The 71,456-nt window shown below is 48.3% G+C and overlaps 1 protein-coding gene across 1 annotated transcript; it reads right to left on the reverse strand.

Annotated features, from left to right (window-relative positions):
- Nucleotides 1-29,837: 29,837 nt before the first annotated feature.
- Nucleotides 29,838-54,700, reverse strand: Tfap2b (transcription factor AP-2 beta). Its single transcript, XM_090355502.1, has 8 exons — nucleotides 54,545-54,700; nucleotides 52,196-52,222; nucleotides 50,629-51,087; nucleotides 46,101-46,161; nucleotides 39,069-39,288; nucleotides 37,857-37,975; nucleotides 35,459-35,600; nucleotides 29,838-32,384 (listed from the first exon to the last, which is right to left on the reverse strand). Exons 1-8 carry the CDS (start codon nucleotides 54,623-54,625, stop codon nucleotides 32,084-32,086), a joined length of 1,410 nt encoding a protein of 469 aa, XP_090211628.1. The 5' UTR covers nucleotides 54,626-54,700; the 3' UTR covers nucleotides 29,838-32,083.
- Between the last annotated feature and the right edge of the window lie 16,756 nt (nucleotides 54,701-71,456).

Here is a 71,456-nt window from a genome sequence, read left to right on the forward strand (position 1 = left end):
CTGGCAAACTTGCAGGCTATATTGCGACGTGATACGCAGGGTCAGTGAGATGTTGAGTATTGCCTGTGTGATGCAGGTAACAATCAACCTGATACAGACTCTTCTGCTGCCCTCTTCATGTTTCATTCCTCTACGAAGACACTGCCGTGTTTCACAATGGAAGCCACCTCCAACGTGGAGACCTTAGTTTCTTGGCCTCCACCGCTGGGTGTCATGGTGGCGGGACGGCCTAGCTCTGGAGACGTGTAAGGACTCCGCTGTGGGATGGTTGTGTACAAAGAAGGCTGAGCACTCTGCTGGAAAGGGACTCTTGGGTGTCTATTTTTATTTCCTTTGGATTACCTCCTGAGTTACATATATCAAACACATGCAATTTACCCTCGCCTTCCATGCCTGACTTGAGACCCGCAATAATTCATTCTGCAAGCAGGGCAGTCTTTATTTGCATGAGTTCACCCTCCATTGTCATCACGCCGTGGTCCTTCTGTGGGCACAGGCGTCAGAATCACCAGATCAACCAAACTTTCCTTGGGGGAAACGAAATTGCATCTGGGGACCTGACTCATGCCTGAGATTTAGGGAACACTAATTTCCCATGAAAATTGTAGAGCAGCTTCTATCTTGCAGGAATATTAGAAATAGCTATAAATATTGCAGAAGGGAATGCAGGAGAAGACTCAAAAACACGCTACCCCCCAAAAAAGAAAACACAAGAAAGTACTTGATACAAACCTGTATGAGGCTGAAAAATACACGTGCATTCATTAATGCAGCAGATAGCAGTTCATTTTGAATGTTATCGAGTCAGTATTTTCTGTTCACTTCTCTTGGTGCCATTATTAAAATAGTGCCTGGGGACTGGAGTAGAGGAAGGTATTCACTATTTTAACAAACATCTCTCCGAATCCTGCCATGTGAGAGCACCAGATGAAATTAGAGCCTGAACTTCAAGTGCTCCTGCAGACAAGGAAGCAATGCACACATGTGGTGATTATATTATGATAAACTAAGTAGTGTAGGGTTTATAGGAATAAAACTAAGAGAGCATAAAAACATGTGTGTGTATATATATGCATTTATACATGCATACATGCACGCATACGTACATACATACACGCATACACACATACACCCATACCTACAGCCAGTAGTGAGGCTTGAATTCAAGGCCTGGGCACTGTCCTTTACTGTTTTTTTTCTCAAAACTGGTGCTCTACCACCTGAGCCACCGATCCACTTTGGCTTTGGGTGGTTAAATAGAAATAAGAGTCCGTGAGGACTTAACTGCTCAGGTAGGCTTTGACCCACGATCCTCAGCTCTCAGGCTCCTGCGTAACTAGGACAGGCTTGAACCACTGACGCCTGTCGGCAGTAAAGCAATAATATTATATGACTATCCTTCTTGGCCTCTCAGGGTTAATATTGCAAATAAACTGGGAGCTATGAAAATCAGGAGCCTCTACTGGAAGGAAAGAGTCTGCCTCATTTCAGGGGTGTTCGGTCATCTCCCATTTTGCCGCCAGGGCAAAGAGAAGTTTGTGATGGATTCCTTGTGTCGTCACGTGTCCCCGAGCTCCACGCCCACCTCGTGCTGCTATGTAGTGGCGGGAGGACGGAGGCCTATGAATCTTGCTGTCTTCTAATAGCCCTCTTCTCTCACATGACGACCTGTATAGAAATAGCGCTCATAATTCAAGGCACAAAGGATAAAAATCATAAAGCACGGCACTTACTTCCAGAGTTTGCCATGACATTTTTAAAGCTCAAATCAAATATTTTAAGCAATGCCCTTTGTGAGGCAGAATGAAGGCTGTTCACGGCCAGGTCCCAATCCCAACTGGGTTCTAGCTTTGCTTTTGCTGCCTAGACCCCAGGCAAGCAATGAGTCCTTTCCAAGGCACATTTTTCCTATCCTGAAATGGAAGAAGGGAAGATCACAGGATCCTCAGCATGAATAAGTTTTAAAATGAACTCAGTCAAAAAATTGAATCACTCCAAAACTAATCTCCAAAGTAACAACCATCCTATTAAAAGATGGGCCAAAGACTTAAAGAGAGTCTTCTCTGAAGAAGAAACAAAAATGGCCTATAGACACATGAAGAAATGCTTGACATCTCTGGTCATAAAAGAAATGCAAATCAAAACAACTCTAAGATTCCACCTCACTCCAGTTAGAATGGCCAGGATCAGGAAAACGAATAATAACAGATGCTGGAGGGGATGTGGCCAGGAGGGATCACTACTACACTGTTGGTGGGAGTGCAAACTCGTTCAACCACTATGGAAAGCAGTATGACAGTTCCTCAAAAGTCTAAACATAGAGCTCCTCTATGACCCAGCAATTCTGCTACTTGGCATTTACCCAATCATCCAGAAACAAGGGCATACTAAATCCACTAGCACAACAATGTTCACTGCAGCACTATTTACCATAGCAAAGATATGGAACCAACCCAGATGTCCCTCAGTTGATGGGTGGATCAACAAGATGTGGTATTTGTACACAATGGAATTCTATGCTGCTGTCAGAAAGAATGACATTGCCCCATTTGTAAGGAAATGGAAAGACTTAGAAAAAAATCATATTAAGTGAAGTAAGCCAGACTCAAAGGAACGTAGGCTCAATGGTTTCCCTCATTTGTCATAATCAGTAGAAACCTTGGGCTCTCCTAGCAGAGATTTACAAAATAGAGCAAAACCTAGATACATAAGGCCATATAGGATGACTCTAAATGAAAGGACCTCCAGGATATAGAAACAAAACCCATATAATGAGTGATTGTTGTCCTTAATGTACTATGTTATCTCTCATCTCTTTTGCTGTCCCTTGGTTATCTTATATTGTTACACTATCTCATTTTGTTATCTGATATACTGGATATATTTGTATTTGGTTATTTGAAATTAGATAGGGAAGGGGGGAAAACAAGATGATGGGTGGGCATGGGGGGGAGGGAAATGGGGACCAAGACATGAGAAAGGGTATCAATGTGTGTGAAGTAATGCACCTTCTATCTGGTGAATATCATGTAACCCTTCTATTAATTACAATAAAAATATATGAAAAAAATTCTAAATAAAAACTTCCCACATCATTGTGAACTATGCAAATAGCCAACATGGAAACTCCCACGCTTCAGAAACAGAACTGCTAAGAACTGGAAAGCTGGGGTTCCTGCCCTCTATCCTGACTACTCACGAGGCTGAGGACTGAGGATGGAGGCTGAGGGTCTTGCTAAATCACTGCCTCCTACTCTATACTCAGTAACAGTTAAACTCATTCTGTGCATGGTTGTTGTTGTTGGTGGTGGTGGTGGTGTGTGTGTGCATGTGTGTGTGTTTGCCAGTCCCAAGGCTTGAACTCAGGACCTGGGCACTGTCCCTAAGATTTTGTGTTTGGGCTAGTGCTGTGCCATTTGAGTCACAATTTCACATTAGGGTTTGGGGCGGTTAATCGGAGGTATTTATTTTCTGTTATCTTAATTCCCTTAGTAAGCGAGGGGGGGCACTCATGAGTTGAGCTGGGTGTGGTAGCAATTCTAGCTACTTAGGAGCCTGAGATCTGAAGATCCATGTTCAAAGTCAGCTTGGACACTAATGTCTGTGAGACTCTTATTAGCCACCAGAAACCCAGAAGTGGGGCTGTGGTTCAAGGGCTAGGGCGGTAGCCTTGAGCTGAAGAGCTGAGAGACAACTCCCAGGCCCAGAGTTCAAGTCCTACAACCAACAACAAAAAAAAAAGTGAGTTGAAATATATCTCTATCTTGTACCAACCGAAACATGATTGTATCATCATTAGATGCCGATTAATCACACTGAGCTTTTAATATTTTTCTATTGCTTTGCAAAATATACTTCAAATAATAATATATAAAATGTATATCTTTGACTATCGTAATAAAATGATTAACACATTTCCTGACACAAATAAGCTTCATCAATGCTTCAGCACTTGCCTCTCACTGTAGAAATAAGGAAACTTCCAGTTGTAAAGATAGGGAGAAGATTAAGCTTACCAAATTCTGAAAGGGGTGAAACTAGGTACTCTGTCATTGGAAAAGTGGTTACAAACTAGTCATGGTGACTCATGCCCTTAATCCCTACCACCTGGGAGGTGGGGAGGGGAACCCTGTGTCGGGAAGACAGCCAACCTTCCCCTGGTTAATCACAGGCCAGTCACCATGGCACCCCACAAAACAGCTACTGTAGGAGCTCAACGCTGAGAAACAACAGCAAGCGACACTGAAGTGTGTGGATGGGGGACGTGGCTCATGTAAGCATCCACTAGTGATGCATGTACTGACACAGACAGGAGCCTTGGCACACCTGAGCTTCGTGGTATTTGCTTCTCCGCCGGCCTCCTCACAGGCCTCTGCGGACACACCCAGAAGTGCTCACTGCAGAGTCCTTCTTTCTCTAGCTGTGGTAGCAAGCCCTCTGCCCAGAGAGCCTGCCAATGCTGCTTTGAAATAGTTTATATGCTATCCAAATTCCTTTAATAATATAATCTCTCTCAGAATTGCCCTGGGGTTTCCAATGTCTTCATCTGAACTCCAAGATGAACCCCTAAAATTTATTCCTGCTGCTAAAGCTGTCAGTATTTCCAGAGATTTCTTGCAGGGTCATATACTTGGTCTGCACTGACTCATTTTCGGATAAGAAGATCTTCACAGGAATTCCATGCGTGCTAATTTTTTAAGGGCTTCGTCATGCACATCCAGAGCTCTCATTGGATTGACCTCTTTTATTCTTACTATGATTTTTAATTTGTAGAATGAATATCTTTCTAAAGAAATTAGTCATTTTGAGTGAAAGGTGCCGTCAGACTCGCAGACTTGGTGTGGTCTGGGATGTAAATAAGTAAATGCACTCAGTGAAATGGGCCCTGGCGGCTCACAAATGTAATCTCAGCTGCTCAGGAGACAGAGGTCAGAGGACTGTGGTTCAAAGTCAGTCCAGGCACGAAAGTCCTTGAGAGACTCTTAGCTCCAATTAACTACCAAAAAGCCACAAGCAGAACTGCAGTTCAAATGGTAGAAGTTTAGCTCAGGGACAGCACACAGGCCATGAGTTCAAACCCCAGGACCTTCCCCCCCACTTACCACACACACACACACACACACACACACACACACACACACACACACACATATCACTGAATGGACATGTATAATACTCTGAAGGGTTTTTCACTACTTATACTTCATATAAACCTGAAGGGGTTCAAGAACCATCTTTGCCAGCCTACCTTCTCTTTGACAGTTCATAATTACTTAGCTGCTGTTTATTTGTTAATGGAGACACTGGTTCCTTATATGACTCCAATGAAGTCAATGTAGCTAAATGTTTAATGCATATGTATGCTACATCCTAACAGCGATCCTTTTACACATCTTCAATCCACAGAGCTAAAAGTCTGAAAGATCCTGGCAAGAAGAGCAGAATCGCTTCTCGGGGGAGTGCAATGAAGTATCCACTGGTGGTCACAGTAAGTGAAGACTTTACCTTCCAGCTGAATGCTCCTTTTCTGGCCTAGAAGCCTATCGTGATGAATGGGTTAAGAATGGCGTCCAAGAAAACAGTATGAAGGTTCTCAAAAACTTAAAGGCAAAGATACCTTAGGCTCTAGCAAGCCCACTTCTGAGCCTACATCTAAAGAAAATAAAAATCAGTATTTTATTGATTTTATATCATGCCTGTACTCCTATGCTCTATGCAGTGTCATTCATACAATGTGTTCATGATTATGGATGGAAAAATTCCAATGACATTTTAAAATTATGATCATCCAAATATATTAATTAAAAGTCTCTTCCCCTAGGCTGGGAGTTTGGCCTAGTGGTAGAGTGCTTGCCTAGCATGCACGAAGACCCGGGTTCAATTCCTTGGTACCACATACATAGAAAAAAGCTGGAAGTGGTGCTGTGGCTCAAGTGGTAGAGCTCTAGCCTTGAGAAAGTCCAAGGACAGTGCTCAGACCCTGAGCTCAAGCCCAGGACTGGCAAAAAAATAAATAAGTCTCTTCCCCCAATCATGTCCATGATTTTGCCAATATTGCCATCAAACTTTCCCCGTAAGTAAAATAGACCATAGGATCTTGAAGGATGGAGGATTTTCAGCAAATGCAGCTGACAAAATTCCCCCTGGAAAAACAGTGTACCACTCTACACTAACAAACACATCCTCAATATTGCAAGGAACTGGTTTCCTCTGTGGGCTGAAGACAATTTTAAGATTCAGGTTCTTGGACAGTTCTTTTGTTCCCTCGGTGCACAGAAGCAGCTTAAACATATAAATTTGGAGCGTGTCATTATGAAATTATTAAAGCCTTTTGCTTGTTTGTGGTACTGGGATTAAATTGGAGTAGTTTATGTGCTTGTGTGGTGCTCTACCACCTGACTTGAGATCTATGTCTCCAGCCCATTATTTTGTTGTTTTTTTGTTTTCTTTTCTTTTCTTTTTTAGAGGGAGATGAAGTTCCAATGGATTTTTCTGCCTGGGCTGGCTTTGAATTCAACCTCCTCAGTAAGTAGAAGAGAGGGGGGGGGGGGAGAGAGAAAGAGAGAGAGAGGAGGGAGGGAGGGAGGAGAGAAAGGAAGATAGACACACACAGAGAGAAGTATATGTAGGGTCTTTACAGACAACAATATTTGAATGTTGTTTGCTCTTCAGAGGACTGAACTCAGGCTATCTCACTACAAGCACTCTCCCACTTGAGCTGTGCCCTTAGTCCCTTTGACTTTGGTTGATTTATCAGATAGAATTTCGTGGTAACATTCACATAGCATTTCCTACCCAGGCTGGCTTCAAACCCTAATTCTCCTACCTCCACCTTCTGAATATCTGTAATTCCAGGGGTGCACTGCCACACTCAGCCAAGAATGAGCCTCTGAACCAGCCAGAGGGAAGACACCGAGCCCAACAAAAATGCAGCAAGACGGCCACCCACCACACACCAAGGCACAGTCTAGAACAGTTCCTGTGCACAGGGACCGCCAGCCTCCCTCCCTCGTCTATACCAGGCTCCCTAAGCAGGTGGATGTACAAGGAAAGGCTCAACACGACGTCGTGATCCAAAAATATGTACTAGGATAAAAGACACAGAAGACAACGAATACGCATTATTTTAACACAGTCCATGAATTTCCCTCCACAGACTGGGCTCAGGGGCACAAAGCCTATTGTCTCAGCTACTTGCAAGGTAGAAATCAGGAGGATGACAGTTGATCAATCTGGGCAAAAACATCAGTGCAGTCCCTCATCTCAGCATCACCACGCCTGCTTGAGTGCTAGAACTTGGTAAGTTCAAGGCCTGCATGACTTCTTCAGATCAAGTGGTTCCCATCTCAGAGATGCGCACCAGTGGCTCACGCTGGTAATCCTAGTTATTAAGGAGGGGAGATCTGGGGATCAATGTGCAAAGTCAGCTTGGATACTAAAGTCTGTGAGACTCTTATCTCCACTTAACCACCCCAAAACCAGAAGTGGTGCTGTGGCTCGAAGTGGTTAAGCACTAAATCTGTGTGAAAGAGCTCAAAGGCAGCACCCAGACCCTGAGTTCAAACCCTATGATCAAGAAAAAAGGAAAGAAAGGAAAGCAGGAAGAAAGGGAGGGAGGGAGGGAGGGAGGGAAGGAGGGAGGGAGGGAGGGGCTGATAGAAAAAAGAAACTTATTAGAGTAAGCTATGAGAGATCACAGTAGTCCTCCCAAAAGAACAATTTCAAAGTGAAATCACTGAGTAAGTTTTGAATGTATACTAATAGAGAAATTATCAAAGAAATGGGAGAAATGTAGTCTAAGACCTAGCAGCTTGAGAAATCAGCAAAAAAAAATCTATCTCTAACTGCTTATTGGTTGGAATCCCTTTTGTCGACATATAGACTTCCATATAATTATAATGCCACAAAACATGTATTTTTAACTGTTCAGGTTCCCAATTGTTTAGTTCTTTCAAGCTGTCAGTAGGCTAGCGGTAATTGATGTTTACCATTTTAATATGAAAGTTTTCTCACTAATGGCATTAGATAGAAATGACTTTGATTTGTGATTTTCCCCCAACACTGCGCTTGGAATGCATGACATGATTATGTATGAAATGGGAATTCCAAATCCCCCTAATATCCATAAGCATGTATTTATGCAGTCTTTAAAATTTAGAATTATGTAGGTTGCCTAAGCACTGGATTCAAACATTCAAATATAAATGATTACATATATATGGAAATCATTCATAGATTAATGGTTTTGAAAGAGCAGGAAGAGGAGCAGTGAGGACAGACATTCAAGGTTATGAATTTCTGGACATCTCATGATTCATACAGAATGCGTATTTTAGAAATATTCTGAAGCTTCTATTTAGCTATGCTACGACTCAGAGTTGGCAGAGAATGTCACTAAAACCAAAAGACATGCTCTGGATTTGAAAATTGGTTTCTTGTGTCAATTAAAATTCAGAAACACATTTTCTACTCCATGCCAACCTCATTCTTCTCTCCCTCAAAATACGTAAAATTATTTTAACCAAATGGAACTCTGTGCAATTTAGCTTCACGTTTTACCAACTTATAAACCTTGAGTGCAATGGAAATATTGATATTCCACCAGGGCAAGAAGAAGAGGAAGAAGCCTTATTATATTATATCATATTGTATTAGCGGCTATAGCAAGAAACATTTCTTTCAAGAAAAAAACTACATTTGGTTCAAATTCAATTTATCAGACATCTATGAAATGCCTGTTAGTTACTAGATGCAGAGGTGACTCGTCTGAAGAAAACACAGTTTTCCTCCAGGTGACTGCTGTACAAAGGAAATCGCAGCCATGAGACAACATGGTACATTCAATAACAGAGAGCATTACAGATTCAGGAAACAGGGGCTGCTGTGCTCTAGAAAAGAGAGGGGATTTCCTGAAGTGCTTCTCCCTGAGCTGAGTCACAGAAGATGAGGAGGGGATACCCCTGGGTACCCCAGACGAGTGAAGGGTGGAACCATGCTGGGGGTAGGTTACTGGGGCTGAGTGGGGACAGGGGAAGCATTGGAGAGTGCCAGAGAGAGGAAGAGAATTCAACACCAGATCACTTACCTCAGTCCTCCCCTCTCCCCAAAAGGAATCATGAGTTGAGATGAAGCCTTTCTGGGTAGACGCTATGGACTGGGAATCTGTGAGTGTGGGAAGTAGAGCTCAAGACCCCAAGGAAGCTGCAGATACTCAGGCAGAACATTGCTCCTTTGTCATTTTGGTTAGGCAAAGCCCTGCGCAGCTGTAGAGACAGACAATCAGCCTTTCCCACTTCATCTATGGAAGAAGAAGACTGCCTGTGACCTCAACAATGAAACCACAAATGGGCTCCTAGATGATTTCCAAAATTAACTCCCAACATTAGGACTACTCAAAATATCAGCTTGATGCCTGTAATCTTTTCTATCTACGCAAAACTATTCACGGTCTGCATCTTGTCCACTTGCATGTGTTCATGAGTAAGTTAAAATCCACATTAGATTCCCCGTTTTCCACATAGATAAGCAGAAACAATAACAGAGCACATAGCAAATTCAAGAGCTATGGCCTGGCCTGTGTAGTATCTACTCCTTGGAAAATAGCCAGTGGTGGATAAATTTGTTCATTATTATCTAACTTTCTTGTAGTTATCTAATGATGGGCGTAGAATTAATGATATGGTGATAATGATAACCTTTTTAAGAGTCCATCGAAGACCAAGCTATGTCTGACGAGGGCGTGTGGTCATAGGAGTCCTGCGGGCCTCTCTCTTCCACTGGTGGGTCTAATAGGAATGAGATTGCTGTGAGGAAAAGGTATAACATAGGCGACAGTGATGGCCCTGTGATTAGACAGAGGGCCTGAGGAATTACACGGATCAGGATTAAACGTGCTCTGGAGTTAGACTTGGTGGCTAATACCTGTAATCACAGCAGCCCAGGTGTAGTCGGAAAGCAAGGTTTTATCTCGGAATAACCAGAATGAATGGAACTTGAGCTATAGCTCAGAAGCAGAGAGAGCAATGCCCAGCAAGTGCCTGGCCTCGAATTCACACCCTCCTACAGTCGTGTGTGTGTGTGCACGCGTGTGTGTGTGTGCAGTTACTCTAGGGCTGCACTCTAAGGGAGGTGGGAGGAGCCTTGGTGTGCACCGGGGAAGCATCCTGGGGCCAGGCTATCCCCGAGAACATGCTCCTCTGCTGTCTGAACTGGCCATGTTGCCAAGTCACCCAGGACGGAGCCAGCAGCCACACCTAGCCCAGGTAGTGTCACCATCTCTCCAGAGGGCACCTCAAAGTCCACTGCAATGGCAACAAACTCAGACTGCTCAGCTCAGCATCCCTGAGCCCATCCACCAGATTTATGTCAAACTTCCATCAACATTTGAGGACAATCTGTTGAACCAATTTTTTTTTAATGTTTAAAAGTCTCATCGTAAATGGCATTAGCTTAAAACACCCAGGCTGTGCAAGATTGTGCCTTTCCACTGCCCGCCCCCCCTCAGTGGCCCTGCTTTACACAGAAAAAGTGCTTTCCATGACTCTGAAAATAATAGCACCAGTACAACGGGAGGGATGTTAGGTTAGCTGCTTATACGTAGGTTTATGCTTTTATAATTACTATTCCCTAAAGTGTATGAAAGAATAATAGACTTTTATTTGAGGGACCTAGACAGTAGAGAATGAGAGAATAAGTTGTAACTGCAAAAAGAAAAAGGGGGGAAAAGATGAAACAGAAAGAGGATGTGTTAGCCTGGATTCCCACTGACCCCTCAGCATCCCTGACAGAAAGCTTCCTGGAGAGAACAGCTTGCGGTTATTTGTGAGTCACCAGCAAATGCAATGAGATTCCTTCATGGCTACTCAGGAAAACATCTGAGGTCCTAAGGCAAGGGACCAGAGAAGTCGGGTGCTGATAAGAAACTAAAAGGACGGGGAGGTTAGGAACCTCCGTCTCCACATCTCCTACCTCTAGGCGAGCACCTCAGGCCATTTGCAACACTACTCCAATTTGACTCAACAATGGCTCGGGGACATAACTTCTAGGGAACTTTTAATTGCGAGGTGGGATTTGCAGAGACAACACCGATTGACTTTTGCATTTGGTTGGCCTTGGTGCTCTGAGATTTATACGACCCAAGCCCAGAGTTTTGAACAATTCTACAAGCTGAACCCTAGAAACCCATTTCTCACCTGAGAAAACTGGAACTTAGATTTTTATCCACTTTCTCAAGACTAGCAAGTCAGTACTAAAGTCAGACTAGCCAGTTGAATTTCAGGCCTGATAATCACTTTTTTCTATAATAAGCTGCTCTCCTTCCTTTTTTTGCTTTGAATCAGAGAAAAATATCACCAGTGAACTATTTCAGAGAATACGGCAGCTAAAGTACACTGTTTTCTCCACATAAAAGCCAGAATTGTTATCAGCACCAAGTTGCTTCATAATCCAATGAACGAATCTTACATGTTCCGAGATGGACATCTGTATTTAGAAATAAAGACTCTGTATCCAAATATATCCAAATATAATAGATCACATAAAACTTACCTGAAATGGTCTTGACTTAATTACTGAGGCAAAGAATTTTGGGAGACATTACAAATTAAAGAAACTGAAAAGGAGTGAGTGGCCAGGGCTAACAGCTTTCCTTTAAAATGGAAGGAAGGAAGGAAGGAAGGAAGGAAGGAAGGAAGGAAGGAAGGAAGGAAGGAAAGGAGGGAGGGAGGGGGGGAGGAAGGGAGGGAGGGAGGGAGGGAGAGAAGAAGGAAAATGCAGAAAAGAGAAGCAGCATTTGCACACAAGACTGACCAGAGAATGGAATTGAAGATCAGGTTTTGAATGATTCGTTCTCACTTTTAAGGGCATTCTCTAGAGATTTGCCTTTTTAGAGATGGCCCCCCATCTTCCTTCCTGCTTCGCTCCTTCCCATTCTAAAAATGTCTCAGCTTGTCTTTGAAATATTTGTGACATTAAAATGCAATTCGCTCTTTCCTCTTCCCTTTCCTCCAAACCACAGCCATAATTACTCCCTCAACCACTACCCATAAACCCCTAAAATGTCTGCATGGGTAATGTATGGTGGCTGGGCTCAGCAGACCGCTTTTTCAGAACAGAGGAAGATGTGGAAATCGGATAGGCTTCGGGTTGCTGCAACAGAATGTTAAGTGCAGTATCTTCTTTTTCTTGCCTCTACTATCGACCTCAGGCATTTGCTGTGGCTTTTAAGTCCACAGACTTGTGCTACAGTTTACATTCTTGGGGTTAGATGAATGTCAGCGTGTCCGAGGCCTGTGATTCGTTTGTCCTTGCATCCTTAAGGGTTTTTATTTTTTAATTCCCATTTCTGTTGCACTCTTATTCAAGACTTAAAAAGTCCGTGATTTCTGTAAGTCATTTAGATATCCTTCCTTATGGAGGCTTCGGTCAGGGCCAGGAGTTTTGAAGGCTGTGCCTGGCAGCCGTCTCATTCCTGACAGCAGCTTTGCTTAAGAAGGGGTGGGGGGCGGGGGGAGTCCTGGGCCCACTTGGGGAAACTCCAGAGAAAGAATTTATCACACTGATCATAAAGTACAAAGTTATTTGCAAAGAAATATATTACCAGATAACTAGCCAGCACGGATATCAGGCTGGATGAGCCCTGCTTGTCATTTAAAGAAAGGAAACTACTTTGTAATGGAAAATTATATTTTTTTCTATCTCTGGTCTCACCTGCTGCTTGTCCCTCCCGCTCTGCTGATAATTTCATAGGATTTTATGAAGAGCAATTCCAGACCCCATTATTGTTCCAAGCTCTGACATTCTCATAGAAAATGAAAAGCTGCCATAACCTTCTCTCCTGCTCAGAAAGCCCCAGAAGAGGTGAATCAGGCCAGAAAATCTTCTGACTTAGGAGACACTTTTTAAAAATTCTTTTACATAAATCCCTCAGGCAGAAATAAGAAAGTAGTATTTCAAACCCAATACCAAATATTTCACTTGGAATTGCTCCCTGAGAAGAATGGACCAGCTGTCAATTAGCATATCTGTAGATCTTCAGTAATATATGCATTAAGTTGACTGAACCAAGCCCCCAGCTGTCACCTGAATACATATCCCAACTGGAGAATTAAAAAAATAATAAAGAAGGTTAAATTATTATTTATGAATATGCCTTGATAGGCAGCAAGGAGTTACGGAACTGAAAGGGTTTACTAAGTTAGCCTGGTCTATCTCCGTCTGCCAGTTCCCAAGAGAACAAAGCAAGACCCAGGAGAGCTGGCACCATCTAAGGTCACATGACTGTTGAGGAGAAGAGATAGTGCTGGAACCACATCCTAGGATTGTTCTCACAATGAGAAACAAAATCTGTGATCATCACTGCCATGGCTTAGAGATTTAACATAATATAATAATATTTAACATAATATTTTTCCATTCTTATGAGTTTCATTGTACTTGGTAATCACATGCCATTGAATAACTCCAATGTCTCTAAAATATAAATGCTGTAATCCCATTTTCTTGATGAGAAAATGTTGACTTGATCATCATAAGGTCTAGGAAAGTATTTCTATAAAAACAAAATCTCATGTAGGGAGGGGAAAACAAAAGTAGGGGTAACGTTGTCCAAAACATGGAAGCACTCACCTGACTTCTGAAATGGAAACTCCTCTGTAACCATGCCTTATTAATAACAGTAAAATAACACTTTAAGAAATTCTCTCGTTGGCCCGCACCCATTGCTCATACCACAGTCCAAGCTCCCCGGAGGCTGAGATCTGAGGACCACCCTTCGAAGCCAGCCCAGGCAAGAAGTCCATGAGATTCTTCTCTCCAATTAATCACCAAAAAACCAGAAGGGGAGCTATGGCTCAAGTAATAGAGCACTTGCTATGAGCAAAATAGTGCAGGGACAGTTTCCATGACCCGAATTCAAGTTCCAGAACTGGTACACACACACACACACACACACACACACACACACACACACACACACACATAAATTCTCCCGTTGCTTTGGGGATGTAGTTCAGTAGCAGTGTGATTGTCTAGCGTGCGCAAGGCCTTATGTTCAATCCCCAGCACTAAAAATAATTAATTACCACATTAAGGGGATGTGAAGCACACGTGACTACACATTAAGCACATGTTGTGAAAACTAGAGCAGCACCTGGGTTTTTGTTGTCCAGATATCATTCTGTGACTTTCATGTGGGGTACAGCAAGCCCCTGTTTACCCCACCTTATTGCATTTCAAATCCGTGTGTATTCTGTCACAGGTAACACACCATTATTTTTCTCTTGAAATAAGTTGGACTTTTACATGAGATTTCATGGTGAGCCAATAAAAACAAAACCACGGCTTCCCCAAATGTCTGGACACCCTTGAACGTTGAACATACACAGGAAGAAGCGAAACCCCAGCCATGAACTCTTTCAACTCTCGCTGAGGTCAGCAGGCACAGACTGGCCCACATGCGGCTTCCATAGCACATGACCCAGAAGCAACACCAAACCAAAAAGAAAATTAATTACCTAAGTAAGACTGGAGCAAAAGAAAAATCTGCAAGTTCAAGCAAGCCACATTGTGCTGGACTACCACTGAAAGTTTGGAGAAAAAAGAAAAGCCTGCAAGCCAAATTGATAGAAGATGCCCCCAAACGCCAGCCAGTAAGTAGTGTTCTTGCCCAAATGAGCCACAGACTGGCTCTGTCCTAGAGCTGCTCTGGACAGTTGAGTAGCCCTTGTCCCCACTTGTAGAACACCTGTGAGTAAGCAGACCCCTCAGATTTCTTTCCTTGGGATTCTCTCAACAGTCATCTCCATTGTAAATCTAGTGTTCCTCAAACAAAGGAAACTTAGACTCCACTACAAACAGATCCAGCACCAGAGTGGGGGGGCTCTCAAAGTCCCTGAAAGGACCAAGCAAGTTAGGTTGGGGTACAGTGTCTTTGTGGACATTTTTCTAGAAGAAAATCTGCACGTGGTACCCAGGCTTAACAGGAAATGTGCAATTGGTCCTGCTTTAATTGCAAAGTGGACAAGGGAAGTGAAGTGAATTTAACCCTATTAGTTCCTTGAATAGATTGAGGGGAGAAAAGGAAACAATTAGACCTTAGATGATCACACTTCAGGAAGAGAATGGTCTCTTTACTATCTTTTAGGATTCCATTACATTTCTTCTTGTGGTCTGTACTTCAGTTTTAAAGCATGGACAGATACATTTGTACTAACAATATCAGCCTTATCAACAATACCCTCACCTATTCCAATCCACACTTTCATTCATACCTACCCATGTATATAGATCTCATTATTGGTAGAAGAGGTTTCCTTTCTTAAAAACAAAATACATTTATACCCCTGGGACAGAACATTGAAAGTAATTCCAGGAAAACTTCAGGAAATATAATAAAATTAAAATTAAATAGAGCCAAAAGCGTCCTCATAGAACCCAAAGAAAGTAAATGGATTGTATAAAATTTCAGCCAGTTTACCCAGGAATACATTGTTTTTTGAATTTTTAAAAATGATGTCTGCAGGTTCAAATTGTTTCTCACTCGTCCTTTGATGATGGACTTCAGAGACGGAATCAATCAGATTTCAGGAGCAGTGTGTACTGAGATGCTGTGTTAATAGAAACAGTAAAGTAGGTCCTTCTTTTCACTACATCCTCTCCTTTTAACTTAGTGCCAAATAAACACGACTCCTGGGATGAAGATTTAATAGGAAAAGAAGGGGGGAAAAAGTCTTCACAAATAAGAGCAGGAGCACGTGAAATCCATCAGGACTTAAGGTCTCTCTCTACCGCCGGATCCGTAATGAGTTCAGTGGGCCCACTTTTACCGCGCTCGCAGTAAAATGGACCACACAGACCTTTTATCTCCTGCAGTCTGTAAGCAGTGCTTTAAAAACCCGAACAGGACTTTAGCACCTGTAATGGCTCAGAATGTTCATGGGTGTCTAGAGGAAAAGGCACCGAGCGTTTTCCTCCCCACACAGTTAAAATAATTTCCTAAACTGTCTGCTACAAGGGCCCAGGGGACAGCTGCTGGTCTTACAGTCCAACTCATCTATTACCTACATTAGCTTTCTGTAATGTAGCTCATCCGTTACTCCTACGTGATTCGTTCTCCGAATTCATTCTCCAGCCCCAGTATAATGGATCTCACTGTCCACTCTCTGTGATCACACCATTTCCAGTCCTCCCTTCCGCTCATCTGCAAATCTGCATAGGGTTGGAACTTGAAGCATGAACTCCCTCCATCTCATCATTCTTTTTCCTGTTGAATTCACTTCAGGAACAGCACCCTGCTCCACCCTTCCTGTTACATCTCAATTTCGGGACCATCTGTAAACACTGGGACAACTGCAACCTGATCCTTCAGAAGGTGAGGCTTATAGGGACCCCAAGGGATGCTGCCCCAGCTGTGGGACTGTACTCGAGCCCACTGAATCATGGGTAAGGCCACTGAGGTGTTAACTCACGGTGCGTGCCACCAAGTTTATTTATTACTCTTTCCCAACCCTCGTGTATGAGTATGGGTAAGATTTTCACAGGTCTTCAAGTTCGTAATTCTATTAAATACCGAGCTGCATGATGATATTTTTATTAACGTACATGATGTTCTTTGATCAGATTCATCTTTCGTCACCCTTTCTTGTCCACCTACGTCTCTCATCACTGTCCCTCCTTTTATAATTGTCATTGTGTGTGTGTGTGTGTGTGTGTGTGTGTGTGTGTGTGTGTGTGTGTTTACTCTAAAATCCACATTTGAGAAAACAGCTCCATCTGTTTGCCTGCAAAGGATATAATCTCATCTCTCTTTATGGTTGAGAATGATTCCATCCTGTATCTGTACTGGAATTTCTTGATGCATGCATCCACTGGTAGGACCTAGACTGTTTCAGTAGCTTGACTATTGTGGTTAGTGTGGCCATATCCATAGACGTGCAGTCATGTCTCTTGAATTCCTCTAGGCAAATGCCCATGCATGGTACATATAACAGGATTATCAGGTCGTTGAACTCAGGGCCTGAGCACTTCTCCTGGGACTTTTCTCAAGGCTAGCACTCTACCACTTGAGCCACAGCACTACTTCTGAGGTTTTTTTCTATGTATGTGGTCCCGAGGACTCAAACCCGGACCTTCATGTGTATGCTAGGCAAGCACTCTACCACTAGGCCGCACTCCTGGCCACCTTCCTATCTTCTTTAGTGATCATTTGAACACTCTACCAAGAGACCATTCCTGTGCTCCATTCCTGGCTGACCATTCCGTGCTGGAAAGCAGAAATGTTGCTGTTTGCACAGTATAGTCTCTTCCTGCGCTCCTGCCCTCCTTTTCTCTCTGTCTCTGTCTATCTCTCTCCTCTCTCTCTCTCTCTCTCTCTCTCTCTCTCTCTCTCTCTCTCTCTCTCTCTCTCTCTCTCTCTCTCTCTCTCTCTTTCCCTCTTTCTCTCTCCTACACTTCCACAGACATGACAGCAGCCGTGTTGGCTAAGATGAGGACCTGTATCCCCATGTGGCTTCAAGCCTTTGTCTTCCCAGTCTCCTCCTCCCAAAGCAGTCACCCGCGGCCATGTCCATCCTTTTCTTCTCTTCTTAGCTGACCGCTACGGGACACTGGAGTCAAGACTCGCGCGTGAGCTGTGAAAAGCTCAGCACATACCAAGGATTCCTGTCTTGAATTTCAACAAACGACGTTTCTTCTAGTGCTTGAGTCTTGATCCAATGTGCCTACACATTGGAAAACTCCGATTAGAAGACCAGGAGAATTGGGATATGGGTGGGTAATGGGTCATGGGTGTGATGTGTGATGATGTGTCAGGTGTAAGGTGTGTGATGGGTAATGTGTGAGGTGTCATGTGTCATGTGTGAGGGGTCACATGTGTGACAGGTGATGCATGATGGTGTATCAGGCATGTGCTATGTGGTGTGTGACATGGGATATGCTCGTGTGTGTGTGTGTGTGTGTGTGTGAGCTCTCAGTGCCTGTGTAAAGAAAGCAGAGAATTGGAGGTGGAGCAGTAGGGGGAGGAGGAGGAGATCAGGAGAGGAAGGAGAAGGAGGAAGAGGAGGTAGAAGAGAAGGAGGAGGAGGAGGAGGAGGAGGAGGAGGAGGAGGAGGAGGATAAGAGGAGGTGGAGGAGGAGGAGGAAGAGAAGGAGGAGGAGTGAGGAGGAGGAGGAGGAGAAGGAGGAGGTAGAAGAGAAGGAGGAGGAGGAGAAGGAGGAAGAGGAGGAGGTAGAAGAGAAGGAGGAAGAGGAGGAGGAGGAGGAGGTAGAAAGAGAAGGAGGAAGAGGAGGAGGAGGTGGAAGAGAAAGAGAAGGAGGAGGAGGAGGTGGAAGAGAAAGAGAAGGAGGAGGAGGAGGAAGAGAAGGAGGAGGAGGAGAAGGAGGAGACGAAGGAGGAGGACATGGTGGTAGAAGAGGAGGAGGAGGAGGAGGTGGAAGGGAAAGAGAAGGAGGAGGAGGAGGAGGAAGAGAAGGAGGAGGAGAAGGAGGAGAAGAAGGAGGAGGAGGAGGAGGTGGAAGAGAAAGAGAAGGAGGAGGAGGAGGAGGAAGAGAAGGAGGAGGAGAAGGAGGAGAAGAAGGAGGAGGAGGAGGAGGTCGGGGGAAGAGGAAGAGGGAGACCGAGGCACGCTCTCCCCTAGGCCCACCCTTCTGAGTAGCACTGGAGAGGGCACAGGAGGGCCTGCTGTGGCTGCTTTGTCCCCAGGGCCCTGGAGTACTGTCCAGAATTCTCAGGCCTGGCCTGCGGGGGGCTCTGGCTGGACTTCCCTGCCACGGACCAGCCACCTCTCCTGTCCTTCTGGGACAGTCAGCGCTGCACTGGGCAAGCATCAGTACCCTTCTTTGCCATAAAGAGTTCAGGGAGGGGGTAGCCTGCCATTTCTCCTGCGGATGCTGTCATCATCTTTTAATAGGGCAGCAGGCCCCCTCGTCCTCACAGAAACGTTAATGGGCACCCAGAGTCACCAGCTGGCATCCGGAGAGTCGCCTTCTGCCTTGCTCACTTTATGGAAACATCCTGCGGTCAGGAAATATAAAGCTTTCAACACATTGACCACAGTTAGACCAGCTACTCTGTGTGTGTGTGTGTGTGTGTGTGTGTGTATGTGTGTCTGTGTGTGTGTGTCTGTGTGTGTGTGTCTGTGTGTGTGTGTGTGTGTGGTTCAGAGAGTCTAGCTATTCAAACAGCTTCACAGTTTTATACTTTTTGATGTCCTCATATAAGGACTAAAGGAAACAGAATTTTTCTTCCACTGCTAGAGATGGACTAAGGCAAATCTTTAGGAAGAAGAGCTACAATAATTTAAAACTTCTTAGGTTTGTTGGTAAATCATGTCAATTGCTTTCCACAATACTTCTAAATGCAAGAAAAGACATAAAATAAGGATAAAATAAGGTTTTGTATATGTGTATGTGTGTGGAGGCAGTGTAAACAAAAATACTGGGCACTGGTGACTCACGCTTGTAATCTAACTACATAAGAAGCTGAGGTCTGAGGACTGTAGTTCAAAACCACCCTAGATAGGAAACTGCAAGAGATTCTTATCTCCAGTTAACCCCAAGAAAACCAGAAGTGGTGCTGGGGCTAAAAGTCATAGAGTGCTAGCCTTGAGTGGAAAAAGCTCAGAGAGTGAAGGGAACAGCAGAAGAAAATGAACCTCATTTATTCAAATTTCCCCGGGGACTTTCTCATCTACTAATGATCTAGATTGGCAGAAATTTGCCTTACTGAAACAATGGGGAAAGAAACAAATCCCTAGTATAAACAAAGGCTCAAGAGAGAGGACAGAAGTATGTAGGAGAACACATGATTTTCTGTGTCCCCAGTCACCTGGGACACAGGTGATTGAGTCCCATCACAAACACTCACCAGAGCAGGCCCTCTTGGACCTTCTGAGAAGAGTCTTTAGCAGTCATGGGGTGGCTTCTTTATACCTGAGAAATGAAAATCTGTGTCTTTAATATTCTGTAGTTCACACTTCTCACAGATGTAGGCACATTCCTGTTTAGATGTTACATTGGTAAACTGTTAAAATGTCCGTAGTACTATAACGCGTGAATGTGCTGGTACTTTGGAAAGCATGATACATGCATATCTGTATGTCATGATATGGCACATATGCTTGCATTCCTGAATTAAACACTGCAATAAGAAAAGACAGAATACGAGTACACTACTCAGCTCTTCCACTATTCTGTAAGTTGAACTGGGTCTCATCTGGAGCCTGGATTTTTTTTTTCACTTCTAAACTCAAGAGCAGCATTTGTGTACCCATCTGACAACTCAGGACTTTCAGGAGTATGACTCAGGAGTCATACCAGGTGATATTTTTTAAACTAATCGAAGTAGAATCCAAATAAGTTGTAATTATTGTCTCAGCATCCTCTTTAGCATCCTTCAATCGATAAGGAAATGTTGACAAGGAATATCATCATTGAAGTAATCAGGTACTCACTTCAAGGTCACTCTTACCTGAAAAATATAGTGTTTACCAGAGTAAACACAACAGGAGCAATCTATAAATATCTACTCATTCTATCACTATCTGGAATGAAGAATTTGAACCGTAAGACGTGGTAGAAATGTGTAGAAATCTTTTGGATTATAATAATTTTGTGAATGTGTGTGTGTGTGTGTGAGGGGGGGGAGTTTAAACGACAATTTCACAAGTGTCTAGGTTTAGAAACACAGAGTGAGCCTCCATCTCAGCCCCGCAGGTGACGGCTGAGACTCTGGAGCTCAGGGATTACAGGCGTGTGCTGCCATGCCTGGTTAGGGAATTATCTTTATCCAAGTTTCAGTCTTATTCATGCACAGTCAGGCTACATTAGGCTTGCGTTTATTTAGACGATTACGCAGACAATCCCATGTTTTTCTAAGTAATACCAAAAATGGTGATGGGGAGGGACAGATGTCTTTAACACTGTGTATTTTAGTCCTATAAGGACTTCGGGGGTGAGGAGTTTGGCCTAGTGGTAGAGTGCTTGCCTAGCATGCACGCAGATCCTATGCAAGCAACATCTTGGGTTCTTTCTGTTTTGGGCCTGGTACAAGTTGGGGATACACAAAATGAACAGGTTGTTAAGCCATAGCAGGAAAATCATCTACAAGATCTACAAAATAAATCTACTGCTGACTGAGGTCTGGCCATAATGGTTCAAATTTAGCCAGAGTTTTAAAACTACTACATGAGGAGAATAATGGGATAGTTCAGTCCTGAAACTGGAACCTTTGACAAACCCACCTCAGGGGATCTACAGAGTATGTGCTACTCATCTGAGCCTGAGAGGCCCAACCAAATCCTGTAACAGCCAGGGCCAAGGGTGTCCCTACCCAGGCAGAAAAGCGCTCACTGGGGGACAGTCACTTGCCCCCTTTAAGCATATGTGTGTGTGTGTGTGTGTGTGTGTGTGTGTGTGTGTGTGTGTGTGTGTGGTACATTTTTGTCTGATATTGGTGAATTAACTCCTTGCTCTATTTGTTGGTATCCAAGTTTGTTTGTTTCCTTCCTTCCTCCCTCCCTCCCTCCCCCTCCTTCTCCCTCCCTCCCTTCCCTCCCTCCCTCCCTTCCTTTCTTCCTCCCTTCCTGTTTTTGCTCAAAGGCACATGAGGAAATAGAAAAGGAATCCAGCATGCATTTGCTTAGTACCACCAATTATATTATTAAAGCAGCTGAGGTATGGATGATGACAGGCCCAAAGGAGAATCCCTCCCCATCTTCCCCCATAGCTAAAATGGCCACAGAGGGCTTCACTGATGATAAGGCTCAAAATCACATTTCCAAGTCCCCGTCTGGAGGCAGGTTTGCTTCTTGTTGTGTAAGTTTGCTCCTGAGTTCTTCAATGGCCTGTTTTGAAAGGGTGCCACTAAAACAAATGGCTTGGTCTTAAGGACTTAGTAAGAAAGAAAGAAAAAAATCACTGGAAACAATGCAGGAGATATAAATGTCTGTGCCCACAGCCAAGATAAAAAAAAAAAAAAGCAAAGTCTGGGCCACCTTGCCTTTAATTTTCTAAGTGCTGTTTTGTAAGGCTGCGTCATGCTTCTCAGTTCAAACACGGTGGATTCTTTATATTCATGGACCTTTTCCTCAGTCAGTGGTGTTGAATAATAAAACAGCCTAGGATCAAATGGGCCAATTCTCCACGCCTGACACCAACTGCTACTGTTCGCTGGGCTCTGCCAAGCGTTGCCTCTGATAATGAGTGGGATTTGGTTAAACAGTAAATTAATGAATAATGAAATATCCAGGTTGATCAGTTAGAGAGCACGCTTGCTTTGCCCTGGGCTAAATGCTTGGGGCAGAAATGACTTTCAAACAGTCAAACAGTACTTGCCTGGCTGCTGGTCTGGATAACTATTTTACAGCCTATTGCTTGACAGAATGCTGGGGAGGGCACAGTCCGTGGGGGAGAGGAAGGAAGGACAGAGTTATTAAGAGCAAAAGCAGGGGGGAGGGGAGAGAGAAGAAGCACCTCGTTATCACCTTATAGGCCATGGGAAGAACAAAGTCACAAATCTGATCTGGAGAAGATGGAGTTCCAAAATTCCCAGCACATGTTTAACATCCCTGGAAGAGTCGGTGACTGAAAACAGCCTTCCTCACACACTAGTGCACGGGTGTGATTCAGTGTAAAACCAGCCAACTATCCATTTACAGTGCACACACAGTGAAACACAACCAGGTTCCAGGTGACTGGAAAACACTACCCTCACTTTCTTTCAGGTGTCATGCCCCATTCTCAGACACACCCCCTTTTACTACTTGGAGACAACTACAAATAGGAGGACTTTTCCCAATGACCACATCAGGGAGAAAAGTTTCACTGCAACTGAGATTCTAGGAGATGGGTAGATGGAGAGATCTGGATACACTGAAGAAAGTTAGTCGTTTTTCAATTTTCACCTTCATCCAAGAGGGTTAAATTACTATGCGACTGCATATATGTTTGTGTGGTACCTTTGGTCATTTCAGATCAGAGCTGAACCTGGTACGACTGCCTGGTGTTTGTCATCCCAGCTACTAAGGTGGCTCAGATCCGAGGATTTCAGTTTGAAGCCAGCAGTCGGAAATCTGTGAGGCTTCTATCTCCAATTAACCAGCAAAAAGCTGGAGATGGATCTAGGGATCAAATGTGAGAGCGCTAACCTTGAGGGATAAAGATAAAAAGACAGAGACCATGCCCTGAATTCAAGTCCCAGTACTGACAAGGGGGCAAAAAGAGATCATATTTGTGTCCTTTACAAAAGTAAGTTTTGGATCATCAGAAAACCTGAATTGAGAGCCAGAAAAGCCTGTACTAAGCACAAGTATCTTCACTCTTGATACTGATTTGGGACATAAATTTCTCTAATTGGCTATCTCTGGAATATCTCATTCTTTCAGATCTTTGACCCTTTCAAATGTGCTCAAAGTTGTTGGACTTTGCAGTTTCATCCAGCAAAGACTGGAGTCCTTTCCAATACATTGATTAGAGAGAGAGAGAGAGAGAGAGAGAGAGAGAGAGAGAGAGAGAGAGAGAGAGAGAGAGAGAGAGAGAGAGGTGTTTGCAGAGCCAGATAAAGAGCGATAATATGTTCAGGAGCCTGAGTCTGGGCATCGCCTGCTTTTCTAGAGTAGAGGGCGCCATTTCTTGGTAGGTTCATGTTTTAAAATGCCGTGAATGAGGACAAGGACGAGTGGAGTAACATGAGCTCCCTACAGCTTCAGCCTGTGCCTCCCGTCCCCAGGCTTGCAGCCACTTGGGCCTTCGATGATGCTGCATCCAGCAAAGTAACATCAGCTCACCAGGACACAATCTTGCCTTCATGACTTTTAGACATTGGCCACCAATCTCTCACTGCCGAGAATGAAAGGGTGGGCAAAAGGTGGCATGGTCCCAGGTCTACTTTAGAGCATCCAGTCCCTTTGTCCCGCCCGTCCCTCTTGTCACTGGATTGAGTGTACACACGATGAAGTCAGTTTTTTACTGGCAGGCTCGTGTCTATGCCCCAGCTCCTACAAGCTCCTTTACAGCCAAAGGGAAGTATGGGAAGCAGCCTAAGGGCAAACTAAGACCTGCGTCTGCTTCAGATTTTGATAGATCCTTAGAGAGGGAGGAGGGATACTGAGCATGAACTCAAGGCCTGGGTGCTGTTCCTTTGCTTTCTCCATGGCTGGCCCTCTACCACTTCTGTGCTCCTTGGTAGTTAATAGAAGGTAAGAGTCTTACACACTTTCCTGCTTAGGCTGGATTCAAGCAGGGACCCTCAGATCTCAGCCTCTAGAGGAGCTAGGATCTCAGGGGTGGTTCAGGCACTAGCTGAGGACTGTCAAGTATTCTTCCCTACCACGAGAATCCCAGCTTTCTTAAAATCTAAGAAAGAAAGAAAAATCTTTCCCATGCCACTATGGCATAAAGAAAATTCCACAAAGGTCTGTTTTGTTGGGGCTCTTGCAGTTTCATCTGGGTCTTGTGTTCTGATCATAAACAACTTTAACTACAGTTCCAAAATACAATCTTTCCCCTAGTCACTCAGCCAAAAAGCATGGATCATTATCATGGATGATTGCATTTACAAAGAATTTATCTGAAGAAGGATAAGAAGAAGAAGAAGAAGAAGAAGAAGAAGAAGAAGAAGAAGAAGAAGAAGAAGAAGAAGAAGAAGAAGAAGAAGAAGGAGGAGGAGGAGGAGGAGGAGGAGGAGGAGGAGGAGGAGGAGGAGGAGGAAGAGAAGAAGGGGGAGGGGAGGGGGGGAGGGGGAGAGGGAGGGGGAGGAGTTAGCCCTGAACTATGTTTTAACTGTGTTCTTCTGATTTGTTGATGAGTCAGTGGACTGCTGAGGCTTCTTTGGGCCATTGCAGGACTTGCTTCTCCCGGTTGGGGTCATCAGAGTTTGCAGAGCTCCGCAGCCCTCACTTTAGAGAACACCTCCCAGGCCACACTCTCTCCCCACACCCACCTGCCCTTTTCTGCAATCTGGTGGTGCCAGGCCTCTAAGTGAGGGCTGGATTCCTGCACACAGGATTCCAGGCCCATGTGTAAGTGCCAGAACTCACTGGTGGTTTTGATCCAAGATGCCAGTCACCCAAGTAGAAGGGAATTTCCCCCCAGAGAGCACCACAGGACAGACATAGGCAATCTCAGTCCCCAAGTTCCTGTACCCCAGCTCATACCCCAGCCATTTGGTAAACAAATGTGTACACCTTAAGACATACGGCAGACACACCTACCACCCCACCACCACCATGATCACCAAAACCAAATCACGGCTGTGGCCATGCCTTCTTCCTCAGTAAGCAAATGGCTCAGAGCACATGCTCTGGCTAATGACATCTGGCAGCCAAACCCTGGAAAGGTTTACTGACATCTCTTCCAACACAGGGTGTGAACTAGTGGAGTTATGGATGCATGCATACAGGAGCCGCCTTCCCCGGGGCCTGGGCAGGTGACGCAGCATGGCTGTCCAGGGGCCACAGTGCTGCTGTTTTTAAGAGGAGAACTTGAAGTGTTTTCATAGGAGGCATCAGTGGGCAGCAGGTGTGACCTTTGATAAAGCCTGGACTCACTCTTCTTGCTTGAATCCACTCCAGAAAGAAGGCTTGCAAGCGTGTGGAGAGAAGACAGAAAGAGAAAGCAGAGTGGGCAGACACCAGTAGACTTGGCCCAAATGGACAAACTCGCACTGCTAGACTTTGCTACCCATGACTGGCACTGAACTCATGTGACAAAGAGGTTTCAGGCATGGAAAGGAGGGAGGGAGGGAGATTGCGCACTGAGGCCATTCACACAGCCAGCGCCTTGGTCCCCAGGGTGCTGGGAGAAACCCTGCAGGGTGCAGGACAGGCCTGGAGCTGGGGTTATTCCCCAGGGAGGTGGGTCACCCAGCCCGTGGTCACCCTGTGGTGCCCTGTGCCTCTGATTCCAGGCAGCACAACTTGGAGCACACTTGCACACACAAATGCACAAAGCTCACGTATACCACAGTACCGGAGCCTTGCAAACACTGTGTGTGTGTCAAGCCATGATCGTGGGGACCCAAACTGGGAAAGGGGACCAAGAAGTCACCGAGGAAGCCCCTGGGACTGTGTACAAGGCCTCCTTCTTTGTTTGATTGTCTTTGTGATAAGTTGTACAAAGGGGTTACCACTCAACTTTATAAGCTCAATGCATCTTGACCCCTATCACCCCTGTAATCATCCAACCCCCTCTCTCCAAACCCAGCCTCTCCCCTCCATTTTGATAGGATAGACACTGAATAGACACTGAATAGTGGCTGCACTCCCCGCCCGCCTCCCACCCCCCTCCTTGGCCTTATCCCCTCTTCTTTTCAAGTGCCAGCCTCCTGGTATCCATTCTGTTCGACTGGAATTCCACCATTTGAGTTCTCCCCTGCACCCCCTGCCTTTGGGGGTGCTGTGTTTGTGTGTACTTGTGCCGCAGTGCCTGTCTGGATGGTGAACAGGAGCTGCGTCCCAGCCATGAGAGGAGCACAGGGAGGGCGTCGCCGTTCACCATGGGAAGGTGGGATGTTGTGAGTTTCCATGCAAGCAAGGAAACAAAGTCAAGAGAGCAAAATGATGTTGTTCTTACCCTCTCCTTTTCACACCACTCCCTTCACCTGTGCAAAATTTCCTTCCTTTAGCAAGCCATAATTCCGGGCCCGCTGTGAATCAGATCCTCAGAGACTTCCATGTCATTGGAACCAGCGCTGGTTCACTTACAAACAGACTGATGGAGCACTGATAGGCTCGTGAGCTGCACGTTTAATTCCTGAAACTTCAGAACACAAAGGCAGCTTTCCTCGGGGTGCCCTGGGGTCCTGAGGACCAGAAGGACGCTGCTGCTCCAAGTCCGACCTCCAGGCTCTCTGGGACTCTATTCTATTTTCCCTCAAGCCCTTCAGTTGCAGGTGCGCCATGAGCTGCGTCTTCTGGCAGGTTAAGGTGGCAGCCCCACTCTCCTGGGCCCCCATCATGGCTCTCGCCTTCCTCCCACCATCACTTTGTGGAACAGCCAGGAAGGGACCAGCTGCTCAAGGTGTTTTGTTAGACAAGGATGTCTGCAGCTTCTAATTGCTTTCCCTTGCCTTTCCAACTCTTCCTTCTAGATCTTTCCTCTGGTTCTTGCTCCTCACAGCTCCCACCCCTCAGGATCTTGAGTTTTCTCTAATAAGGGTTTTTACCTCAGACTTCCTCCTTGTCAAACGTTGGGAGGACATAAATGCAGAGAGCAAGGTAGCTCATTGTGTGCCTGTTTACCCAAGACCCCATGTGCCTTCTAGAAGGAAACCGGTAGGTATGGGATCAGGAAATTCTTGTAGCTCCTTTTGTAGAACCCCCCCCCTCCCTGCCGTTGAGCCAACACCAAACCACACAAATGAACGGCACAGACTCCTAATTACACTCCCTTATTTTCTTTGTCTCCTTATTTTATTGATCCTATTGCTTTCTTGTTTTTCTAGTTCATTATTTATGGCAATCAAATCATGATACCTGCCTTCCCCCACTTTAACTGAACACCAAAGGCAAAAAGAAGGAAAGTTACATATTAAATGGATTCCATGCTCCCTTCTGCTTTCTCCTACGGAAGAATCCATGTAGAAAAGACTGATGGATGAGCAAATGAGAACATGTTTAAGAGGCACATAAGCACTCTCACATATCTGGTACTGAGGTTGGACAGCTCTTATTCTCCTTCAATGTACTTGTATGTTGGTTTTAATAATTAAATCAGGCAGCTAGTGTAGGAAAAAGACGTCAAGTCATCCACATTTTACAGATGGAAGCCATGACCCTCCTCCCCCTCCCAAAGGAAGAAGCAGTCACTTGTGCACAGTGAACAGTATCATGGATGTATTTGCTTTGCTGGCCTGAGGGAGGACACCCCAGCCTGGAGATAAAATACAGATTGAAATATTTAGACACTGAACTTTTTCAAAGATGGGACTAAACCTATGTGAGAAGAGCTGGCTTCTGGGTAGTCTCTGAACCTGAAAGAAGGAAGTAACAGCTTCCGGGACTCAGGAAGCTTTCTTCTTCCTTAGCAAGGGCATTTCCCTCATTTCCCTTATGAGGGCTGTGTTCTGCTCACAAGGTCAGGGTCTTATTCCATTCTGGAATGGCCCAGTGAGCTCCTTCGTGGCCCAGGTCATGGGATGCAGGAGTCCACACCCAAGTCCTTCTGTCACTGTCTCAGCCATATCCTCCTAGCAGAAGGAAGGTATGTGATGTGGACCCGGAATCTTTTAGTTACCTGGAAAGTAAATGCAACTCCCAACTTATTTTTAAAAGGGCAAAATCAGACAAAATTAACTTTTATTGCCAATCTGGCTGAAAGCAGGTGAGGAAAAAACATATTCATTTTGGAATTGCAAAGCTAAATAGACAATACTTACTAAAAACAAAAGTGTTCATCTTTCCGATAAGTAAAATTTATTATAATCCTGTTGTAACAAAAATGCTGAGTAATCCTTGGGACAAAAAGTAAACTGCTTTTGCACCATGTCTTTTCTGTCTAAATTAAGCAATATTCACATTTAAGAGACTGAAGGTAAAACCACAACAAAAACACAATCTTTTTATTTATGTAAATCGGATCAACACTGGACAATAAACCAATTTCTACCCAATACCATAACAGCTTGTCTATAAAGAACAGAAAAGTTCAGATAGAAGTCTACCTAGGGTCAAGCGGTATTTTTTTAACCACCCATTCACAGAGGTATAGATTCACAGATAAATAATCCCAAACTACTTGCTGGCCATATTTACACATTCCCATTAAATTAAGCATAAATAAATATGTACACACTTAAACCTCCGGTACCCTCTAGAGCTCTTCTGCTAAAGAGTCAATAGGTTAATACTTCTTGATTGTATGGCAAAAACAATGTTGGTAATTTAGAGACCATCTCCAAAGAGGGATGGGGTTGGCATTGAAAGGATAGAGTCCATTCCAGTTGTTGAAAGAAAAAAAAATTCCAATGGTTCTCTTTTCTTCTGCCAATAATTTAATACACATCAGGAAAGGAGGGGACACACCATTGGGGGTTCTGGGGTCGCATCCGATGGTTTCAGGGTGTTGTTATATTTCCTTCCCACAGTAACATACAAAATACAGGTTATCAGATGTGAGGACCAATGTCCTGACCTGGGGACCGCTGCGCTGGGGGTACAGACAACCCCAGGGCTGGGGTTTTCCACGCATATCCTATGTTCACAGATTGGGAATACTACTGCTTGAGAGAAAGTGATCTCACAGGCCAAAGCAAGCTTATTTGATGGTGATTTTCAATGGGTGTGGAGGCGCGGGGCGTGGAGGTGGGGTACAGGGTAGGGGAAGCCAAGAAGGAGTTGGAAGGCCAGAAAAAGGGAAGAACGCACGAGACAATTGGGGGTGGACGCAGAAAAGTAAAGGTTATTTCAGAGCTGGGGGAGCCCTGGATGGCGTCATCGCCCGGGGTGACCAGCTCCAGCCCGGCGTGGGGGCCAGGACCCACCTGCCTAAGGAGGGCAGGGCCCGGAGAGCCAACCTACACCTGCCCTCACCTCACCAAGCAAACCTGAAAGCGCCCCCAATGCCTCTCTCCACTGAGAAGGCGAACTCTGCAGCTCATCCTTCGGTTCACTGATTTATCAGCCCAAGGAAACCACATCTTCTAATAACTCCACTATCAGATACTTGGAGCAGTCCTGGCCGGGGAGAGCAGAGGGGGTGGGGTGGGGTCCGACAGGAAAGGAAAAGGGGACAGCGTGGGGGACATGGCAAACCGAGAAATGCCTGGGAGAATGCGATTCCAGGGCGCAAGCTGAAGCTGAGGTCTCGGTGCTCACTTTCTCTCTCTCTCTCTCTCTCTCTCTCTCTCTCTCTCTCTCTCTCTCTCTCTCTCTCTCTCTCTCTCTCTCTCTCTCTCTCTCTCTCTCTCTCTCTCTCTCTCTTTTCTCCCCCCTATTGGGTAGCTGCTGGCAGGACCCCTCCCCACCTGCGCCCCCGGGCTCTGCCGCTTTACCTAGAGGAGAGCCGGGCTCTCTGGCCGCTTAAGCCCTTGGGGTGAGACCCCGAGACAAGGGCCCCCGCCGCCGAGGGTGCTAGGTCCTGGGGCTCCCAGACCTGGCCCAGCCAGAGCAGGGCGCGCCCGAGTCCGTCCTCCTCGCAGGTCACACGCGTGGGGCGCGCTGCCCTGCAAGGAAAGGAGACGTTGGTTTTCAGTGCGGTTTCCCCACCCAGGCCTGAAACAACCAGAATACATCCAGTGCCCGAGAGGAAGGGGGGCCGCGGGGCCAGGCCGGCCAGGACGCTGCCCGCTGCTGCCCGGGGCGGCCTTCTTCACCTTCCTAAGTCCTCACCCCAGGCCCGGGCCGGGGAAGCTGTCCCCGCGGCCAGCCCCGCCTGCTGTCCTCGCCAGGGTCCTGCCTGCTCTAGTGAAAAGAGGGGCTTGCTGCCTGCACCAAGTTTAGAGTCCTGCGTCCCCCACTCCCGCCCAGGGGACGGTGTGGCCATACATTCCAGGTTTTATTTCAAGATAATGCTCAGATGATGGGAGGCCCTAGAAAGTAGCTGGGCTGACAGTCATGAGACATATTAAATGCATGAAATTTAATCCCCTGGAAGTCCCAGAGTGGCTGAACTGTACGATTCAAAGGCCACATACGCAACGGTTTCGCATTCTCTAACCTTGCTGTACATCGTGGGGCTTGGGGTGGGGGCATCTCACTCATAAACTATCTTGTAGGCAGGCAATAGCTGCAGAAACACCTGCCTGGGCCACCCCGCCCACAATCCCATCCGCAAAGAAAAGCTGCTTCTTTCCCCCATTAAAGCAGTCATCACCCCCAAGAGTCCAGGGACAGAGATGCCAGGCGAAGCTGATAAACTGGCTGGTGTTCGAGGAACCCTGACTTTTTCCTCCCCTTAAAGTTCACTTCTGCGTCCCCACCCCACGGGCCAAGTCCATTCAAAGCTACTAACAGCCACTGTCTCCATTATTCCTTTTGAGCTTCTTTAAAGAAGAGAGCCTACAGAATCCTGACACACAGGTTCTGATTAATCAAAAATTTAAAAATTGGATTTTTTTTTGTTTTTTTTGGTCTCAGTACCTTATAGATTGTGTAGGAAGCGCAAGTCTTCTTTGAACAAGCTCATAAACCATGCTGGCCACGCTTTGAGAAACAGAAGAGAATGAAATGGTACATACCCCTGGAAGGAATTACATGCTAACCAATGTATTCATGGTTGGGGTTTTTTGTTTACTATCCTTCTTAAAATTGGTAGATGGCGCAAATATTAGGACAAATGCAGGACTCGCTGCGGGTGCTGCACGGCTGGGATCTCATCACCTTTGTGAGAGGAATTTAGGACGAATCTGAATCAAGTTACCCTGCCTTGAATCGCCTCCGTGGGGGACTGAGCCCCGCAGGCCCGAACCAAACACTGAAGCTGGGGTGAGCTTCCCGTTTCCCCCCTCCCTCCTCCTGCAAACCGCCCCAATTGCGCTCCTGTGCCTGGGAGGGGGTGAGGGGAGTAAGGGGGCCAGAACAAGAACAACCAAAGTGGAGGGGGGGCTTTCACCCCGCAGGATTCCTGCAACCACCCCGTGAGGAAAGGAAGGCCTCATGGAAAAGGCTGGGGGGGGGGAATTAAAATTCAAACTAAAAGTTAAAAAGTTCGTGCGTCTCAGTCAACCCGCTCTCAAAGCTCGGCCACCAACGCGTCTCCAATTTTCTTCCAGTAACTTAGCGTTGTCTCGTGTTTAGTCTTAGGTTTATTTTCCAAAATGGGGAGGGGGGATCATAGTTTCTTTTATTATCAGTATGACTAAGCTGGAAGGAACGGAAGCAGAAGGTCCAGAGGGCTTGTCGCCAAGTGCATCTTGAAATCGACACGGAGTACCGAGGTGGACGCTCCGCTCCCGTGGTAAGCCTCGGTTTTTAAGTTACTTAGCTTTCTTGTTCGGTTAAACTTTTTTTTTCCTCTGATTGTAAATGTAGTCTACCTAATATAATTCTTCCAAAGCCAATCCAATATGTGTTAAAGCTAAAATTAATTTTTTTCTGTTTTCCTTTTGCTTTAAAACATTTTTTCCTTCTTTTTTAAAATTTTTTTTTCCTTTTCATTTCCTGTGTTTTTCCTCCTTGTCGCCAGTTTTACTACCTGGGCCTTCCCCAGACGTGTGCCTGTTGGTGGAGGCGGTGTTTAAGAACATCTTGTCCAGGCCTTTGAGGGCTTCTGTGAGATAGTTCTGCAGGGCGGTGAGGGCCGCGCAAATGGCGGGGGCGCCGAAGCCGTGCGTGATGAGGCTGAAATGCGTGAGGCAGCTCTGAATCCCGGGCTCCAGGATGGGGCTGGGCCGGCTGTTCCCGATGGGAGTCCGGTCCTGAGCCAGCAGATCCGTAAATTCCTTACAAAGTTGCCTGCGAGGGGGGTGGGGACAGAGCGCACGGTCACGCTTCGGGAATGCCCGGGTCACCTCCCCCAGCTCGCCCTCTCCAGCCCGAAAGGGAGGTGGGGTGAGGGGCGGCAGGCCCGGGTCCCCTCCCCAGCCCGTTCTGATGCACCTTTCAACATCTCCACTCTATGGATATTTGGGGGAAAGAGTTCCCTGGCTTCCGCGTTTGACTTTGAATAATCCAGTTTTTATTCGCTTACCTGGCATTCTTTTAAAAATCAATCAATCATTTTTCCCCTCCTTTCTCCAGCCTCTCCAATCTCTTAGAAATCAGGCACACACACACACACACACACACACACACACACACACACACACACACACTCCTGAAAGATTCAGGCCCCACAGCCACAAGCCTGTCCTTCTCTTGCAAACAGATTGCTAGAACCTTGCATGGCCCAGGGCAAGAAACTGTTTATTCTGAGACAGAATGCTGAGTCTGTTCATAGCAGAAACCTGTGTACCTGCAGTGTTTGGGGACTGAGATATTTTCTTCCTTCTTTACAAAAAGAAAAAAAAAGTCCCCTTTTTTAAAAAAATTTTTTACAAGTGTGAGCTACTAAAAAAAAAAATCACTGCATGACAGGATTGTTGTCAATATAGCAGATTTCCACCAACTTTAAATCAGGCCTAAAGGCAGCCCGTGGAGACACTCGGGAGGAGAGAGATTTTATTTGTTGAAGGTTTTTGATTCCTCTAGGCACCTACAATTTTCAGAAATCTCCCCGCCTAAGGAAGCATGTGTGCCTAGCTAGGGATGGAGCTTCTTTAAGAAATTTTTAATATTGCAGGTGGTTGGGAGGGGTATAGGCCTGAAGGTCAAATGCCTGAGCTCTGTCGAGAGGCATGGGCCTGGCAAAGATTGGCAGACCTTCTCCTGGCCACCTGCCTCCACCAGCTTCTAGCTTGTGGGGTCTTAAGAGAAGCAAAACTGTTAGTATCCTGGTCCCTAGGGGATGGTCTGGGAGATGACTGACAGCACGATCAGGGGCAGATTACCTTGTTGAAAGGCCCTAGAACCTTATTCCCCAGGGTTCTGCCACTTTAGGAACAGGCCAGAGGTCAGCACACATCCCCTCTGTCCCCTCTGCTGGAGGATAGCTCCCTAGTTCGTGGACACTGCCTTTTCATTCACAATACAACCATTTATCCTCCCAGCTAGGGAGGGAAACAGGGAACTCTTTCCTACTGCCAAAGGGGTATGACTGTGTGTGTGTGTGTGTGTGTGTGTGTGTGTGTGTGTGTGTGTGTGTGTGTGTGTGTGTGAGAGAGAGAGAGAGAGAGAGAGAGAGAGAGAGAGAGAGAGAGAGAGAGAGAGAGAGAGAGAGAGAGAGAGTGTGTGAGTGTCTCAGGGCTTGGGTTCAGGACATGAATCCTGTCCTTGAGTTGCTTTTCATGCTTTGTTTCGTTTTCTCAGTGCTCTACCACTTGAGTCACAGTTGCACTTCAGGCTTTTTGGTGGCTTATTGGAGATAAGACTCTCATGGACTTTCCTGCCCAGGCTGGCTTTGAACCCTGATCCTCAGATCTCAGCCTCCTACGTAGCTAGGAGTACAGGCGTGAGCCAGCAGCACCCATGTTTCAGTGGTAGTTCTGAGATCAGAGGCAGCTTAGAGAGGCTTTAGAAAAAGAAAAGGACAGAAAAAGCCCTCAGACTTTTCTCCTCCAAACCTTTCCAGTCAAAGGCTTTGGGGAGAAGTTCAGGTATATACTTCTTGGAAAAGTTCCCCAGGTGATTCTGATATGCACCCCAGGTTACAAAATACTGACAAAAAAAAGGCCCAAAGCTTCCGAGGGAACACAGGCTCTTGGCCCCTTGAGGAGCACATAGGTTTTGTGAGAACCGCTTGTCTGGTACCCATTCTGCTTTTGCATCTCTGGTTTCCCAGCACAGCCCCTCCTCTGGTGCAGGTTCTACCAGCACCAGAGACAGAGGAAGGAAGCAGAGGACAACTTCTGGCAAAGACCTACTATGTGCTAGCTGTGACATTCTGAGGGAAGCAGGGTAAGTGCCAGGTTCTGATCAGTGAGGAGAGATGGTTAAAGTCTTTCTGTAAGTTTGTACTCATTACCCAAGTGCCAAAAAAATGGGGGGGGGAGAGAACAAATGTGTAAGAGTCAAACATTTTAAATCTTCAAAGCCTCAACCAAGGTCTGTAAGCAATTAAAGTTCTGGGACATTAATATTTTTTGACCCTGCGGAAAGGGGCAATCAAATTCCAATCACGTCTCAAAAACATCTGGACAAATTTGAGCAAATGATTTTTCAGCCTTCCATATATTTCTTTAAATTACGCTGTCAACGGAACAAACCGTGCGTCCTGGAGCACTAAATAAATGAGCGCTGCTGGTTAGCCGGGCTGGAGAGAGAGGAGGGCGGGCGGGCTGGCAGGCGGGGCGCAGGCTCACGGCACCGCCCACTTCAGGCCTGAGCCTGCCATAAAACACCCAACAATATGACATGGAACCCAAAGATGAGAGTAAATCAAATAAATAGAAAACCCACTGTAAAAGTTCAAATGAGCTCGAGACCTAAATTTAGCGCCGGAGATTTACTATTTTCCCCTCTGGAGTTGTAGTAAATTTTACAAGTCCATGGACAGTGACAAACACCCCCCTTCCCCATCACAGCTGGAGTCACTGGAGCTGTGGGTAGAGAGGGGCCCACGTGGGGTGACACACACACACACCCTGAGCCGGCACACCCTGCAGGATGGAGGGCTGTGACCGGGAAGTAGATGTGACATCCAGGCAAAACCAGGCATCCAGGCCCCAGGGATGAGGCCGCATTGGGGAAGGGTCTGCCTGGCAGGCCTAGGGCTAGAGAAGAGAGGGGTGAATGAAGCTGGACTTGGCTAGGAAGATGGAGTCCGAAGCCCCTCAACCCTGCCCACCTCTAGGGAAGCTGAGGTGGTGCCTGCTATGACTGCCCAAAAACCCAGGCACTTTCCCTTCCCAGAAGACAAGATCCACCCTGCTCCCTGCTCCTGCGTGGGCCTGCAGGGTCAGACCGGGAGAGACAGGTTCTGGAGCACTCACTTGGTGGCCAGCAGCATGTTCTTTCTGGAGTGCAGGTCGCTGGGGTCTGTGTGCTGCCGGTTCAAATACTCTGAGACGGCTTTGGCAGGAAACTCTGTTTCACAGATATACCCAAAATCCCGCGCTAAGTGAACGGCTTCCCCTAGAAAGACAATGGGAAGGCCATCAGCACCCTGCCCCCAAAGGGCGCAGGGCAGGTGTCCCGACTTGGTGCCCAGCTGAGTCACAGTGAGTGGTACAGTGATTGGGGAAATGTGATCTCCCTGGGCCACATCCTAGCTAGACATCCCCTGAGAGGTCAGGACAGTTTCCTTTTTGTCTAAGGGGGGGGGGGGTGGGCTGATAAATTCAAGATCTACTTTTTAATCGAATCTAGACATCTAGATATGCAAGCCAGCTTCCACCCCATCACCCCTCTCATTTCTCTGTAAAGACTCAGTGACACCTGCGTTAAATAAAATTTCAAAGTCACCACCACCACCCTATAATTGTATTAGGGGGAAAAGGCCCTTATTAATAACTAATATGTATAAGCATATCCACATGGTGAATGTCCACAGATATTAAAGAATATATGTAAAAAGTCTATGGAAATTTTTTTTCCTTTTCTGTCGAGCAATGCAACAGTGATTCTCCCTGCCACCTTTCCCTCTGGATGGCTTTCAGGTTTCTCCCCTTGGTGGATTTCTATCACCATCCATCCTTAAAGATTTTTCTACCACACAAAGATACAACTACAGAAAAGCAGGCATCTAAGGTATTTGGGGGCTTAAAAGGAAGCCCCTTTTGAATAAAGATTATTAGCCTTTAAAGCACAGCCTTGGGGGTTTGAGGAAGGATCACAAACATGAAAAGGAAGTATGTTGAATTATCCCATAACTACATTATTTTTAAGGAGTGTGACTTACTTTTAATCATCATTATCATAATAACAAAAGACTCCAGGCATGATGCTTAGAAGGAGCCATAAAACCCAAAACTGCCAACTAAAATATTGGAATTTCAGTAGGATTTCCAGTTTCTCCCCTTTTCCAACCCAAATCCGAGTCTCTGGGCTAAGATTACCTTTGACTGTTTTTCAAAATGAAGGATTGTGATATGAACATCTGCCTAATAGCCAAAATGTGAATCCCCCGCCCCTCCTCTACACACACACACACACACACACACACACACACACACACACAGTAAGCTGACAGTCAGCTGTCAGTAAATGAGCTTGAAAATGTTAGGGACTTAGGTGGGAGGGCCAAACAAGTGTGCCTAAAAGATGGCAAAACCTAAGGCCTGTCAAGATGATACCTTCGTGGTTGCTGTGTAAATGTTTTATGATGCCCTCCTCCACAATCCAGCTCCCTCCAGGTGTGTCACCACAGCACACCCATGAAAAATGGAAGGGAGAGCCAAGACCAACAAGTCAGAGTCGAGAGAAAATTCCGTGCCTTCCTCTGTGAGTGCCATCTGGCTGTATTTCCGGCTCCTGAAAACTGAGCTCTCAATATGCTTGCTCTAGATTATCAGATGAGCTCACTTATTACACACCAGAATATCACCCACAGATCCAAGCTGATGAGTACACTCGAGATGGCTTGTTCCAAACCTGGCTATTTAGCCAGGGGGCTGCACCTCACACCTGTAATCTCAGCTACTAGGGAGAACCGCCCTTCAAAACCAGCCCTGCGGCAAGGGCAAGGCCGTGAGCATCTTCTCTCCAATTAATCAAGGAGAAGCTGGAAGTAGAGATGTGGCTCAAATGGTAGGGTGCCAACTTTGAGCAGAAAAAGGCAAGCCAGGGCCCGAGGTCCTGAATTCAAGACCCAATACCAGCACAAACAAAACAACAACCATCACCTAAACAAGCATGGTGATTTAATTTACAAGTGAGGAAGTTTACATTGGTGAGCTAACTGGACACTTTGCCATCCAGATTCTCCCATCACCCCTGTGCCCATTTTCTCTTGGGCAGCCCTGGCCTCCACAGAGGCTTCTGTCTTTCACCACTGCCAGGCCATCTGCAGCAGGTAGGGCCCTAGAAAGAAGGGCGTGACTCTCAGAACACCCACCCTGGGGCCTGATTGTGGTGTGTTTTCTGGTACAGGTATGGATTGCTGCTGGGGGAGCTACTGTGGCAAGAGTTTATAAGCAGGGGTTTGAGACACTAGAAACAGTGTCACCTGGCCCTGGTCACTCTTCTAGATGCAGGAAAGCTCTACAAAGTCCCTTCGCCATTCTGCAACCACTGGCTCCTTCTAAGTGAAAGGACCTTTGAACTCTCCAGCAGCCGCTTGACTTCCAACTCTGCAGGTCCCAACGGTCGCAATGATTTCCAGTTAATCACGAGCGGTGTGAAATGTCAGCCTGCAGCCGACAGTTGAGGCTGGCCAGGCCCCTGGCTTACCTTCCACCAGGGAGGTGAGCAACGTCACATTCGCCGCCTTGCGCCTGCCCGCCGGTAAATTCAAACCGATTTTTTCTAGCCTTTCTCGCAAAGATCTCCCCCCATTTTTCGATTTGGCTCTGAAATTGCAAGAATTAACATTCTGATTAACCTCAGAGTGTTCCCGAGACAAAGTTTAGACGTAGCAGTCTTAAGCCCAGTGGAGCCTGAAGACGTTTTTAACTTGAGGTTTGCACTTTTCCCCTCCCTTTTCCTTTCGGATATTGGCTGATAGTTTGCTGAGGTTTGCTCGATTTCTGCAATACAGTGCATTAAAAAAAATTCTTCCTTTTTTTAAAAAAAGAAAATCTTGTGAGAGGGAGAAAAAAATAGATCCCAGATGAGAATAATTAAGATGACGATTGTCCAGACAGACACAAACCCAGGTTCCCTCTTCAACCCCAGATCCTGAACACAACAAAGAAGGATCAAGAAGAATTGTGCTGGGGAGGGGGGAGGGAGGGAGGGAGGGACGGACGGACAGACAGACAGACAGACAGGTGTCCAAAGTCGTGAGGGGATGGGGGCCGTGGCAGCTGTTTTGGGGGGAAGACTGGACTTGGGGACTCACCGAGGGGCGCCCCAGTGAGGTCACCCTGAGTGTTCTCCATCTCGGGGACCAGACGACCCCCCCCCCACAGCCCCGGGACTCCCGGGAGGCTCAGAGGGAGAACTCGGGGTCGCCCCCGGGGGTTCCCGGCCCTCGCTGGGAGGAGGGGGCTCCCCACCCCGAGATCGGGGGACCCAGGCCCGGGCACGGACGCGCGCCCCGCGCCCTCGCCGCGGTCTGGAAGGCCGGGAATCCGGACATGGCCCGTGTTTAACCGAGGGACGTGTGGTGACTTGGGGACACGAGTCAGGCCACGGGGCGGGTGGCTGAGCCGGCGGGGGCGCTCCAGGGCCTCTCCGGGGTCCCCAGGCCTCGGTGGGAGGTGAGAACCCGCGGGGCTCTCAGGGCTCCCCAAAAAGTCGGCTGGGGAGCAGGGCTGCACGTGCGTGCGCGGAGTGCCCCACCAGGTGCCAACGAGGCTGCTGTGGCTCCCGCCCAGCCCCTGGCGCCCAGGCTGCCGCGCTCGGCCTCCGGTTGCTAGGCGACCGCGTGGGCCTTCGCGTCCGTGGGGGCTCGGGCCGCGCACCCTGCACCAGGCGCGAACCGGCCTGGGGCCCCTTTACCTGCGGAGGACGCCGCCGAGGAGAGACGCGTTGAGGCATTCGGGGGGCGAGAGCCGCCTCTGGACCTCCCCGACCGTGACTTTGTACTTGGAGGTGGAACTGAGCAGGGACAGGCGGCCGGGCACCGAGCAGAACACCTCGCCCGTGTTGACCGACATGCCGCCCAGGAAGCCGTCTTTATTCATCATCAGGGAGGCCACGGACTTGGGAGGAACCGGGACTGGAGAGAGACGGGAGAGACACGGCTGCGGTGGAGGGCCAGGGGGGAGGGGGGCTGGGTCCCGGGGGAGGGGGGACCCCGCCCGTCCCCCGCCACCAGGCCCGACCCGGCCCCGGTGCGTCCCCGGCCTGGGCTCCGGGGGTCTTAATCCCAGCCCTTGGCTCCTTTGGAATGCAAATCCGGGGCGCGCGCCCGGGCGCGGAGGGTCGGGTGCTGCGCCCAGGATTAGACGGGCGGGGCCCGGAGCAGGGGAGCCCCCTCTCCCCACACAGCAGGGCCGGGGTGGAAAGAACCCCGACGCCCCACCCCGGGGACGGCCAGCCACTGGAGCTTCGTCTCCCGTGGAAGCCCGGCTGGCGATGGCTGGGAACAGTTATGATTTACAACAGGTGCCCTGATCAATCAGCCAATCGCTCTAATTCGTACGAGCAGCGCTCCGGCCTGGCCCCAGTTGTTTCATTTCGGCAGGTAATTGATAACAACCCCCACTCAAGGTATGTTTTATGCAGAAGTTAATAAGAGCTGACAGCTGGTCGCCACGGCTACCTCCGCCCCGCCAGCCTGGATTCCTGTTTAATTGTGTTTCCGTGTCATCTGCACGTCAGGGGCCAGGCTGTGCAGCCAGAAGGCTGAGAAAGGGGAACAGTCAGCCCCCCTTCCCCTCCCCAAGTACCCCGAAGTCTTCCCCCTTGGAACTGGACACTGTTCTAGCCCGCTGTCTTTCCAAAAGGCTCAGAAGACACAAGCAGGTGACTTGGGATTTGCCTACATTGCCATGCAAGAAACAGCCATCTGCCGTGTGTGTGTGTGTGTGTGTGTGTGTGTGTGTGTGTGTTGGGGGGGTGTTCTATTCCTATCTTGTTAATAAACTCTACCCGGCCTTACAATCCTGACAGGGGAAGAGATGTCTTCTTCTTGCTCTTCTTGCCATCTGGAGTCTAGAATTCTAGAAGTGAAATAAGATGTACCACCTCCCTGCCTGCAATAGATAAAACCACAGAGTTGGCCTGACAGTTCCTCCTTTCTTACACAGATCACAGCGGTCAGACCTCTAAGATTGGTGAGAGACGTGTAATCTTTTCTTTGCGAGGGTTTGCATTTTGCTTTTCATAAACACTTTATTATGGGGAGAGGGAAAAGCTTTGCCAGCCACAGTGAATGGAGACACGGAAGTGTCTCCATTTGCTACTGTTTGGTAGCTGAATTGGGCTTCTGAATCTAGCCACGACACCCAAGCCCTTCTCTAAAATTGATGAATGACCTCAGGTAAACGAGATCTCTCTCATGCTATCACAGAGGGAAAACTATGGGGGAGGGGCCCCTCTCTTCTTGAGCCCTCATATTCTTAATAAGAAACTTGCTTACTTATCATGTCAGTATGTGAACCAGACTCAAGTAAAAAGCCAGTATATTAACCAGATTTCTGTAAAATCCGGAGTTAAGGTCACTTAGTAAGTGGGGGATTGAGCTAGAAACACTCCAACATGTTACTCTGGTCATAACATCCTCATCTAATTTAATCTACCTTATTTTCCATGGCATTCCCAAGTCCCCGCTTCAGTTTTCTTTTCAAGGCACTCCCTACAAATAATTTATAGTTCTGGGAACTGCCATTTGGTAAATTTAGTGAGCAACCCCCTATAAATATTGATGGTTCTTTGTAGTTTTAATGTGATGTATGCTATAGAAATAAATTCTGTGAAAAACCTCCTTTTTGCCACCCAGTAACACTTTCAAATATTCCCTAGAATATGTTTTTTTTAACAACGAAAGAATCCCATCACTAATCTGAAAACACCGTGTCCCCCAACTCTACTTTCTGCCCCTTTGTGCACTGGAATTATACCAGCCCTGGGCTGGCGAGGGGAGGGGGGGGAGGTCTTTGGAAAACACTTTATAACCTGCCCACAAATTTCACTGTTGTTAATTGCCTGATTTACCTGACAAGGGCTGTTTTCTCCAAGGAAGTGTATCTCTCCCTCCCTGGGGGTATTACTTCTCCACGTCTTCATTATTACCTAAATACCCTCCTCTCAGTCCCTTTCACTTTCCCCAAAGGACACGTGGGGATTCCCCTCCCCCCATCACCTTTAAGGCCAGCAGAGGGGTGTCAGATTAGATCTCCCTTTTCTAATTTAAGGGTCACAATCTGGTTCACCTTGCCCTCTGTCCACCCCTGGGGCTTAGCACCGGTCTCCCCCACTAGATCCAGTAGATTTCTCACCCCACTTTTCCTGTCTGTCCAAAGCTTCTACCTACCTACCTACCCCGACACCTGCCTCGCTCAGCTGATTAACCTCGTACTTTATTCTCTTTGTCTTTCCCCTTCTGCTCTCCTCCAGCTTATCAATAAACGTGCAGAGCAACAGGGCCCGGTTGATTTGGTAGTAATTACGAGCACACTGCTCCTGCTCAGGCAATGCAGAGATGACTAAGATAGGTTTAAAGCGACAGCAGGAAATGGCGAGGAAATGGAGCATGGCAAAACCCAGCATGAACCTATTGGTTCTTTACATGTTTACAATTTTCTGTGCATACATTAAAAGTAGTCTTTCCCCTCTTGCGTCTCAGTTGGAAGGCAGAGCCAACCTCTAGCTGCAACCCACACACACCTTTCTCCTCCCTTTCCTTGAATTATTCAGTGAAGAAGAACATGGTTTAAATGCATATGGATGCCTTGTTATGGTGACTTGGTGTTGGCAGAGGAGAAGGAAAAACACTTAAGAGCGTTTTTTTTTTTTAAATCATTAGTGGACTAAATAGAGCTAATGTGTTATGACAGTCTAGCTGTTCATTTCTAAGGCAAACTTCAGTGTAAAAGCATGGCCTTGAGAACTCAGTGTTTGCTACGCTCCGTTGGTGGGAAGGTGGGGAGAGAAATCTTCCTGGTAGACGCTGGGCTACGTTGCTCTGAGAAGGGGGCAGTTAGGTAATACACCCCACACCCCCACACCTTTACCCTCCATAGGATCTGGATCTCGTCTGTGGGAGACCTTGAGAAAGTCATTCCTGTCTGTGTCATTTTCTAAATGCTGTGCTCTGCCTGCAGCTCTTGCCTGGGTAGCTGAAGCAGATCTCAAGGTCTGGGGCTGGCGTGGAAAGTGCTGGGCTCCAGAGCAGCCACAGAGAGGGGATCTGCCCGAAGCTGTAGGGGAACCAACAGGCTCCAGGCACCTCCTCTCTAGACCAGGAGGAAAGAGCCCCAAGAGACCCCATGGCATTAAGATTTGGGCAATTGCTTTGTGCCTCCTCCTGAAGAAACTCCTCACGCAAATGTTCGTGTGGGGAAGAGGCCAGGACCCGGGGAAGAAGGAGAAAGGTAGGAGAGAGCAGAGACCTAAGTGGAACTAACCGAACAGGACATCCCCAAGGCCAGCGCAAACGCCCCACAGCCACGCGTTTGAACTTGGACTCCAGCCTCACCTGCCTTTCCAAGAAACCCCAGCACACCGTGTGCTGGCCAAGGCGTCAACCACGCGGCCCCTTGGCCTCTGACTGCCCCCAAACCTCCTTCCTAAGGCCTAGGTCAGCTTTGTTGTCGTTGTTGGGTTATAGGAGGGTTGCTGTGACCGTCTGCGGAGTTTGCCACCACCCACCCCTCCATCATGCCCCGCCCAGATTCCTAATCTTAATGGAACTGAGAGTTAAGAATGATTTTTTAATGTCTCGTTGGATTTTTAGACTGTTAATGTACCGAATCCTTCTCATTATTACTTTATTGATTGCTCATTGACCAGCCCCTCCAAATCGTATTAACCACCCTCTGCCGGTTTAGATTAGGAGAGCTTAAAAAGCACCTTTCATTACCCCCTCCCCAGCTCCTCCCGCCACCGAGTTGAGACTAGGCAGCTTAATGGGAGCTCTAATGGGGCAGCTAAGAGGAGAGGGCCGCGGCCCCTGCCGATTGCATTAATAGCTCAAAGGGGGCCAATACAGAAAATTAGCCGTAAACGAGCTCTGGAGATCTTCAAATGAAACAGCCATTTATCACGCTGGCTACCTCACTCCACTCTACTGGGAACAACTCATTTCCTCTTAACTAAATTACTTCAGAAATGTCAGCTAAGCCCAGATAGCAAACATCACAAGAGAAGCAGCCTCTACGCCACGGGATGATATCAAAACAACAGCCGAAAAATTAGACGGCTTGCATGTGAGGAGGGGCCGGGCTATAATTAGGTGAGGGGATGGGGACCCCCGCCCCGTGCCTCAGTCTCCAAGCCAGCATCAGCAGCTGCCCTTTCACTGCTAAGGTGCAACCTTTAGAAAATTCTGTGCCACTAAATGCCCACGAGAAAAGACACGAGGCTTCTCCTTCCCTGGCTACTGGAACACTCCGTTCAGAAAACATTCTCACCTGTCTATGCAATCAAACCCGTTGAGACGTCACTCATAAGAACAGGGGGGACACAGATGGGGTGGTGGAGGGACTCGAGGAGCTGACCAGCCCGTGATTTTAAATCAATGGTGCTAAACCAAGCACTTCTTACTTGGCCTAAGGCTCTTTAAAGGTAAAAATAGAATACCAAGAACCTTTCCTCCTGTAATAAAGCAGGTATATCAAGCAGCTAAGAATGGAACTAGCCATGCATATTCACACCAATTCCCCACCCCAATCAATTAACCTGCCCACAAGGCTTTGTAGAATTGTTTTTAAGCTGGAAGAAGAAGAAAGGAGGAGAGGGAAGAGGAAAAGGAGAAGGAGGAGAAGGAAGGGAGGAGGGAGGGAGGGAGGGAGGGAGGGAGGAAGGAAGGAAGGAAGGAAGGAAGGAAGGAAGGAAGGAAGGAAGGAGGGAAGGAAGGAAGGAAGGAAGGAAGGAGAAGAAACAGGAGAGGAAGGAAGGAAGGAGAAGAAGAGAAGGAAGAGAAGAAGATAAGAACAAGAAAAAGAGGGGGGGGAAGAGAAAGAGAATGAAGTAAAGGAGGGGAAAGAAGAGGAGAGAGAAGGAGGAACAGGAGGAAGAGGGAGGAGGAGGAGGAGGAACTGAAAAGAAGACACTAGGGGGAATGTTTTTTTTTTTAATATCCCCAATTTTTGTTTAAATGTTTAAACCAAAAATACAGACTCTGCAGTTCTGGTCAATATTCTTTCCTTCTTCCTGGAGATATCCTTGTATATAAACATTCACATATTGCCGACACATGCAAGCCTGTATGTAACCAAAGCACCCTACATCTAAGAATATTTTCAGTCCCATGCTAGGCAAGCTAAGTTCCAAATATTTTTATTGGCCTGACTATTAATAACATTTCTGATTGGTCATCTGTTTGGGCCCATCCTAGTGCCAGCCCAAATGACGTTGCTAGGATACTGAACCCAGATCTAAGTGGTTCTAGCTTTCTGTGAACCACCGGGGGTGGGTTCGGAACAACAACAACAGCCCCAAGCCAATGGACAAGCTCTTCCCTCCCTCCTCCCCAGTCAGTCAGCTATTAGCCAGCTGAGAAGACCCAGAGAGAGGGGAGTGAGGAGAGCAGACAGCACATGCCAGTGTCCAAGCACCCAGCCTCAGTACCCCCGCAAACATGAAAGCAAACACGGAAGCTGCCACAAAAGCCTGAAATGGTACTCTCTAAAGCAGAGGTGCTTGAGCGACACTTAAAATCCACCCCACTCCAGAACCAACAGTAAATCACATCATTTCAAGTATAACTTTTCCTGTCTACCTTCTCAAAGTGACTCTGCCCGCCTTCGTGAAAGAAGATCATTTAGACGGCCTCACATCCTTTACACTGCTTCTATTGTTCCAATTTGGCCCTAGATAGATTGCTTCCCAGAGCCTCTTCTCTCTCATTGAATGTCAAGCGTCTCAAGTAAATCATAAATGCCTGGACTGCCGACACCAAACAGAAGGACAGCCTTTCTCTAGCATCAGTAAGAAAGGAGGGGGTTACAGTAGCTAAATTTGTGTTTTCAACTACCAGTTCCTTCGATAATTAAAGATTGTACTGTTTACACATTCAAACTCCTCAATTTGTGGCACGCGAGAGCCACTCAGGCCTCAGCTCCACTAATTTCCATGCATTCTCTCAGTGACTGTCAGAGGAGGGGAAAAAAAATTAAGCAGCTGCAATACGCCTGAAATGAGTTATTGTAATTACATTTAATTAGTTTAATTAGTTAATTATTTTGCTTACAGCTGTACAAGAGACTGCAAACATTTGTTAATATCACATGTCCTTTAACAGTATGGGGGTGGTTCCACAGTTATATTAAATCACGAGTGCATATGCAGTGAGATTTAGATATGTACATAGCTTGTCTGGGCTTCTCAGGCTGTGCATATTTAGCAACACATTTGGCACAATTAAAAATAATAAAAGAAGCAACTCGTAAAACACAGAGAACTGGGTAGAAAATGACTGGGGAGGAGGGGAGGGAATAAAAACAAAGCAAAAGCAAGGAAAATAATAATAATAATAATAATAATAATAATAATAATAATAGGATGATGAAAGTTTAGTTCAGGAAACTCCAGTTATCAATGGAGTAATGACAGCATTTTGGGAGCCACCATTTCCCGGCCAGTTGTCTACCTTTACTGAGGTGAGACGTATGTGACACAGTTACTGTTTACAGTATGAGAGAGATGGCTGTAGTTTGAAGCCCTGGGTTTCTCTCTGTTTTTTTCCCCACTCGAATCCCTTCCCTTCTGCATTGCATGCTCTGTATGCCTAGTCTATCAGTCTTTACTGCTCAAGAACAGCATGTATATCCTAATAAACCAATGAATTTCCCCTAACATGAAAGATCACAAAAACATTAAAGCACAAGAAAACTTTGTTTCATTTGGAGAGGGGGGGCTTCATACCTTTTTTAATGACAGACTGGTCCAGCAGATTCATGCCGCTGCTATTGGCATCTTCAACGGACTGTAAATAATAATAATAAAAAAGCCACCATTCAAAATGACCAGCTATTACGGAATTGCACCAGTCACAGGCTCTCATTCTGACTCTGCTATTTCCTTCTATATTAATCCACACAGGGAGATTTTCATTCTTCTCATTAGGACTTCCAAACAGACATAGGAAGGGAATTCACCCAATGTGCAAAACTCTTCTAATGGAAGAAAACGGAAAGGGGACTTGTCGTTATGGCAGTGGACAGAGACAGTACTCAGATGCAGAAATCTTTCTATCATTTGCTTCCACACAGTGTGAGCCACAGACAAGATAACACCCCAGTGTCAGTGGAGGCCAATTTCTGGTTTTTATCCCAGTGCAACCTGACCCCCAAGCTATTTTACAAATATATAATAGTTTACACTATGGGATTTTAATTAAAGTCTGAGCAATTTGGAATGGAATGCAAACAGGAGTCCATAAGAATGGTGTTGCAAGCTTCTAAGACTTCCAAACTTCCAAGATTCCCTTTGCAGTCCACACACTTTCCTGGGAATGGAGAGCTGGAGCCTGCCCAGTCCAAAGACCCCCCCCCCAACCCCGAGGGCACTCTGCTCCCCTGCCACACCCGGGCACACCTGTTAGGAAGATAGTAACCACACACACACACACACACACACACACACACACACACACACACACACACACACGGCTGGCACCCACGTATTCTCAGGAACATTTCTCTCCCTGGCTACAGTTCCAGCCCAGAAAAGGGAAGTTTCAACTCTAAACATTGGCACAACTTCTGAGGGAAGTAAGCTGCTGAAGCGTGTTTCTGAATGTCGGGGTGTGGGGTGTGGGGTGTGCGTGAACAGATTCTGGCTGTACATCCCAGGGTGTGTTCCACCCACCCCTCCCCACACCCAGTGCAGAGACAGACACTTTCTCCCCTGCACAACGGCTCCCTTGATCCCCAGAAACTCCAGCTTGTCACTGTGTAGAGGTTTAAAGAGAGAGGGAAACGGGGAAGAGAAATAGAGACAGGGAGGGAGAGAGACAGATAAAGAGAGGGGGGAAAAGAGAGGAAGAAGGGAGAGGGGAGAGAGCTTCTACAGCTCCTTGCACCTACACATGTGTTTCACCCTCAGACAGGGTGTGTATTTATCACAAGTAAAAGACTTGTCTACCAAAACAGAGCTTGGGAAGTGGGGGTGATCTGGTCATTTGGGGATCTTGGGGGTTTGTTTCTTTTCCATTTTCAGAGTCAGTCTTCCTCTCTTGGAAAGATGAGGAGACAAACTGGTATTTGTATTTTTTTTAAACTAGCTTTTCTCTCTTGCAGCCTACCATGCTCATCTTAGAAAACAGTGAGAAGCTGTTAGTATTTTTTAAACATCCTGCTCATAACTTGTTTTGAGTCTTCAGGGGACCTCCTCTGGGACCCCGCCATGCACACTCAGCTCGTCCCCCTTTCTGCGCTTGCACTCAGTGCTGCCGGGTCGGTGTGCGGTGATGAAGCAGTGCCTGTGTCTGTGGGTAGGACAATGTCCACTCCCTCCAGGCCTGGCCAGGGAGACCCCCACGCCTCACCCTCACGTGGGTGTGTGAGTACGTATACACGCCTCATCAGCGACGTGGGGTACTTGTGGTAGTTAATGAGAAGGCTCTTGTCTGATTTTCTATCTAATTACGGCCCCCCGCTGGGTTCTTGCACAGGGTATTCACGCCGCATGCTGGAGCTTAATCGGCACACGGAGGATCGTAAAGATTTAATTAGGACTGCATGCGGAAACGCAGCAAAACAACTCAGACTCGTAATTACTAGACTTCTTTAGTTAAAAGTGATACCAGGGGTTGCTTTAAGACACAGGGGTGTGTGTGTGTGTGTGTGTGTGTGTGTGTGTGAGAGAGAGAGAGAGAGAGAGAGAGAGAGAGAGAGAGAGAGAGAGAGAGAGGAGTGAACTTCACATCTTTCCACTCATGGGTGGCAGAAGGGGTGGGAGGTCACATAGCAAAGTTGTAATGGAGTTTGAAAGAAATTAAACAAATCCCAAAGTAGGTGTCATCTCACTCCCCTTTTCTTTCTGTAGCCATTTTTTCCTGGGTTTTAAACACTGTTTCCCCCCCCCACACACACACACATACACACTCAACACACACACACACACACACACACACACACACACACAATGAGTGCAATGTAGCATACCAGGAACTCAAACAGCGATTTGCCAGTTTAATAGCCCCTGTGAGTAAATTGAAATAGAAATTGACAGGGTTTTATAGTTTCATTTAAAAAAATATTAGAAGCATTTGGTTAATGAGCTTGCCTCCTCCTCTCAGGGGGTGTGCCCGGTGAGTGTGCCTCTGGGCCCCCAACCCGAATGCACAGGCCTGGGCTGCACTCTCCAGGGTGTTGGGGAGATGGACGAGCGACTTTGTGATGCCGACCGGCACTCTCCTACCCTCTGCTGTCCCCACAGAGGCCAGAGGAGGGGACAGGCCAGCCCATTTGTTAGCTAGGTGAGAAGAAGGCCCTCAGGCACACAGGCTGCTGGAACTTTCTCTCCTGCTCTCCACATCCCTAACTTGGACTTGAAGCAGACAACTGTTCCTGTGGAGCTCGCTCCTATCCCTCCTCCTGAGTCCCAGACACCTCCCCTGTCACCTGCAGCCCGGCCCCAAGGACACTGTTGGCCTGGTGGAGACCAGGCCTGTTCTGCCCCCGTTACATGGCTCAAAAGTAAGCTTGTTCAGAGCAAGTCCTGACGGCTGCCCCAACGGGCCAGGGCACCGGCTGGGCCAGAGCTGAAGGAGGAGCTGGGGAAGCCAGGTGTCCAGCACGGCAGGAAGCCATGTGGGGACCACAGTGGACTATTTCCACCCTGACGGTCAGTTTCTAAGCCTCAGCCACAGCCCTGGAGCACACATGGGGAGCGGCCTTGCCTTGCCTTCCCTCATACTTCACCTTTGGCCAAATATCTAAAAACCCAATCACAATTTTGCCTTCAAAAACAAATCAAAATCAAAGAAACCTGTTTCTTCTTTTGTGGAAGAATTCTGGGGCTGAGCCCTGTGTCCACCGCCTCCCCCAAAGGCAGCAGGGTGGAGGCAAGGCCTGGCCTGAGCCACTTCCAGTCCCCGGCACTTTGAACCCTACTTGGAGAGGTTAACATAAAAACTTTCTCTCCCGAGAGACATATATTATCCCTGTGCGTTAAAAAGAAACCATTAAATGTTTCCTTCCTGGTGTGATAGCTCCCCAAAGAACAGCGTCTCCCAGAGGGATGGTGGGGCCGGTGAAATCAAGATACCATCCTTCACAAAGGGGAGATCCAGCCACAAACCAGGTGATTTTCATTTACACACACACACACACACACACACACACACACACACACACACAGAAAGAAATGAGCTTCTGTTTTAAAAGATCCATCGGCACACACCTCACAGACAGTATTTCATGTCACTTTTGAACTATTGAAAAACTTTTTTCCCCCACTACCCAGGAAGGTTAGGGAAGGGTCATTCATCTGTGCTCCCTTCCTCTCTCCCATTTCATTTTTTCTTTGCTTCCATGGCACGTCTAAGAATGATGGATAGCACATGCAATCACACCGACGAGCTCTAAACCAGCCATCCAATGCTTCCCCCATATTTATCTTTTCAGGGGACTTTTACTTGGAGGATGAAGGTGAGGAGGAAGCTCCGTTCAGGATCACCGGGACCGGTTGGGGGAGAGGTTCTTTCATGTTCCTTTGTTTAATTTCCAAGTGCTCCCCACCAAATCCGCCCGGAGGCCGCGCAGGTTGCGGATGGAGCCGGAGGTGGGCTGGGGAGCTGGGGGCCTTTTGTTTTAAGAAGTAAACACGGGGTGCTCCCGGGCCCGGCTGGCGGCTGTGGAGTGCTCACCGCGGGAGAGGAGGAGTGAAGGGTGAACGGAGTGCCTTGCTTCCCCCTCATTTAGTGAACGAACCAATCAAACAACCAAACAAACAGGAAGCTCCCGAATGGTTGTCTGCTCTCAGGGACTTCCAAACCAAATAAATGGCGGCTTTCTGGGTCTGCGCCTCACATATTACAAGGCCGGTGAGGGCTGTGGTTTGGATGAGATTGGAAGCAAGAAAGATGTGGCTTAAGTAAACATACTCCAGGATCTCTCTTTCCTTAACCCCGCTCCCCAGTCTTCCAGAACAGGCCTGGCGCCTACTCCCTGGATCTGGGGCTCTTTAGGCAGCAGCCAGGCTTAGGCCTGCTCTCCACAAGGAAGGGAGCCTAAACACACTCACACACATGCACACTCACACTCACTCACACGCGCGTACACACACCACACACACCATTTTCCTTTGTCAGAATTCAACGTCCAGTCCTCTGCCACAGTCCCATCTCCAGGCATCACCGCCATCCCCGACCCAGGCCCCGTCCTGCGGGTGCCCACGCCGTCCCCGGGGGGGACACGGGCGCCCCCTCCCCGCGCGCCCCGGTTACCTGGACGTCCTCCATGCCGGGGTGGCCCAGGCCGTGCAGGGACAGGCTGTCGCCCATGCCCGCGTCCAGGCCGTGGTGCGCCGAGTGCAGCAGCACGTCGGGCCGGCGCACGGAGTGGTAGTCCCGCCGCGGGTCGAGGCCGGAGAGCTGGGGCAGCGCGGCCCGGGGCTGGGGCAGCAGCGCGCCGGCGTCGGCGCCCACGTCCTGCCGCTGCCGCTGGCCCCACGGGTGCTGCTGCGGCTGGTGCAGCGGGTTCAGCGAGTAGGGGTCGTTGACGTGCGAGTAGGGGTCCTGGCTCTGGTGGTAGGGCAGCGGCTGGTAGGGGGGCGGGAAGTAGGGGGGCTGGAAGTCCGACGATGGCGTGTGGGACAGCGGCGGGGCGCTCGAGTAGGGGCCCTGGGACACGGAGCCCAGCTGGGACAGCCTCGAGCTGTGACTCGAGACGCCATCGTGCCGGTCCTGGGAGCGACAGGGGGAGAGAGAGAGAGAGAGGGGGCGCCGAATGGGCCAGCTGCTCGCCCCGGCGGGACGGGGGCGCTGGCGTCCGGGGGCGGACCCCGGGGTGGCGGCCCACGCGCGTCTGGCCTTGCGGACCGGGCCTCCGGGAGCAGCGGCGCCGGAGCTTCCTCCGGGGCCCGGCAGGCCGAGAGGGCCCGGGGCGGCCGGGGATCGGCGGCGGGGGCCCCCTCCAAACCAGCCCGGACCCCGCGGGCGGGCGGGCGGGTGGAGAGCTAGGGGGCGAGGGGAGAGGAGGATGAGAGGGAGAGGGAGAGAGGGAGGGAAGGAGGGAGAGAGAGAGAGAGAGAGAGAGAAAGAGAGAGAGAGAGAGAGAGAGAGAGAGAGAGAGAGAGAGAGAGAGAGAGAGAGAGAGAGAGACCCTCCCGCAAGCTGGCCACCCCAGGACCTTCCAGGAACTCGCCGGGGTGACCAGGCCCCCTCCCCCTCGAAGGAGATAATAATAATAATAATAATAATAATAATAATAATAACGCAACTTCCGAGCGTTTCGATGGAAGGGGGCTCGCCAGACCCGCGCCCAGACCGGGTGGCGCAGCGAGGCCTGGGCAGGGGGCGTGTAAGGGGCCAGGGGGCCGGGGGGCCGGGGTCCCCTCACCCCTTCTCTGTGCTCTTCCTACCCGGGTAAAGCGAGTCAAAGGAGGAGGGGGTGGAAGTGTCTCCCTCTCCCCTGTGGAAATCCATGGTGTGTGTATACATGTGTGTGCATGTGTGTGCATGTGTGTGCGCGTGTCCCCTCAATGTCCAGACTGTCCCGGGAAGTGTGGGTTCGTGTGGTCCGGCTCCGGGTGCCCCTCCCCGCTGACCCTGGCCGTGGAGGCCCCGAGACATCCCCCGCCCGCGCGGGGAAGCGGTCGCGGCCTCTCCCCGGCCCGGGCTAAGCCACCGAGCTAGCGAAAGGCGCTGGGAGGAAGACGGAGGGGCGGAGAGCGAGGCGCACACAGGGGGCCGGGGACGCGGAGCGGGGCGCGGACAGAGAGAGGGAGAGAGAGAGAGAGAGAGAGAGCGCGAGCGAGCATGCAACGCCGCCACAGCGTGGATCCGAACTCACCATGGATGAGTAGGTGTGGACTAACATCTGGAAAGAAAAGCCTGGTTACTGCTCCGAGTCACACAGGTTCTTTAAGAACGAAATCGACGCGCACGTGGACGGGCCGGGCTAGCCCGGCGGAGAGGCCGGCGGGGCAGATGGGCCGAGCGCGGGGCGTCGCCAGGACGAGCCATCAAACGCGGAACGCGACCCCTCCGACCAGGCCGGCGGCGCCCGTGCCCGCGGGCCGCGCGTCCGCCCCAGGCCGGCGAGTTTCTTCTCGTTCCCCGCGGTCCCCGGGCTCCAGGCGCGATCCGTCCTCTTCCCCCCGCAGCCGGGCTCAGACTGCCCGGGCGCCCCTTCCTGCCCGCGCTCCCCTACGCCGCCTCATCATAATTGATATTCATGACTATTAATATTACACGAGCACTTGAAAGGGAGAATGGAGGACAAATGGAGCGTGAAGCGGCGGCCCGCGCCGAGCCGGAGCCCGGGCCGGGGTCGGGGCCAGCGGGGGAAGTGGGGCCGGAGCCGGGTGGCGCGGCCTCTTGTGCCCGGGCCGGGGCGCGCGGCGCGGGGGCCGGCGAGGGGCTGGCGCGGCGTGGGTGTCCCCGTCCCCACGGGGCGGCCCCCCGCCCGCCGCGGTGCTTCAGGTGCGGAGCCACGCGGAACCCCAGGCCCGGCCTCCGCCTCGAAGGGGCGCGCGAGCCGTGTCCGGGCCCCCGCACACCCGGCTTGCACCCGCCTGCTCCTCCCGGGCGCGCCGTCCGCCACGTCCGGTCTACCGCGCGGGGAGACACGCGCGCCGCCGGGCCGGGCCGCGCCAGCCCTCCTCGGCCCTGACCGCCACGTCGGTCCACACTTAAATAGAGCCCCGCGGTCCACGCGCGGCCGCGATGCCTCGCGCCCCGGCCCCGGAGCCGCCACCGCCGCCACCACCCCGGCCCGCGCCGCACCTCCGCTCGCTCTCTCGCTCGCTCTTCTCCTCCCTCCCCTTTCCTCTCTCCTCCCCCATTTCCACTCCCCCTCTCTCTGCCTCCCCCCCCTTCCCCTCTTCCCCTGCGCCCTTTATTCCGGGCGGGCGCGGGCCGGGGTGCTGGGGTGGCTTTGAACGCGGCGACCCCCAGCTGCGCGCCGTGGCCCGGCCGGCGCCCTCGACGCCCGCGACGCCCCGCGACGCCCCGCGCGGGGTCCACTCTTCCCGACGGTGCTAACGCCGCCGGCCCCGAGCCCCGTCCCGCTTGTGACGCACTGGAGACCGGGCCGAGTCCCGGACCCCGGCGGGGCCTGGCGAGGGGATCCCTGGCCGCCCCCACCCGCGCCCCGAGTTCTCTCTCCCCGCCGCGCCCCCCACACCCCCTTTTCACGCCCGGGAAGAGTTGGCAGGGCTGGGCGCGCTGCGTGGGCCCCGCGGGGCGCCCGTCGGCCCCGCTCCCCGGCTTCTCGGCGGCTGCGCCCCGGGTCTCCCCAGCACCCCCACCCCGGGAGCCCCCGCGCCCCGCGCCTCCGCGCCGCGACCCCGGCCCCCCTGTGCCGGTCCCGCCGGGCGTCCCTCCCGCTTCCTCCCCGCGGCTCCACAACTTTTCCTCCCGCGCAGCCCCGGCGCCTCCATCTTCCCTGCTCCGTCCCCGCTCCCCGCGCCTCCCCTCCCGGCTCCGGTCCTCGCAGAAGCCTCGCCGGGGCCGCCCCAGCCTCGCCCCGCGGCGCCTGCCCGGGCGCCCGCGTCCTCCCGGCCCCCCGCGGGGCCCCGCAGTCGTCCCGCGCGTGGGCCTCTCGGGGTCCCGGCCTCCGCGCCCAGCCGCCCCGGACCCCAGCCGCGGCCTCGCGGGGTCGACCTCGCGGAGGGCGCAGGGCGCAGCCCCGCAGGGCCCGGGCTCGCGGGCGTGGGGAGCGGAATCCACCCCGCGAGCAGAGCCGGCCGCCCGCCGGTGCCCGGCTCGCCACCTCTCTCCACCTCCTTCCCTCCACGCGGACCCGCGGGGTGCGGACGCGAGAAACGAACACGACCACCCCCGACCCCGGGAGCTCGGGAGCCCCAGTGCCTCCCTCCTTGCCCGGACGAACACGAACCCCAAATCCCGGGGCGAGACCGCTGCCTGCCTCGAACCCACGTCCCCCCACGTCCGAGCCTCGACGGGGCTGGGGGCTGGAGAGGGGGAGGAAGGGAGAAGGAAACGCAGGAGAGAAGTAGCTGCTCCTGAGTGGCGCCCGCTGGGCTCCCCACTCCTTGCCCGAGCGAGCGGGGCGCGAAAGTTGCGGCCAGCTGAGCCCGGCAGCCGGGCGCCCAGGGAGAACGAATGGCTTTGGAAAAGTGGCTCGAATCCCCGGCGCGGGGCGGTCGGGGAGGGTGGCGGCGGGCGCCGGGCTCACCTCGTAGATGTCCTCGTACTTGACGTTCTCCACCAGCTTCCAGAGCATGGCTGCGGCTGCGTCTCTACACGGCGAGTGCATTCATGTGAACAGCCGCGCCCCGCTTTGCCCGCGCGCCGCGCCCCGTAATGAGCCATCTATAATTGAAAGCGGGGGACCCCACACACCCGACGCTCCGCGCCCATCGCAACTTATATCTGCTGTCTCAAACAATAGGTTGCAGAAGGAAGTCTCCGCAGAGAGAGAGAGAGAGAGAGAGAGAGAGAGAGAGAGAGAGAGAGAGAGAGAGAGAGAGAGAGAGAGAGAGAGAGAAACATTAGACACACCGCTCAGACGACATGCGTGTAGAGATATATTATTTAAAAAGATAACAAACACGGATTTGCACTCGTACCAACGGTGTGTTCTCGCCTCACGCCAGCAGAATCTCACAGAATCCACTCATTTTCCAGAGGACATTTAAAAGAGAAGATAGCTGGGCATTTTTTTGGGGGGGGTGATTATTATAAATATATACATTATTTAAAAGAAACAAAACCTCTCCATTGAAAAGGATGCATCATTGTAATCACTGGGAAAAAGTCTCCCACAATTCTTAAGGAGAAACGAGCTAATTTTTCAAGGTAGATTTTTTTTTTTAAAAAAGGGGATCATGACTGAGTTATTTTAAAACACGACACCTATTCTTGTGCAGTTAGCAGAAGAGGATTTTTTGTTTTTGAAAAACAGATGTGATTGATTTTAAGGGCTATGTCTGTTGATAGCTTTGCAACTTTCTTTTTCTTTTTAACTTTATCTCTGTGGCCCTGGAATGAAGCAAACATATAGCTAGCCACCCAACTGACCGTGTGAAATATTTTTAATCATTTCCCCACAGCATGTTTAGAGACTTTCATAGAAGAAGATCCTTCTCACTTTATGGTGGTTGCGTGTATTTCTCAACACATTTTCTGTGCTATTCCTTTTGGCTGGAACATCCAGTGAATGAGGATTTGTCTTTTTACACAGTACCTCTTTTCCATTCTATTTTAGTTTATTTTTTAGCGATTACAAGCAGCGATGGGCACTGCACTCACACAATGCTAGATCTTGAGCGATTTTAATGGTAGTTTCACACACTGGCTGTTCTGCATCTGCTGTCTGTAACTTCTAAGAGATTTTCATTTTGGAGACTGAAGCAGTGGATACCCGGAATCTTTGGGAGGTTCCGCCTTGAACCTTCGTCCAGGACATGATGAAAACCATTTCAGCATTTACAAGTCTTTCTACGGTAGCTGTCGTACGCAAATGGTTTGTACATCTCGTTTTTAAAAGGAAAAAAAAAAAGCACAATGGAGAATCAAGTTAATGGACCCTCCTTGGTGGGGTCTTTAAGACACAAGTTTTCCGCCCTTTTCTCGACCTGGGTTTTTCTGCTCCCTCTCGGGGTGCTGGCTGCTCTCTTCCTCCAGAAGGGAGGAGAAACGTCTTGGCCCCAGGGGCAGAAAATCAATGGCGGGAGGGAGTGGGGCGGCCCGGGCACTTGGGGTGGAGGTTCTCCCAGCAGATGGGGTGGCTGTGCCGCCGGCCCTGCCCCGCGGGCTCCAGCCCAGCCTGGGCTCTCCAGGCCGGGCGCGGGGCCCCGGCGCCGGCTCCACGGCCACTGCGGGAGGCTTCCTGCAGCGCGCAGCCTGCTTTAACTAGTTTAATGATTTTTGAAAAACCATAGGTCAGATGAAAAGTACACGGAGGCGCTTCAGAAGGGAATGCATACCCATGACCCCGGCTCCATTTCCAGGCTGAGTTTCTGTTTTACCTTTCCCTCCCTCCCTCCCTCTCTCCCTCCCTTCCTTTCTTCCTTCCTTCCTTCTTTCCTTTCTCTCTCCTCTCCCTCTCTCTTCCCCTCTCATCCTTTCTCTCCCCTCTTTCTTTGCTGACTTCCTTCCTTCCCCCTTTCTCTTTCCTTTTTCTTCCCTCCTTCCTTCTTTCCCAACACTATAAATCGCACAGAATCTATGCAGTTCTTCCATTCGCCGCCTCAGCAAAGAGGATCGTATTTTTCCGCTCCTGGACTTGGTTAGAGCCGGGAAGACGTTCTTTCTGCTCTCCTTCCGTGGGGTGGCTTGAATCGGGTCTCACCCGCTGGAACTGACTTGAGCCCCAGATCAATCCTTCCAGCGAGAAGGACAACAGATTTGAAACATCAGGCTCCACTTCAGCTGAGAGTAGTGGCCTTGCTTCTTTTCAGTCTGCCACTCCTTTGTTTTTATTACATAAAGAACGTCTTGATCCCCATAAGACGCATTCGGAAAAAAAATCTTATCTAAGTCTTAAAGCTTCTGCGATCATTTCAATCACTTTTTGAAACAGTACTGGCTAGTCTAAAAGAATTTAAAAAAAAAAAGAAACGAGGTTTAATACACCAAAGCAAACCAGAGTGGTAATTATATACACAGGGCTTTAAAAAACATGTATATTGTGTGAGTTTCGCTATTTTGTAGCTTAATTTAAAATGTTTCGTAGGAAACTTTCCATGAACACTATGTTTAGGAAAAGTAAAAACGTTGATCCTATCTATTCGTTTATAGTTTAAACTACAAAAAAATGAATATATATATATATATTTGAGAATGGAATATACCTGAGAAGGTGTGTCTACACGCATACAGAAAAACCCCGAAGATGCCCGGGCGAGAAACCTTCGCTTCTCGGACAGCAGTGGGGGAATCCTAGACTTTTGGAAGGGAAACTGCGCCTCTGCCCTGGACTCGGGCGTTCCCGCGATCGGGCGGGCAGCAGCGCCCTCTGTCGGGCCGCGGCGGCCTCACCCGCGGGGGCCGCGCCGCGCCTTCCCCGGGCCGCTCGGCGGGCACGGGCAGCGTCTGCCCACGCGCGCGCCGCGGCCCCGGCCTCCCCAGACCCGGCGAGACCGCGGCAGTCCAGGCCCGCTGCCGACCTGGTGCCGTCTCTGCTGCCCGTCGGCCGCGCTGGCCTTTCCCCGCAGGAAGGAGGAGCGCGCGCTCCGGGGGCTCCGGGTCCCGAGCCGCGGCCGAGCCGAGCCGGCGCCGCGCTCCCCTCGGCTCCCCTCGGCGATGGGGTGGGGAGGGGAGTGCTCCTCCATCCTCGCGTGTCCTCACGCCACGCGGACCCCGGCGGGGGCCACCCGATGGGTCTCCTCCCACTGGAGACCGGGCCCCGGCCCGGCGGGCCCCGGCTCCCCCCCCCCCCCGCCCCGGCCCCGCGCGCCCCGGCCCCCGCGCGCCCCGGCCCCCGCGCTCCCCGGCCCCCCGCGCCCCGGCCCCCGCGCGCCCCGGCCCCCCGCGCCCCGGCCCCGCGCGCCCCAGGCCCGCGCGCCCCGGCCCCCGCGCGCCCCGGCCCCGCGCGCCCCGGCCCCCGCGCTCCCCGACCCCGCGCGCCCCGGCCCCGCGCGCCCTCTGCTGGCCGCGCGCGGAGTAGCTTCCTGACTTGGGAATGTCACAGGATTTCAGTTGGCATTCTCCTCTCTTCTCGCTTCCCCTTTCCCCCAGAGTAAGAATCAGCCTTTCCGTACACTCCTTCTACGTAGTATCCCTCACCTTGCAGCCTGCCTCTTACAAATGCCGGGGAGATGGCCTTGCCCCCTTTCCCTAGCGAATAATCTCTCCAGCGCTTCCCTAAAACAAGCAATGCGCAATAGCAATAGCAATGATAAAGAAGCCCAAGGCTTAAAAGCCTCCTTGCAGCGGTGAGTTTGAGCCCTGTCCTTTCTCACTCTGGGTGGTGGAAAGGCTGCTGTTTCACAGCCACAAGCCCATGAGAACCCACTCAGAACTCCAGTGGAAGATCCAGTTACCCTGTAGGGAGGGAGGTGACGATGGCATGCCCCTCTAGTTCTCGCCTGGCAGGTGCTCTACCTCTTGAGCCAGGGCCCTGGGTATTACTCCTTCGGAAACTAGATAGAAAACAATGTAATTTCTTGTCATCACCTCAGCACTCTGAGCTGAGTGTCAGGGAAAAGTGATTTGAATCCCGGCTAGGAACTTGGGAAGGATTAGAGGAAAGTCAAGGCAAGACTCACACTCACTTCTCCCCACAGTACTGTGTGTGTGTGTGTGTGTGTGTGTGTGTGTGTGTGTGTGTGTGTGTGTGTGCGTGTGTGCTCTGCCTTCTAAAATTAGAGAGGATTTTTGACTTAAGAAGATTTTTTTCAGGGCTATTTTGCCCTGGATTTATAAATAGAAGAGAGAGGAGGGATATGAAATTATTTACTATACTTCCAAATTGGTCACTAACCTGAAGCTCACTGCTCCAGGGGCTTGGTAAGGCATCACAATTCATTTTTAATTTTTAAATAGTTATTTATCTGATATTATTTTTCCTATCTGCCTATATTTCCAGCTTCTGCCTTGCAATGTCCTCATGATTCTATTATTTTTGGGGGGTCACATATTTTGACATCCATTTTGAAAACAAAACACACACTGAGCAGGAAAAGGCCCAGCTCAGGTCACTTGGGTTTGAACCTAAGTCACTTGCATTGAATTGAAAGAACTTTTTCTTGCACTTCTGAGGAGCCATAGTAATGTCAGTAAAGCTTTAATTTCTTTTATTATTAAGGTGATGTGCAGAGGGGTTACATTTCATACGCCGGGGAATGAATACATTTCTTTTTGGATAATGTCACCCGTTCTTTCATTCCCCTTTCCCCTTCCCAGACCTGCCCTCAAGTTGGGTAGTTCATTTTCAACGTCATGTGTACACAGGGCCACTTCTTCTGTGACGATCCTAGAGGCCTCTCTGGCTAATTGTGAGGACATGAGGAGTTATTAGGATTGTTGTGAAGTGTCTAGTTCCTGGAGAGATGGGTTTTCAAGGATATGAGGTGGACCTGGAATAAATGGTGATGATGGCTACGCAGTAGCCTTTCTGAGCACCTGGGTCCCTCACAGAGCCTAAGACATGTGTGTCCCCTCTCCCATGGCCAGAGCAGGAGGCTTGGTCCAGGTGGATGAGCGTGGCCTGGACTTGCCTCAGATTATTGCTTTAAGAAGGAGCCAGTCTTGAAGGGTGAGGAGACCAAGCAATGTTTCAAAATGTATGTCTCTGGGAAGGGAAAAAATAGAGATTTGGGGTTATGTAGAGCAGAAATCTAACCTTTAAAGCACGAATAGAATGTAACATGTTATGCCAGAGCCAAAGTATTTCCTGAGTACAAGGACCATTTGAGAGAAATTAACAGTACATTGCAACTGCTGAAAGTCCACATTTATACATTTTGATAAAAATATGGGAAGGTGTCCATTTTATGACTATTTCACTGTAGCATAAAGGTTTCTTTTAATTGTATTCATTTTCAGATACTGAACTATGTTCGCATAGTCTGACCTTTCTAGGGCTGAGTAGCCACTTTGCTTCTTTCTTGGAAATGAGCTTGTAGGAGTATTTTCAGAAACCACACTTTAAAAAGTATCAAGTAGTATCAAACGGAAACAGAAGCCAGCACAATCCCAGCTGGGTGAAACCCTGAGCTGAGGAAGTTTTGAGAACTTTTGTTTTTGTTTTGTTTTGTTTTGTTGCCAGGGCTGGGACTTGAACTCAGGGCCTGAGCACTTTCTGCACGAGGCCGGAGCTCTGCCACTTGAGCCACAGTGCCACTTGCAGCTTTTTCTGTGTCTGTGGTACTGAGGAATGGAACCCAGAGCTTTGTGCATGCTGGGAAAGCCCTCTGCCACTAGGCCACACTCCCGGCCCCCAATCTTTTTATGAAAAACTTTGCATACCCTTGGTTTGGTGGTATTGCATTAGAAGAAATTAAGCAGAGAAAGCCTAAGACTGCAATGACTGCGCATGAGCTGCTGGAAGGGAACAGAAAGGCCTCGCAACTTAGGCAGGCAGCAGGGCGCTCATTTGTCCTGTTAATTAAGAGAGCACTTACAAAACATTCCTGTCTCATTTTTCCTGTGGTACTGGGATCAAATCCAGGATGTTGTGCATGGAAGGGAAGTCCAGTCCAAGGCTACCCCAGCCCTTGTGGTCCAGGCTTATCTCCAACTTATCATAGGGTAAGTTTTTCAAAGAGTGATGAACTAGAGGGAAGGAGGGAAAGAAGGAAGGAAGGAAGGGAGGGAGGGAGAGAGGGAGGGAAAGAGGGGGAGAGGGAAGGAGGGAGGAAGGGTTCTCTATGTGGGATTCAGGGAGAAGGATTTGGGCACCTTGGGATGCTGTCTTGAGGCTAACTTGGACACGTCTCCCGTTCCCTGTGGTACTGGCAGAATACAACGCAGTGAACAGAACCAAAACAGTTCTGGTGAAATCTCTCTATTTCGCTCTAAGTTTAACGAGATCAACAGATGCTACAGATTTGACCCCGTAGGAGGAGGGAAAGACAGGCAGGCACTGGAAGGGCTGGACAAGCAGACTGGATGGTGGTGAGCTGTCGGTTCCTGGTTTAAGACACCAGCCAATGCCTGGCCCACCTCCGTGAGAGACAGGGCCTGGCCTGCCAGGCCCGCTGCACCGCTGCTGCACCGTGCAGGTGCTTGCTGATGGCGAGCAGGGCGCTGGCAGGCCTGGCCCTGAGCGCTGGAGCGGGAAGAGTCTGGGAGTTGTGCACCTGTACACGTATTACCCCACCAGGCTCGCGTGCACAGCCACAGAGCCCAGCTTTGCACGTCGTCCGCGTGTCATCTGATTTCTACCAGGAGGGCACACATCATGGTCATTGCACTCTGTAGTTTTACTGGTATGTCAATCTCTGTTGTTCAGCTTCTGTCTTTGTCATTTCCCCCATGTTTAATAGGATTTCTTTGGGTGGCTCACAGAATATAAACAAGGCAATTTGTTTGTGGAGGGTAAGGACAGTGGGCTCTCTAGAGTTTTTATTTGCATTCATGTTTTTAAAAAAGATTTTATAAACATTGATTTTTTTACATCACATTTCAAATGTCAAGTTTAAGAAATACGTATTCAAGAATGGATCTCGATATGGAATCAGTGGCACATAAACTTAAGAACAAAATTAAGGGGCTGGAAGTTTGGCCTTGCGGTAGAGTGCTTGCCTAGCATGCACGAAGACCCAGGTTCGATTCCTCGGTACCCCACATACATAGCAAAAAGCTGGAAGTGGTGCTGAGGCTCAAGTGGTAGAGCTCTAGCCTTGAGAAAGTCCAAGGACAGCGCTCAAGCCCTGAGCCCAAGCCCACAACTGGAAAAAAAAATTAAAATTGTGCCGAGAGTGGGTATGTCATAGAAACATACCAATCTATATAGTATAACATTATGTCCATCGAGTATATATCCCATCATAGATTTTTATGTCTATGTAGTTTTGGTTCTGTCTCCAAGTTCATGTCAATGACCTCGGGTACCTGAGGACTGAGTCCTCGCTCTTTACTGTTTGGATCTAATATCCACATATCAAGGAGACCCTGTACCTTTTATTCCTTTGGTCTTGACTTGTCTCACTCAACATGATTTGCTCTAGTTTCACCCACTTCCCAGCAAATGCCATTATTTTATTTTGTCCATTGGCTATGTAAAATTCCATTGTAATATATATACACACACACATATATATATATATATATGTAGACACACCACATAGTAGTGGGGCATCTGGGTTGTCTCCATCGCTTGGTTATTATGAACAGTGCAGAGTTGAACATGGCCAAGCAGGAGTCCTTACCATCTCCTGGTTGTGATGCTCAGGGTAGATGCCCAGGAATGGTATGGCTGGGTCGCAGGGAAGGTCTATGTTTAGTCTTTTTTGAGAAACCTCCAAACTACCTTCCAGAGTGTTTGTACTGGTTTACATTCCCACCAACAGTGCAGTAAGGCTATTTGCATTCATTCTTAAGGGGCATTAAAAATTGCTTTTTGATCTCTACAAAAAATAAAGTCTGTGGCATCCGGTTTATCCAGTGACCCCACTCCAAACCAGACTTCCGGTGAGCTAGTTTCAAAAATCTTTAAGTGATTTAAGTAAAAGCATACAACAAATAGAGACGCAATCTATTCCATGGCTCTCCTTTATTACTGAGCATTGGAAGATTCTTTGTAAGGCTTCCACCGGGATTTATGGAGGGACGTGTGAAGAATGTCTTATTTCCTGCCATATCCGCAAATACATTTTTATTAATCCCGTCAACATGGCTTAAACAAAAACAAATTAAGAAAAATATTGGAAGAGTCACCTAAGCAGAAACAACGGTTTTCATCCTTTCTTACTTTTTTTTTTCTTGAGAAGTGCTGAATCAGTACTTGAAATAGAAAGTCTTTGGCTGTTGAAATAGGAATGTGATTTTTTTTTCCTGCTTTCAGATGACAATGTGGAGCCCATTCTTTCCATAATAAATCTTCCTTATTTTCTTGCAAGAAATTACACAGATGTAAAGACAACCAAGAGGAATAACTTGCTGTTAACAAAGGACTCATGACAGGATGTAGAGTGTGGGACCCGGGCCAAGAAAAGAAAGTTCAGTGATATTTCCATTCGTGAGTGAAAAACTTTAGGTGACTTGTGATATTTCATATGGGGCTTAGGCCTGGAAATTTGGGCAAAGTTTGCCTTTCCTAAGTTTAGGCATTGTTGCCTTTTAAAATTAAAAGTCTGGGTTCTTCACTAGTCACTTAAGTGCATATCTAAGAGTTACTTGATCTGCCAGATTGCAGATTCCACATTCGGCATTTCTTTTTGGAAGAACTGATGCCTGTTTTGCTCCCATCGACTTGATCCTCTGAGGCTCCTCCTGTGTGTTTGTAGGTCTCCAGAAGGTTTGTCAGCAGAAGCCCTCATCTGGGCTACTCCTCAAGGTGGTTGGCTTTTGGCCTAAGGAAAGCAAAGTAACATTGTATTCTCAAAGTAGCAGGAACCCAAACTTGTCCGGGCTGGAATGTACTCTCCAGCCTCACTTTCCTCCCTGGTTCTTGGGTTTGTTTGTTTATTTATTTATTGCCAGTCCTGGGCTTGAGCTCAGGGCCTGAGCACTGTCCTTGGAATTTCTCAAGGCTAGAACTCTACCACTTGAGCCCCAGCACCACTTCTGGCTTTTTTCTATGTATGTGGTACCAAGGAATTGAACCCGGGTCTTCGTGCATGCTGGGCAAGCACTCTACCACTAGGCCAAACTCCAGGCGCCGGTTCTTGGGTCTTTTGACTGAATATTTTCACATGTTTAATGCAGTCCGGTGGAAATGTGGCTCACAGGCCTTGTCTCAGGTAGCAAACTCATCAGCTAGGTAGAGAGAGTTGGAATGCATCCAGGGCTTTCGTTTTCATAGATTGATTTGATTTCCACAAATCTATAGTGAAAGTCTGGCCAAGGATGACCTTTAACCCAATGTCTTTTGTATCAATTAACTTGATGCTCTTTAAAAAAATATTTTTGGGGGTCTGATGATTGATGACAGCTTTAGGAGTTAAGGAGCCCAATTTCAGAAAATCTGATGCTTTGTTTCCCTATGAGAAGCTAAACTATTGTTTCCAAACAACCTTTGTACTCCTTTTCTTCCACAGAGAAATCAAGTTATTTGTTTTGAAACACTTTTTTTTGTTGTCGTTGTCCATCCTGGGACCTGAGCATTGTCCCTGAGCTCTTTTTGCTCAAGGCTAGCCACAACACCACTTCTAGCTTTTTCTGGGATTAATTGGAGATAACAATGTCAGGATACTCCGGCCCTGTTGGCTTCAAACCTGGTTGGCTTCAAACCAGGATGCTCAGGTCTCTGGCTCCTGAGTAGCTAGGATTACAGGCATGAGCCAGTATTAATGTTGCTTTATTAATATGCTCAGGTGTTACCAATAACTGCACTTTATGTTTTGATGTGAATGGAAACTGCAGCATTGCTCAATTTAAATTGCAATTCGACTAAACTCAGTCAAGGCCTAGGAGGCAGAGGAAGGTTGAACAAGCAAGCGTAGCTCTAGCTGTTCTCATTGAGGGGTTCAGAAGCCATGGAGTCCAGAGCTCTGAGAAACACCTTGCCATGAGAGCCCAGCACCCATTTTATAGAGGAGAAAGCCAGGGCTCCCACAGTGGCTGGGGGGAAAAAAAACAACAAAAAACAGAACCCAGTTCTTCCATCAAATTCATTTCTGCCATTTACTACTGACCCTTACCTCTCAGAAAAAAATAAAGGCAGGAGTATCTTCTTGTTTGCTTCTTGAGTTTATTGATTCAAACAAACATTTATATTTTCACAAGGGGGCAGGGAATGTGGCTTAGTGGTTGAGTGCTTGCCTCGCATGCGTGCACAAAGCACTGGGTCGGTCGGATTCCTCAGTACCCCATACACAGACCAAAACAGAAGTGGCACCCTAGCTCAAGTGGTAGAACTCTTGCATTGAGCATAGTGAGGCTCGGGGGGAGAGCCCAGGCTCTGAGTTCAGGGCCCAGGACTGGTCAAAAAATAACTAAATACATTGACTCAAGGACCGTGGCTCATGTCTGTAACCCCAGCCTATGAGAGGGGGAGGTGGGAGAGTGAGGGGTTGGAGACCAGCGATGCAGGTTTGTGATCACAGTCAGTGGGCGATGACCCGATTAGCAGGAAGGCATCCCTGGCTTCAATCCTCAACATGACAGTGACAACAACAACAGAAACAGCGCGTGATGATGGACAAAACATCTATTGTTTTTTTGGTCATTTATGAGACTTGAACTCTGGGCCTGGGCACTGTTCCTGAGCTCTTCAGCTTATGGCTACTTCCCTATCCCTTGAGTGACAGCTGCACTTCTGGTTTTCTAATGGACTTTAGTGCCAGGGCTGGCTTTGAACCATAATCCTCAGATTAGCCTCCTGAGTAGCTGGTATTACAAGCGTGAGCCACCGCATCCAGCTAAAACATCTATTTTTTTAAGACAAAAAATTATAGCAACGTAGAAGTACTGCATTCTATGGAAGCAACTCACAACTTCATGGGCTCATAGCATGTGGATTCTCATAACTTACAGATTTCAGCCATTGTCCTCAAATGCACGAACGACCATGACATCAAAGCCATGTGCTCTGACACACAAGCATTTATTAGGCGCCCCTCACAGATAGAGCACAGCAGACTGTGATAATAAGTGACAACAGGTCATCACCACACAGATTCTCTGAACCTTGAAGGAAGTGAGGGGATTAACTCAGTACATCGGATAGACTTACAAAGGGTCCAGAATCCATGAAAGCACATGGGCAAGGAAATTGTGGGGAAGAGGGTTTTGAGCTGGGTGTGGTGGTGTAGACTATAATCTTGGTGCACCAGAGGCCAAGGCAGGAGGGTTTGAGTTCCAGGCTAGTTTGACCTTTGTGGGGATACACTATCTACAAATGTGCAAGAAGAATTTTTGAAAGTCTTTTTGCTTCACTTTAGGGTAGTGCAAAAAAGGAAAATGAAATTCGATTCCATTGTACATTCTTCAGGACAGGCCAAGGGGGTGAATTTGTTCTGGTCCTGATGATGCTAACTCTGCTGCATGGCTGAAAGGAGATCTGGACCAGAGACATGAGAGGAGGGGTGGGGTTGGGACGGGTGAGAGGGAGGATGACAGGGGTGATGGTGACCCACATGTATTGTGCCCACAAACTGACAGGTTGACTTTAAACCCCTTGGTACAACTACTTGAAGATAATAGAAATAAATAAGAAGCATGGGTCTCTGCCAGATGTCTCCATGGTAGAGCAACTTTCCCCCTCTCTTATGGTGTGACAACACAAGACTAAAGTAATTTGTGAGGTACATAATCAAATACTGGTCAATGACAGGAAAACAACACTTAAATGTTTCCATCAGCAGCCATTGGAGTGTAGGCCAACTAAAGGCACAGCACGAGCTGAGACGTGAGATGTATCTCATCTATAACACATACGCTATCTAATACATACTATATCTGATCATATACTCTATATAAACACAAAAGATGCTGTTGGTATAGGTGACTTAACCTACCAACAGAGAGTTCTTCATTTTGGAAATTAGGAAATATACACCAAACTATTTTGGGGGGTAAAAGAGCATTATGGATGGCATTTGATTTCCAGTGGCTTTTAAATCAATGGAGTTCAAATGATAGCATTTGGAGAATCTGAATGAAGTCTATGTCAACCCACCCCTTAGTGCCTTGCTAAATAATTTGGAGAAATATACCTGGATATCCTTTTCCATGATCCCTGCCACCATCTTTTACTGTGTTTCCATGCGTGATGGTTTTACACTGAGACTTTGGATTTCACGAGTTCCATTTCGCTGGAAGACCATTTCTCTTTGTCTCTGGTGGTCAGATGGTCAGTCATGGATGGTGGGAGACTTTGGGAAGAGGTTTAGTGGCACCAGCTGAGGCGGGAACAACTCCTCTTTTCTCTTCGCTGTCTTCTTGGTTTCCACATGGTATGAGGCAGCCATGTTGGGCCATGCTGCAATTTAAAGAAGGAAGCCAGGCTGGGGGCTGGGGGCTCATGCTGGCCAGGAGGGGGAGGATTGCAGTTTGAGTCCCGTCCATGGTGGTAAACACCTCTAATCTCCATTACGTGGTCATGGTGGCTACAAGAATTGGGGTCCAGACTGACCTAGTCGTACCCATGAGAACTGACCCCCAGTGACTAAAGCAGAAAGAGGGAGGAGGGTCCTTGCCCAGTGCCCCTGCAAGCAAAGCAGCGCCATCTCCAGTGTCGTTGGTAGAGCAGAGCCTGCAGATGGCAGACATGACTGGCAGGCAGTCACCATCCACTACCTTTAGGCTTCCTCTACAGAAGAGAAACGCACATGTTCTCATTAGTCACTGCTGCTCCAGCTCTTCTGTGCAATATGTCCCTAACAGACTGACTTTACTGGGAGTCTTACAATAAGACACAGTCTCTAGGTAGCTAATATGCTATGGAACCAAACACATCCCAGTTATACGTACTCAGTTTGGTTTTTTTTTTTTAATGCTGGCACATTTTATGGAATGATTATATGTCCAAAGACCAAGTTCCATCAAGCTAGAAGTTGGTGGGGGGGTGGGGGAAGAAGACTAAGTGGAAAATTTTGACTGGGCCTTGGGTATCCACAACAGTAGAGGACCAGAAGGGCAGTAACAGACTGTCCTCAGACACACAGGGCATATGGGAAGTTATTTCCTTTTGCCAGGACCTGAAACATTAACTGAGTAGAGAAAACAGAGGCTCTGACTATCAGAAGGTGCCAATCATATCTGTCTGTCTGTCTGTCTATCTATCCTGGGTGATTCATTTCCTGGGGGTGATAATATCTGCACATTAAATTATAAGAAAGCAAAGATATTTCCATTTGCTACAGTTTGAGGAGCGGCCATTTACTCCCTTTTCCAGCAGAGGGCAGTAGAATACACTCTGGAGCCCATCAAGGCTTTGGAAGCAGTGTAGATAATTTGAAAGGAATTAACTGCATTCACAAATATCTGACGAGAAGAATAATATTAGGGAGAGTGTTGAGTGGGGAAAAAAGAAAATAAAAAGGCCTTATAGGAAAAGAGGAAGTTATACTTCCATTCAAATTCTAAACCAGGATAAAAAATCAGTTCTCACATGTTTCTTCTTCCTGGGAATGCCTGTGTGACTCAAAAGAATTCATCACCATATAATGCTATAATGTTGCAATTATCTTTTGCATCTCAATAACATATTCTAGGGAATATCAGGTTGTTAGTTGATTCGGCAAGGTAATTTGTGTCTTGTAGTTACTGACATGTTCAGTAGCGGTGTGAACCGTACATTTATCTTGTACGCTCACACAATCATGCCCTCACACCGAATGATAAGAGCCTATCAGAACACAGCAGCTTAAATACCCCTACATTTCAACATTTCTTTGAGAGCATAAGTTAACACAGAATTAGCCCCCAACCCCCCCCCCCACCGTGTATGTGTTGGTCATGGGGTTTGAACTCAGAAAGTGGTCACTGTGCTGTGTTTTTTTTCAAGGCTGGAGTTCTATCACTTTGAGCCACAGTTCCACTTCTAGTTTTTGTGTTGTTAATTGGAGATAAGTGTTTCACTGGGACTTTTCTGCTCCAGAGGGCTTCAAACCATGATTTTCAGATGTCAACCTCACAAATAGCTAGGATTACAGATCTGAGTCACTGGTGCCCAGCTAGAGAATTCTTAAGAGAATGCTTCCATCAAGAACCATGAATGCCCCTTGAACAATTAGTATATACTAAAATTAAGAGACCGTGACAGAGCTTGGCAGTGATTGTTCCTGTCTGGAATCCTAGCTACTCAGGAGGCTGCAATCTGAGGATCATGGTTCAAAGCCAGCCTGCCAGAAAAGTCCATGAGACTCATCTCCAATTAAACGCCAGAAAACTGGAAGTAGCCCTGAGACTCAAAGTGGTAGAGCATTAACCTTAAGCAGCAGAGCCCAGGGAGAGTGCCCAGGCACTGAGTTCAAGCCCCATGACCAACCAACAAAACAGAACCAAAAAATAAAAATAAAAAAGAGTGACAGGAAGGTTAAAACCACAACAGGTTCTGTCTGGGTGGGGGATCTAGGGGAAAGGGGGAGGGGAAGTGGAGAGGGTGAAGGAGCAGGAAGAGGATGGAAATACTCCATGCACAGGTGTGAAAATGGAACGGTGGAGCCACAGTCTTGATCCAGCTGAGAACCAGACCAGAAGGAGATAGCCAGGGCGGACTGTCCTCCTCCAGCCTCTCCCCCACCCCTGTCCCCCTCTTGAAGATGCTGCAGATCTGACCCCTTCCCCCTTCCTTTCTGGCCATGTTGCTTTGGAATGGAAGCAGGTTTTAATCCACACACTTTGTGTCCGGTATTGTCTTTCTCTTGCTGCTCTGAAAGGACCTTGAGAAGAACCTGGTCCAAATGTTGCACGCTCTCAGTGGATCCTTCCACACACACGTGGGACATGCATGAAACGCCAAGTCCACTTGCCAAGGAGCCCACTGAAGATGAAGCGCGAGCGAATGCCCACCCAGCTGAAATAGTCCTCTAGGACTCGCCAGAGGAGAGACAGACATGGTGAGTGCACTGAGCTCTAGCTGGCTGGCCCGGGAGGCCTGAGCAAACCCGGTGTCCAATCAGATGATCACGTTGCTAAGGGCGGAGAGGTGTCTAGAAGGCTAAAGCCTGCCTGATGGTCCTTGCCAAAATCCGTGTCCTTTTCCCAGAACTTTAGTGACACCTGAGCTGCGTTTATTTTGGATCGTTTCGGATTATCAAACCTCACTTAACTGAATCAATGATGAAAAATAACCATCTTTCAAAAAAGGCCGTTGAAAAGCCAAGAGTCACCTTTGAGAGGGTAAAGATGAGGCACAGAGATGGATGGACGAAGGCAGTGGCACCTATTAGACACCATGGAAAATGAGCTGTACGGCTCGTGGGTGGGATGGGGTGGAAATACTGGGAGAGCGTGAGGGAAGGGGTGATATTGTCCAAAAAGAAATGGACCCTTTACCTGACTTATGAAACTCTAACCCCTCTTTACCACCCCTTCACAATAACAAATGTTTTTTTAAAAAAACTCGGAGTCAAATGTAGTCACTGTATTCTTTATTAGCTTCCTATTTGTCTCCATCTTTTAACTTTTCTATGCGTTTGGTTTTTGTCTCTCTTGGCAATTTCTGGCATAAAGTAACTAGTTATTGAGTTACCGATATTAAATCTTATTTTTTAATTATGTAGGGATATAAATAATCACATAAGATAAAAAAATTGTGTGCAGTGACCAAAAGCTTACTCAAAAACAAGGACATGATACAATCTGTTCTGGAAATGAGCACCTGCTTTCAGATTCAAGACTTGAATGAATTTGAAGTTTACCAAAACAAACCTGAAGAGGCAAAGTTTTGAATAAAATATAAACTCTAGTGCTGACCATTCAGCCCCTACGATATAATGACCTAAAGTAATGGTCCAAGCAAACTGAAGTCTCAATAAATATTCGTCAAGTCTGCAAACGAACAAATTTGTTCTGTTTGTGTTTTGGAAAGGATAAGAAAATTGTTTCCAAAAATTCTTGGTTCAAGAAAATCTGTGTTGATTAATTGTCCTGTGTTACTGCTGGTCCAATTTGTGAAGCAATCTGAAATGTCCCAAGTCATGATTTTGGGTTCTAAGAGATTTATGTCACAATAACAATTAAGTGCATACTTTCATTACACTTGGATTTAGCAGGGCAATGTGTGTGTGTGGGGGGGGAACGCACATACAGTGTGCAAATGACAATCATTTCCAGGAGAATTTGGTCATTCATTCAGGAAACAAAAATCTACCTACCATCAAAGGGAAGTTAAACTAGTTGTGGAAAGCATTTCAGGAACCGGAGAGGACACACTGCCTTTCAACATGCGCCCTATCAACCTCCTCAAAAAGACATCCTGGCTACACTGGCAAACAGGCCTCAGCAGACAATAGGAGCTATGAGCGTTTTACACCATTTCAGGGCTCTTTTAAGGATGCAAACATTGATACAAAGAGCGTTTTGCTGTAGCTGGGATACTAAGCTGTCACTTGGATTTCCCCCTTCCTGTTGTGGTTAAATCTGACTTGGAACAGTTTGCTGGAGGCTGGCTTGAATTCGAGTTTTCTCTCCCGACCCGCGGGTTCAGCTATTCATGCGGCTCGAAGAGGCACCTCCTGAAAGAAGAAAACCAATGGGGGAAAGAGAGGAAGGAGACCAGGCGCATAAAGAAAGACAGAGACAATCTGAGTCGCGTCAAGGCCTCATTTATTAAAAGTAAAGCAGGGTTTATATACCCTGAGTGTAAGGAAGGGAGTATAGAGGGGGGGGGGGATGGAGAGTTTTTGTGATAACAAGAAGGAGAAGTCTCAAGGTTAGGGGTGGGTCAGGCTGCTCTTTTGGCCGTTGTGCTAACCCAAGCAACCACCTGCGGTTATTCCGAGAAATATTTTGTGCAGATGACTCAACCAGATGCGATTTGCTCAAGGCTAGAGGGTCTTTGCTCTGTTCCGTTTAACTCCTTGGTCTCT

The sequence above is a fragment of the Megascapheus bottae genome, chromosome 22 (assembly GCF_031878675.1).
Source record: "Megascapheus bottae isolate mThoBot1 chromosome 22, mThoBot2.hap1, whole genome shotgun sequence".
NCBI classification, from domain to species: domain Eukaryota; kingdom Metazoa; phylum Chordata; class Mammalia; order Rodentia; family Geomyidae; genus Megascapheus; species Megascapheus bottae.

What these genes read in the sequence shown, in the direction of transcription:
- Tfap2b (XM_090355502.1), bottom strand. Translation starts at nt 54,625, where the DNA reads ATGCACTCGCCGTGTAGAGACGCAGCCGCAGCCATGCTCTGGAAGCTG. An exon ending in AGTACGAGGACATCTACGAG is followed by an intron (nt 52,223 to 54,544) that starts GTGAGCCCGGCG and finishes TTTTCTTTCCAG; the next exon opens with ATGTTAGTCCACACCTACTC. An exon ending in GCTCACCTCCCTGGTGGAAG is followed by an intron (nt 35,601 to 37,856) that starts GTAAGCCAGGGG and finishes TTGTCTTTCTAG; the next exon opens with GGGAAGCCGTTCACTTAGCG.